This window comes from Scardinius erythrophthalmus (assembly GCF_964197995.2).
Source record: "Scardinius erythrophthalmus genome assembly, chromosome: 14".
NCBI lineage: Eukaryota > Metazoa > Chordata > Actinopteri > Cypriniformes > Leuciscidae > Scardinius > Scardinius erythrophthalmus.
Window position 1 is genome coordinate 3,120,055 of NC_138234.1, and position 70,806 is coordinate 3,190,860.

General features: G+C 37.5%; 2 protein-coding genes across 3 annotated transcripts; one reads left to right on the forward strand and one right to left on the reverse strand.

Moving 5' to 3' along the window:
- Window positions 1-436: 436 nt before the first annotated feature.
- Window positions 437-3,974, forward strand: LOC308701501 (guanylyl cyclase-activating protein 1-like). Its single transcript, XM_081383822.1, has 4 exons — window positions 437-1,269; window positions 3,147-3,296; window positions 3,384-3,474; window positions 3,549-3,974. Exons 1-4 carry the CDS (start codon window positions 1,072-1,074, stop codon window positions 3,686-3,688), a joined length of 579 nt encoding a protein of 192 aa, XP_081239948.1. The 5' UTR covers window positions 437-1,071; the 3' UTR covers window positions 3,689-3,974.
- A 2,782-nt stretch (window positions 3,975-6,756) lies between these two features.
- Window positions 6,757-32,649, reverse strand: LOC308701445 (uncharacterized protein). 2 transcript variants are annotated; one of them, XM_081383747.1, is made up of 4 exons: window positions 32,487-32,622; window positions 32,119-32,166; window positions 27,548-27,808; window positions 6,757-9,148 (listed from the first exon to the last, which is right to left on the reverse strand). In XM_081383747.1, the coding sequence occupies exons 3-4, from the start codon at window positions 27,594-27,596 to the stop codon at window positions 8,337-8,339; spliced, it is 861 nt and encodes a 286-aa protein (XP_081239873.1). In that variant the 5' UTR covers window positions 27,597-27,808; window positions 32,119-32,166; window positions 32,487-32,622; the 3' UTR covers window positions 6,757-8,336. The 2 variants fall into 2 exon arrangements, with proteins under 2 accessions (XP_081239873.1, XP_081239874.1); XM_081383748.1 differs by having other exon boundaries at window positions 6,875-9,148; window positions 27,548-27,788; window positions 32,487-32,649.
- Window positions 32,650-70,806: the final 38,157 nt, after the last annotated feature.

Below are 70,806 nucleotides of genomic sequence, written 5' to 3' on the forward strand. Positions count from 1 at the left end.
CGCGGACGCGCTTGTAAAAAACGAGCGCGTCGCACTGCGACCGCGTCACTTCCATTATGAGCGCGCATACCGCGCGCCTACATTTGAAATAACGAGCTTGTGCGCGCAAAAGACGCGATATGTGAACAGGCCCTTAAAGGGTTAAGAACAGTCTTTGGTTGCACCATTCTGTAAATGAAAAGTGTTCTGAGTTTCATTTAATGTGAAATCATTTCATTTCAGTGGTAAGGAAATTATGACTGCCAGATATTAGTTATGTTAATACACACTTCCCCTTCTTTTGTAACTACTGTTAATGCCTTCATTGGAACCATTTCGAACTATAAAAAGTGTTCTGTAAAGTAGTGTTCTTAACAGAGAGGGAAGATGTTTTGTTTATCAATCATTGTGATACTGAGTGTAATAGCTAGAGGGCAGTAACACCTAAAAAGAGGACCTACTGAGGTGAGGAAGTTGAGTTGATGATGTCCTGTTTTACTGATGCTTCCTACATTGAAGACAGACGTTTTAGTTTATGGTTACAAAAACGTTAGGAACTGGTTCACAAAAATTAACCAAACTAATGTCCTGTTTGACAGACAGGCAGACAGATAGATAGGCAGACAGACATACAGGCAGGCAGACAGACATACAGGCAGACAGACAGACAGACAGACAGACAGACAGATAGATAGGCAGACAGACAGACAGGCAGGCAGACAGACAGGCAGACAGACAGACAGACAGATAGATAGACAGACAGACAGACAGACAGACAGGCAGATAGATAGACAGACAGACAGACAGACAGACAGATAGACAGACAGACAGACAGGCAGGCAGACAGACAGGCAGAGATAGATAGCTAAGTAGAGGTCGTGATCTCAGGTCAGTGGGTCGTTCTGACACATTCAGCTCGGATTCCCTGTAAGTAGGCATTAATTCACGGTAATTTCCAGAGCGGAAAAGAACAGCCCAGCGAGTGACGTCAGTAGTAATTGGTCGGGATACACTCGCCTGTCCTGCATGCAGAGCCGGTGTCTCAGTGTGTGTCGGCGTGAGGAACCGATGAGCGACCTGTCCTGAAGCATCATGGGGAACCAGCCCGGCATGTCCTTGCAGGAGCTGACCGCCTGCCACTCGCACAAGTGGTACCGGAAGTTCATGACCGAGTGTCCGTCCGGCCAGCTCACGTTCTACGAGTTCAAGAAGTTCTTTGGGCTGAAGAATCTGTCAGAGTCCTCAAACGAGTACGTCGAGACCATGTTCAAGACCTTCGACATAAACGACGTAAGACAATCTGTTTTTATTCTATTTAATATTTACAGTTCTGCTAAATGTTTTATTGTTGTTGTTATTATTTTTTTTTTTAAAAGTGTGTTTAAGTTAATCAGTTCTCATGAAATTAAGAAATTTCATTAAGTATAAACCTGACTCGGTAACATTATACAATAAGGTTCATTATACATTAGTTAACTACCTTAGTTAACATGAACTAAGAATGAACAATACTTCTACAGCATTAATTAATCTTAGTTAATATTAATTTCAACATTTACTCATGCATTATTAAAATCAAAGGTTGTATATGTTAACATTAGTTAATGCACTGTGAACTAACATGCTGAACAGCTGGATTTTGATTAACTAACATTAACAAAGATTAATAAATACTGTAACAAATGTATTGCTCATTGTTAGTTAATGTTAGTTAATACATTAACTAATGTTAACTTAACCTTATTATAAAGTGTTACCCCTGATTCTTCAAAGTACCAAGAGCCCAATCAGATCATAACAGATATATAGAGACGCTAGTGTTGGATGAACTCATTGATCAGAGATGGCCTTTTGCTTCGTTTCTCTTAATGATGATGATGGGTAATGAGATCGGTGTCAATACAGTAAACTCAGATCAAACAGCAGCGCTGCACGAGATCAGAGGTCTAGACTAAGACCCATTAAAGCCGGTAATCTGGTTAACAGGAGTGTGTAAACTCCTCATTGACTTGTCTAATCATGGCTTTCTAAAGTCGTTTTATTGACCTCTGTGAATAAAATCTTCAAACTTAAAGCTACACTGTGTGATATTTTCCCCCATCTAGCGGTGAAATTGTATATGACTACCCAGTGAATATTAGTTTCTGTTCCTTTCAATTTCGAGGGCATTTTAACTCCTATGGTGGCCGTATTATTCCAAGATAAACATGGCTTCCAGTTCGACTTCGTCCAATTGCACCTTTAATTAAAACTATCACCGGTGATCCATCGAGGCACAGATTTATGTTACAAGGTAAACAATACTTTTTCACCATTGACGCGAGGAAAAGTAACGCAAGTTATACTAGAGGTCGTTCTGGCGTTATGCTCAACCATGCTATGGTTAGACAAGCAACTATAAAACTTCGAATTTACACAAATAGGCTGAATCACCTATCGAGAAGAAAGCAGGCAACTTCGGCGTCCGTTTTAAAATCTTTGCTCCTCATGAGCTCTTTCCATCTGGGAAAAGTTACTCCAGTATTGACTTTGGCTGATTTGCCTGTCGCGTTGACGTTTTAATTCTCTCTTTCGCTTCCTTGGCGACTCTGCTACTGTCCTCGAAAATAGGCATGATCCTCCATTCCTTTCAAATCTGCCGGCAGTCGCGAGTAATCTCCCCTCGCATTCGTCTCTGTGTCACTGAGTGTGAAGCGCTAAAGGCGAAGCTTGAATTTCCAGGTATGTCCCTCTTTGGCTAATGTAGTTTCAAGATGGAGGGGCAACATTGCGACCGGCATTCGAACCCCTCACCCATATGTACTTTCAATGGCAGATTATAAACTTACGAGAATACTTTATTACTTGAAAGAAGTAAATATACATTAATGAGCACATATATTTTGAAAGAACTAAGTGTTTTTTGCTAAGAATCAACTAAAAAAATTACACAGTGTAGCTTTAAAGCTTTTCAAAGTTATTTCAAACATTCATGCAAGGCTCTGTCAAGCCAACATCAAAGTTTGTCATCAAACTTTACTCATCTAGTCTCTTCTTCTTTATATCTGTGTCCGTGGCATAAATAATCAAACAGACAATATCATGCAAGTGTGCAACGACATATATTATATTATAATTTGATGTGTATATGGTGCTATGTTGTTCAAGTTTATTGTGTGTGTGGTCAGGACGGCTTTATAGACTTCATGGAGTACGTGGCTGCTCTGAGTCTGGTCCTGAAGGGAGGCGTTCAGCAGAAGTTGCGCTGGTACTTCAAACTCTTCGACATGGACGGCAGCGGATGCATCGACCGGGACGAGCTGCTGCTGATCTTCAAGGTGTCGTGTTTAATTCAGCGGCATCTGAGTTCCTCTTCAGCGCCTCCTGCTGGCTCACTTTAGCCTCAAACTGTTTTTCTGCTCTAGGCTGTTCATGCCATCAATGGAGAAGACCAGGAGATTACTCCTGAGGACTTGGCCGACATGGTGTTCAACAGGATTGATGTTAATGGAGACGGTAATCTATCTATCTATGCTATTTAAATATGTAAATAAATGATATGATTTACGTATGTAACTGTATGTGTTTAGGCGAGCTGTCTCTGGATGAGTTCATGGAGGGCATCGAGGCGGACGAGGCTATCACTATGATGTTAACCCAGAGTTTGGATCTGACTCATATTGCCAGTAATATCCACAGCGAGACTGACTCTGAACAGCAGGATGACTGACCCCAGACCAGCCCGAGTTGCCAAACATGATGATGAGGGGAGGGGAGTCTGGACCGTTTCGGAACTCTGAACTAAACCTGTTGATTCAGCACTGACTAAAGAGCTTTAAACCATTAACACATCAGATATGATCAGTATTAACAGAATTGTGCACTGCATTTCACAAACCTGATTATTCCCCTGTAATCTCACAGAATGACTGAGACTAGATCAAATGCTTTATTTAAGTGCACTTATGCATGTTGAATCGAAATTTAATTTCTATTAAATAAAAACTGTTAAATGCAAAATTTCTTCAGTACTGTGCCACTCTCCAGACTCCCGCTGAAACCACTCATTAAGCCTGATTTGTTACACCAGTTTTTTTTGCCCTATATTAGTGTGTTTGTATCATGCCAGTGGCTGCGTCTGGAATCGCATACTCTCTTGTGTAGGTACTTATTTTGAATAAGTCATAACTTTTCATAACTAGTCATCACTATTATCATGTGACCTACCAGCGTCAGTTCCTTCGCTTTACTGCCATTCACAGATCCTCTCCCGTGGCCTCATGGGATGGTAAAGTGTCCACCGTATGCACACTTCAGAATCTCGCCGGAAGTAGAGCACTGTCAAATAATCCTGTTAAAAAAAAACGTAAACTACGGGCAGCTGTGGTTCCCAGCATCATACCGTAATAATATATAGCTGTTAAATGACAGTTTTATATTGTAGCTGACAAAACTGTTTAGCTGTTAATTTCAAAAACAGTAACACACCGTATTTTTGCTGGCAACCACAGCTGCCAGTAGTATACTGTTTTTTTCGACAGGATTATTTTTTTACAGATCAGGTCATCCGGGTTCTTCTGGCCCACTCTTTTATGGGTGCTTCTCAAACGCAAGGCTGCATCCTAGTGAGGCTTGTAGGCTAGAGTCAGCATTGAACACTAGAATGAAACGGTCTAGTAAGAGCGCATGGCTACATCACACGTTTTCACCGCGTGAAAATACTGATTTACATTAAAAACCTTTGTATTAAAGGGATAGTTCATTTTGAAATTAATTTTTGATATGTTTTAGCTTACCTCAAGGGCATCCAAGATGTAGGTGTCTTTGTTTCCGCAGTAGTTTCAATTTTGATATTTTTAGGTCAAACCGTTCTTGTCTGTCAGTCATTTGATGCAGGTCGATGGTCACTATCTCAAAGAGCATGCACAAAGTCCAAATTAAAACAATTCCCCATCGTCCAAATGAAACAATTCCCCATCATAAGTACACATTGATGGCCTAAGACACGAAACGAGCGGTTTGTGTGAGAAAACGAACAGTATTTATATCGTTGTTATAAACGGCACACGTCCAAATGGTCTGACGGCGCGGGCGGGTATAGATGTATACATAGATGTAGCCTTGGCTACGGTTTCGTTCCAATGAACTGCAGTAGCCAAGGCGACATCTATGTATACATCTATACCCGCCCGCGCCGTCAGACCATTTGGACGTGTGCCGTTTATAACAACGATATAAATACTGTTCGTTTTCTCACATAAACCGCTCGTTTCGTGTCTTAGGCCATCAATGTGTACTTATGATGGGGAATTGTTTCATTTGGACGATGGGGAATTGTTTTAATTTGGACTTTGTGCATGCTCTTTGAGACAGTGACCATCGACCTGCATTATATGACTGACAGACAGGAACGGTTTGACCTAAAAATATCAAAATTGAAACTACTGCGGAAACAAAGACACCTACATCTTGGATGCCCTTGAGGTAAGCTAAAACATACCAAAAATTAATTTCAAAGTGAACTATCCCTTTAACTGCTTTTCTACTGCAGTACAGGTAATGACAAGCTTCTGTGGTCTCTCAGAGGTTTGCGTTACTCACAGTTTAACATTATATGTTTAATTTACAAAAAACTAAAGTAATCATAATGCCTTTATCTCCATCCTTGCATCATATAGTGAAATTAGACAAGCTCAGTACCAATTCATTTTATGCTAATTCTTTGTGAATTGGAATGTGTGCTAAGGGTTGTGGGCGTTTGGAGGACGCGAAGGATGCACTCGATGCTTCCCTCCGTAACAGACCGAGTGAAGGATGCGGAACGAAGGCTGTCTTCAAAGGGACCTATAATTTGAGATGTCCTTGATGACGTGGCTGTCGAGATATGCAGGAAGCAGCCTTCCTATTGAGAAGCACCCTATGAGTACTCTGAATTTCCACACACTTCTTTTGTCACACACTGTTTTTCGCCTACTGTATAATCCGAATTTCGAATCTGAAATTCACATCCGAAATTTTTGCACGTTAAAATATAAATACAACCTCATGTTTGGTCAATCACATTTACACAAAACTTCTCCAAAACTTTCATCCGTCATAAATTTTTTGGATTGGGTTCGATTTTCTGAGTTTTTCGCATCCACAGCAAGCATTTTGAGAGGTGTTTTGACAATTCAGAGCCACCGAATGACGAATACCAAAAAACGCATACGAAAATTTCGGACTCAGTGTGCAAGGACCTTAAATGTTCAGTCTTGAACTTACGTTTCCAGTTGCCTACTTATTACCTTGTCTCTTATTATTACTCAGTAAAATTGTTATTTTTAATATTATTATTGATATAAAGTATTCCAGTGTGTCTTTGTAATGTTACTGTAATTTTACACCTTCCCCATTTCAAAATAAAACATGAAACAACCTCCATATATACTTTGACATGGAACTATACATTGTAGTAAAATAAATTTAAATTAACAAAATGTAAATAATGACATCATCAATCCTTCTTCCAAAATGTATATTTGATTCATTATGGTAAGCCTGTTATAAGTGTTTATATTTGAGATCTGTCAGGATGTTTTTTTGGTGTACATACGTCACTCCGCCGTGCATGTCTCGTCATATCTGTAAATAGAGGAAAGTTGACGTGTGTCTGGTGTGGGAGTGTCAGAGGTTAGTACGTACCATCAGAACTGAATGCGACCAAGAAGCACAACTGAATGTACGGGAAGCCAAAAGGTTAAAAAAAGATTGTAATTTTTCCCGAAATGTAAGCGTTTATTTTATTTTATTTTTATTAGAAGTGAGTTTTTCCCCATCTGTCAATTCAATCCAGATTATTTCTTTTCAAATTTAAAAAACAAACAAAAAAAAAACAATAAACAATAATATGAAAAACTTCATATTTTTCTCATGTGTATTTTAGTGACATTTAACATATTGTTAATACATTTTGTATACTGTTTTCAAAGTTGTATATCATAAACCTGTCATCTCTGACGTTTTGCAATCTTTATAAATAATAATAAGACCATAAGAGGCATTGAGTTTGGACATAAACACGGTCAGATAAGGCAATTTGTATGGGCAAAATTCAACTGAATATATTCAGACATAATACAAAAACTATGAACAAGTGCAAGATAAATTCACTTCACAGAAATATTACTGGAGTGTGAGAACCATATATTATGCTGCAGTGTAGCAAGACAATTAAAGGTCAGACCAAACTGCGCCTCCTGTGCACGTCCCTGACGCTGCAGATTCACAAACCGTAAAACAAAGCAGTGCGCGCTTACCGTTTTGAATATCAATCCTGCTAAACACTTTCTTTATTCCACTCCTCTCGTGTTAATATTGAAATATTCGCCAAGGAACTGTTAGATTTTGGTGTATTTGGCCGAGCAGTGGTTTGGGTGGCTCGCCAATGTATTAGATTTATCCAATACATAAAATAAGTATGCTTGACCAGAGTTCTTGTGGGGAGAAGAATTTATTGAAGGTTTGTCGTGTAGCAGTCCGTCAGCAGCGATGTTAGCATGTCACCCTTCAACAATCTTAATCCAGCGTTCTGTGTCTTGAGACAGAACTTTATACATGAAGACATAAGTCTCATTTCATAGGGGTATGTTTTCAACCCTAGCGCTTACCACTCGGTTTTGAGGGACAAGGGCTAGGGGTAAGACGAAGGGGAAGGGGTAAGACAGAGAATTGGGATTCAGCCATAGCCTATGGGCTACAAACAATAGAAACCTGTTAGGACCTCCCACAGGAGATCGATCTAACTTGCTAATCCACTCTGAGCAAAGCTGATTCTTTTTATTCATTCACACCAATCAGTTTCTATGGGCCATACATCTGAATGGGGCATTCATCTGTATGGGCCATTTGGCACACACCTTTGCAGACACAGACAGAGTTGATTAAATCTAATGCACAGTAACCATGTAAATGCATCTTACTAAAGTTAACTGAAAATACACATAATCTTTCAGAACACTCAGGTAAGATGAAGTAACATTAGAATGGTCTTCTATCTGTACCGTTTTGACTTTGCTCGCTGTTTTGCTATTATTCTCGTGCACTGACTCATTCACTAAGCTGAACAGCCAATCAGAGTTCTCTTTTTCACCGACGGCCCGACGCCGATTCAATAAGTGGAATCGGCCGAAAAAAAGCAGACGAAGACCAATTTCAGCCGACGGTGCAGAACACACTGAGGAAACATAGTCGGTCGACGCACAAAAACTGCCCGACAGCCGACCGTTAGCTTGGTGTGTTCCAGGCTTTAGATATCCTTTTCTTTATTTTCTGGTTAAGACAAGCTAATAGGAAAGAGAGGTGGCATCGCACTTGAAAGTGAACTGAAGATAAGCTACTTAATGTGAGTTTTCTGTATGTCTGTGTAGAGCAGATGAATGAGTGAAGCTCTTCCCACATGCAGTGCAGTGATACGGTTTCTCTCCAGTGTGGATCCTCTCGTGTGATTTCAGGGTTCCTGACTGACTGAATCTCTTGTCGCAGTGTGAACACTTGTAAGGTTTCTCTCCAGTGTGAATTCTCTGGTGCTGTTTTAACTCTTTAGCTGTGATAAAAGTCTTCTCACACTCAAAGCACATATGATTTCTTACACCAGTGTGTATTTTCTGATGTCCTTTTAAACTCTGCAGACGTGAAAAACTCTTTCCACACAAAGAACATGAATGTGGTTTCTCCTGTGAATGAACTGTCATGTGGATCTTCAGCTCTGAAGCCCTCAAAAATGTTTTACCACACTGATCACATTCATGCAGTTTCTCTCCAGTGTGGATCCTCATGTGTTCCTGAAGGTGTCCTTGATGTCTAAAACTCTTCCCACACTGATCACATGTGAACGGTTTCTCTCCAGTGTGGATCCTCATGTGAATCTGAAGGTTTCCTTGTTGTGTAAAACTCTTCCCACACTGATCACATGAGAACGGTTTCTCTCCAGTGTGGATCCTCATGTGAATCTGAAGGTTTCCTTGTTGTGTAAAACTCTTCCCACACTGATCACATGTGAACGGTTTCTCTCCAGTGTGGATCTTCATGTGAATCTCGAGACTATGTTTGCATGTGAAACTCTTTCCACACTGAGTGCAAGTGAAAGATTTCTGAGATCTTCTTTGATGTTTCTCCACTTCATTCACTTCTTCATTCTCATCCATCGGGCCTGAAATTAAAGTTAAAAAGTGCTCAGTAAATCAATAAAATAACAATTATGTAGTGAAAAAATCGATCACAAGTGGACGTGCTAAACACAGGTGTAAACAGGGTCTAAAACAATTTGAGCTTGTCCACTTTTGACCACTTCCAGAGGTAGTGAAAACACATTCAACCGGATTGCTTTGGTAGTGTAGACGCTCATGTGGTCGAGTGTGTTCAAACAGACACAAATGCGTAAACATTATGGGAAGCGCTGTAGCCAGACGGCATTTAAACTTTGTTGGCTGAAGACCCAAGTTTGGTTTGAAGAAGGAAAACTCTGTGTTTGATGTGGACTTTAAGAGCAGAAACAAAACTCTTCGTATATTTTTCTGTCCGTCTCTGGTCATGCTCACATGCAAATTGCATGAGCTTACTTCACCCATTATATTGTAAAGCTCCTACATTTACCAGCCTCTTTCTTTTACACTATTGGAGATGCGGAGAACTTGATGGAAAGTGCTGTCTGTCGTGTCATTCGGAGTTTACCTGCCGCTTTTAGGTTTAAAAAACAGTTTTAGGTTTTTTTTTGTGGCATTTCCAAGCCACTGAAGACCCAATGTTGTAAAGCAGTTTTTAGCGCAATTTTCCACCGGACAAAATTGCGCTTGTTAACTCATGATTTCTGTTCTGTCTGTGCGCACCAATCTTGCACTTCTATCTACTCCTCAACTAGACCACCTAGAGACTTCGGGTTTTCGGCATTATGTTAAAGGGTCATTTCACCCGTGGAGACATGAATGTGTATTGAAAGTGGGTCATTTATGTAGAAGAAATGTGAAATCATTTTTGAATTTGGAGCTTTCCAAATTCAATTTGCTGGTTTCGAATGCGCATGCGTCGCGTCTGAGCGCGTGGTTGTCTTTGGAGCTCCATCGATTGATTTATAATTCTTGATTTCTCTTTAAACTCACTTACAACGAACATTTTCTACTTTTCCTCACCTCATAGTTACAACGCGGATTGTTGAGCAGACGCGTCTCAAGCCTAGTGATCCAACGCTGGATACTCTTATAGGTTACGTCCGTGGATCACGGCTGAACGCGTCTCCGCACTCATTTACAAACAAACATTTTTTTTTCGCCTATCGTGCGTCTACTCTACACCCGTACCCGTAAAAAGACGGATTATATCCAAGACTTAAGCCATAAATTAGTATTAATACTGATAGCATCACTGGTAGCGTCGTTGCTAACTTAACTTACTGTCCATCTGTTAAAATGGCGAATATATCAAATGTAAGTAGTTTACCTTTTGGTGCAGGTGAGGACACATTTGAGCTGCACGCGGTGCAGTCTGAGCTGGAAGCTGTTGAGAAACAGATCCACGACCTTTTAATAAGAAAAGCCGAGCTGATAGACCGGCGGTTAGCTCTTGAAACATCGCGCGCCGAGGCACACAAATCAGAGATTAACGTTACTAACCCGCTGACTCCGACCTCGTCTACTCCGTGCGTTCCTCAACATCGGTCCCGAACGTCGAGGTCGCGATCAGCCATGGTCTCGTTCACTCCGGCTCCAACATGCCATCACGAAGCCTGGATTTTTCCGCAGCGGAAGACGCGAGCCAGGTCTAGACCAAGAAAACTCTCTCCGACCCTCCCGGTTTTCAAGATATCCACACAAAACCGTTTCTCCCCTCTTCGCGAAACAGAACGCGATGCTGTGATCATCGGCGATTCCATCGTTCGACACGTACACGCTACGTTAAATAAAAGTAAGGTGCATAATCACTGCTTTCCTGGTGCTCGTGTTTCTGAAATCGCTGCTCACGTTCCCGAGATTCTGAACGAGCGCGTCGGAACTGTTGTCCTGCACGCGGGAGGGGCCGACATCAGACTGCGCCAGACGGAGGTTCTGAAGAAAGACTTCAGGAATCTGATCGATACGGTACGCAGCACATCGCCTGATATAACGATTATTGTGTCAGGACCGCTTCCCACGTACCGACTAGGTCATGAAAAGTTTAGTAGATTATTTGCGCTAAATGAATGGTTAATGTCATGGTGTAATGAGCAGAAACTGCTCTTTGTAAATAATTGGAATCTGTTTTGGGAGCGTCCTAGGCTTTACCGTGCTGATGGCTTACACCCAAGCAGATTCGGATCGGATCTTCTGTCAGATAACACCTCCAAAATGTTAAATACCTTTTGACTAGTAACCAAAAGTCCAAATCATAGTCTCTGCTGCACCAATTTAACTGATATAAATAGTGTAGAACACTGCATAGAAACTGTGTCTATTCCTCGTTTAGTGAGATCAAATAATAAATCTACTGCAGGATCTAGAAAAAATCTAATTGTTATTAAACCAGAAAATGTTGCTTTTGGTAATCAAAAACAATTTCTAAAGCTAGGTCTTCTAAACATTAGATCACTCACACCTAAGGCAGTTATTGTAAATGAAATAGTCACAGATAATAGCTTCGATGTACTTTGCCTTACTGAAACCTGGCTTAAACCAAATGATTATTTCGGTCTAAATGAGTCTACTCCATCAGGATACTCCTATAAGCACGAGCCCCGTCTGAATGGTCGTGGCGGCGGTGTTGCAACAATCTATAGAGATTTTCTCAATGTTACTCAGAAAACGGGTTATAAGTTTATTTCATTTGAAGTACTTGTACTAAATGTTACGCTCTTAGATGTTCGAAACACATCCCTATTATCTCTAGCCTTGGCTACCGTATATAGACCGCCTGGGCCTTGCGCTGATTTCCTAAAAGAGTTTGCAGATCTTCTCTCAGACCTATTAGTTAACTTCGATAAAGCATTAATTGTTGGAGACTTTAATATCCATGTAGATAATCAAAATGATGCGTTAGGGGCTGCGTTTACAGATTTATTAAACTCCTTTGGGGTCAAGCAAAACGTTACCGGACCAACTCATCGATTTAATCATACACTCGATTTAATTATATCACATGGAACCGATCCAACCGATATAGATATCATTCCACAAAGTGACGATGTCACTGACCATTACATGGTAACTTGCATATTACGTACTCCTGTAATATATCATGCTGCGCCGCGTTATCGATTAGGCAGAACAATCCTTCCATCCACCATAGATCATTTTTCAAATAGCTTATTGGATCTGTCTCAGCTTCTCATTGAACCCAAACAAACAGATGAACTTGAGGAATTAACTAGCACTATGAGCACCATTCTCTCTGGATCATTGGATATTGTTGCGCCCATTAGATTAAAAAAGGTCAGAGAGAAAAGTAAAGCACCATGGTACAACAATACTACGCGTGTTCTAAAGAGAGAAACCCGTAATTTAGAGCGTAAATGGAAACAAACTAACTTAGAGGTCTTTAGAATCACATGGAAAGACAGTATGTCACGTTATAAAAAGGCCCTAAAAGCGGCCAGGGCTGAGCATCTCCGCAAACTAATAGAAAACAACCATAACAATCCTAAATTCTTATTTAACACCGTGGCGAGACTAACAAATAAACAGATGTCTCCTGAACAAAATATTCCATTACAGTTTAGTAGTAATGATTTCATGAAGTTCTTCACTGAGAAAATAGAAAACATCAGAACCACAATTGTAAACGTTCAATCCTCAATCGCGCCTTATAATTCAGCCTCAATTATCACCCCGCAAGAACAATTACAGTGCTTTACAACTATAGAACAAAAAGAGTTAAATAAACTTTTTACTTCATCTAAAACAACAACATGTTTACTAGATCCTATACCAACTAAACTATTGAAAGAAGTGTTACCTGTAGTGGAAGAGCCTCTCCTCAATATTATTAACTCGTCTTTATCTTTAGGTTATGTTCCAAAAACATTTAAACTGGCAGTTATAAAACCTCTCATTAAGAAACCACAATTAGATCCGAATAATCTAGTAAATTATAGACCCATTTCAAATCTACCTTTTATGTCTAAAATACTAGAAAAAGTTGTGTCCGCTCAACTGGGCTCTTTCTTACAAGAAAATGACGTCTATGAAAAGTTTCAGTCTGGGTTCAGGCCGCATCATAGCACTGAAACTGCGCTCGTTAAAATCACAAATGATTTACTTTTAGCTTCTGACCAAGGCTGTATCTCAATACTAGTTTTACTTGATCTTAGTGCTGCGTTCGATACTATAGATCATACAATACTCTTAGATCGATTACAAAATTATACTGGTGTTCAAGGACAAGCATTAAGCTGGTTTAGATCATATTTATCTGACCGCTACCATTTTGTTTATTTAAATGGAGAAAAATCTATCATAACTCCAGTAAACTATGGAGTGCCGCAGGGATCTGTGTTAGGTCCTCTATTATTCTCAATATATATGCTGCCACTTGGAAATATTATAAGGAAACATGGAATTAGTTTCCATTGTTATGCTGATGACACTCAAATCTATATTTCATCAAGGCCGGATGAAAACGCTAAATTATCCAAATTGACAGAGTGTGTTAAAGATATAAAAGATTGGATGACGCGTAATTTTCTTTTATTAAATCCAGACAAGACAGAGGTACTACTTATCGGTTCAAAAAACCACCCACAAAACCTCTCACAATACAACTTTAACATAGTAGGATGTCCTGTTACTTCATCCTCTACAGTAAAAGACCTGGGTGTTATATTAGACCGCAACCTGTCTTTTGAAAATCATATTTCATATGTTACAAGAACAGCCTTTTTCCACCTTAGAAACATTGCTAAGCTACGTAATATGCTATCTGTTTCTGATGCAGAAAAGTTAGTTCATGCGTTCATGACCTCGAGACTAGATTACTGTAATGCGTTATTAGCCGGTTGTCCTGCATCCTCAATAAACAAGCTACAGTTAGTCCAAAATGCCGCCGCTAGAGTTCTAACTAGATCAAGAAAATATGATCATATAACACCGATTTTATCATCACTACATTGGTTACCTATAAAGTCCCGTATTAATTACAAGGTATTGCTACTGACTTATAAAGCCCTAAACGGCTTAGCTCCAGTCTATTTAACGGATCTTCTATCGCCCTATAATCCATCGCGCTCTTTAAGATCACTAAATTCGAGGCTTTTGGTCATACCTAGGATATCCAGATCCACCAAAGGAGGGAGAGCATTTTCACATTTAGCACCAAAACTCTGGAATAGTCTTCCGGATACTGTTCGTTGCTCAGACTCGCTCTCCCAGTTTAAAACTAGATTAAAGACGCATCTCTTCAGCCAGGCATTCATATAATACTTTTAATCTTACAGTTAAATCCGACCTCTAGTTCATAAACGCCAGAGGAGAACTGGCCCCCGACTGAGCCCGGGTTCTCCCAAGGTTTTTTTTTTTTCTCCATTAGGTCACCTGATGGAGTTTTTCGGTTCCTTGCCACTGTTGCCTTTGGCTTGCTCAGTTGGGGATATTTGGGGATATTTAATTTAATTAATCAATCAACGATACTATTGATCAGCATTACCAAACGTAGACGTTCCACTAGAAACAAACATTGATGTATTGTTCTAATTTATTGCTGTGAAGCTGCTTTGATACAGCCTGTGTTGTGAAAAGCGCTATATAAATAAACTTGACTTGACTTTCTAGACTGAGAAAAGCCAGAAAATTTATTTTTGGCTTATGTGGATGAAAGACAACAACTCCCAGAATGCACTTGCTTCGCTGCCCTACAAGGCCACTCCCAAGCCACGCCTACCGGTAAGACAGCGCAGTTGAAAACAAAACCATCAAGGCAAGGCTGACGTGACGAGTTTGCCCAAAATGTCCGGGATTCGGCTTTTGCGTTCTACAGTCGCCATTCATCATGTTTACTGTGGCGAGCAGGACGAGGCTGAGGGGCGCGGGAGAACGGCGCGAGGCCGGTGGCATGATTACTGACGACCGACACCTGTGAGGCACTGTTCTCGTATCTCGCACGGAGGAGCAGGTATTTTCTTAGCAATGGTAAAACACACATCAACCGATCACGCCACCGGCCTCGCGTCTTTCAACCAATCACGCCACCGGCCTCGCGTCTTTCTCCCGCGGCGCTAGCCTCGTCCTGCTCCCTGTATTACTGTGATTACTGATGAGCGCGCCTGTGAGATGCACCGGTCTCATGGGCTATCTCTCACGGAGGTGCGGGTATTTTCTTAGCAATGTTAAAACGCAAATCAACCGATCACTTGTTTAGCATTCATGTAAACATTACATTCAGATTCACCAATCAGGGTGAATTCAGTTAGATTGAAACAAAAGGTGAGCATGTAAACAATGGATGGCGACCGCAGAAAGCAAAAGCTGAATCCCGGACATTTTTGTCGATCTCAACGGCCGGACATGTCCGGGAAATAGAGTATGGTAACCCCTAGTACTCAGCTTTCTTCGTCCCTGTTTTCTGCAGGTTTCTGCCGTTGAAATCAAACGCACTCGCACTGATCTGTGATAGGTCTGTTAGCGCATTAGGTCCAACCCCCTATGGGCGGGATCTAGTGCTTGTAGTCTTAACAGAAATCCCCCCCTCTTACACTTCCTCCTACAATGACGCAAAATGACGATTTTTGCGTCATTGTAGGAGGAAGTGTAAAGAGGTAAATACAGATTTATTTCGTCTCGGGGGAAAATGAAAAAATGTTGCATGACCATTCAATAGTATGACTGGATTTCTAACAATGCAAAGCTTAATGCAAATGGGTGAAGTGTCCCTTTAAGGAAGGTCTAATCTCAGGAACGCACAAAAAAAATCCAGGAACAGATTTACTATCTCTTAGTGTTGTGATCCCATGAGGTGAGAAAATTGCGCTAAAACACTCACCGAGTTTTTATTACTTGTTTTTTCTAGGCTATCATAATTTTTTATGAAGGTCATGCAATCATGACCATGCCGATTATAGTGAAGGGAGTGGATTGGAATCCACTGCTGCTTCAATGTATATGTAATGAGTGATTATAATCAAGGTATTAATCGATACTTTTCCTTCTAAATATCACATGAGTTGAATAACTTCTCTGGAGATTTTACTTTGTTATAGAAGTTACCAGTGTGATTACTGAAATGTTCTTTTCATGTATTCTTTAATGTCTGTATTTGATATCTGAATGCAGTAACATTGCTTGCCTATTTATCCCAGCTTCCAAAAATGAAATAGGGCCATGTTTTGTGTTTTTAGAAAGGTCTTCAACGTGTTAAAACATATAGGGGTCATTGAAGTCTATAGTTTAAGGGACCATTTGTCAGTTAAAGCCTATATTTTCCATTTAGACTAAAGTGTCCTATCCTGAGAGAAAGAACTTGTTATCTTAATGTTTTGAGACGAGACTCCTGTTTATAGTTAGAGCCTGGCCAAATCCAGCCTTGGAAAAGATGTGTGTCGGTGTGTGTGTGTTAGTCTTCTTGCTTACAGGTTAAGGAACCACTGGCATTGTTGGAAATGGACTGAGTTGTTGTTCGAGACATGCTGGCACCCAGCAACCCAAATCTGCGACCTGGAAGGTCACGACGTGCCTGACTTCAGGGTCTGAGTGTCAGCGGCATAATCTATGGAGATATGCTTCTGTCTATCTGTATATGTGTGGGAAATTACTATGTTTATCAATTTCTTAGCCAATCAGAATCATTCAATGACGTAGCTTAGACCTTGGAAATGGTATAACTGCTGTGATCTTTGTAACTGTAAGGGGGGCGGCCTACGAACTCCGGTGTGAGTCTTGAAGCTGAACTTCTGCTGATGAAACTGCAAACTATCTTCAGTAAAACTTTTCTTCTATTTTTTATAATTCTGACTCCGGGTCTTCTTTCAAACATCTGGTCCTAAACTGTTAACCCCTAACAGTTTGGTGGAGGATGCGGCGGGCAATTATCCTTGGTGACACCCCTGGCAAATCAGCAAACAAGGTAGAAATAGTTTATTATGTCTGAATGGAAGAGATTGTGAAGGGGAACAGAAGAGCTTCACTCCGATGAGGAGAGTGAAGATTAATTATACTAAGTGTTAAAAGTATAAGAAGTCGCTGATAGCATTGTTTAAAGTTAACAAGAGCAGACAGCGCAAGCGAAGCGTGCTCTGTGGGGGCCCCGCTGGGCATCGTTGGTGTAGCAACACCCCAGTAGAGTACGTCCCTGGATTGAAGGTCCAGGGCGCCGCGAATCTACTCTGTCTCTTCCATCTCAGATAGGGGTACCCCGAACTTAGTCTAAATTCCCTGATGTGGGCAAAAGACAAATATAAAAATTATGTTTATTTGAAAACGCATGTCATTTCTGGCAAAGATGCTTTAAGCTGGGCTCGAGTTAAAAGATGGTAGATAAAGTTTGATTTTAGAAGTTTATGAGAGTACAGTGTACCAGTCCTGAATGCCTCAGAGTCTCTCTCTAATTCAATATCAGCTAAAAGCTGTTATCTGAGCCTGTGTCATAATATAGTAAGGCACAGTGTTTTAGTTGAAAACCATAGACATGGAGGCAGTTCAGACTTCATACATTTAAAGGGAAATTTGTAATGTTTTACAAGTAAAATTGAATGACTTTTTAGAAGTCTTAAACAATAGAAGTGACGTTTTTGACTAGTTTAATTCAGGGCCAGTAACTTTTTTGTCTCATTTTAGTCTCCACCATGCGATGGCTCCGGCTACAGATGTAACAGTACACTGAATGGACGTGGATGACTAAATTCACTGAGTATAATCTCAGTATTGTGATTTTGCTGATTTGAAGATGTTTAATGGATTTTAGTGATTAAATAATGTTGTTATTAACCTGTCTCCCTGTTTTAACATTAGTAGGCAGTCCAGAGTGCTCTGGTGACTCTTGAATGTGCCTTCCCTAAGCTCCAGAAAACAACTTAGTCTGTTGAAGAAAACTGATTTCGTGATGGGAAAGAGCGGTTACCAGTGTGCATGAGGTGTTGACCCAAAGACGGGTAAGATTCTCCGATGGCCAGAGGGGGACAACCTAAGACAGGGCTTCGCCGCCACTGGGCACCTGCCCAATAGAGAAGGGAGGTGTTTTATGTGAGAAAGGTATGAGAGTGGAACGGATGACTGTGTATGGCCAACAGCATCCTTAAATCATTAAGGGGAGATGGAGCTGTGAGGAGTTACGGCAGTCTGACCCAGAAAATGTGAGTTCCTCCATACCACTCAAAAGAAACCGCATTCCTTGTATGGCTTGTTTTTCATTATGACAAGTGTTTGAAACTATGCCAGGGGACAAGACCCTGATGGAGATTATAGCTAAAGAGCTGATGGGAATGGGCTTTCAAGAGCCAGCTGAGACCATGAGGTGATTGTCATTATTTGTTGTGGAGACAGTAACAAAACTTAATTTATATCAGGAACATGACGCTGGTTGCCTTATGGGCAAGGGAAAATTATAGAAGTGTTGATTTGGAACTAATATGTCTATAAGATAGTTTTAACTCCTGAAGGTCATTAGACATGTTGGTGGCTAAAGATGAAGACAGCTTTTGTAGATTCAAGAAAAAGTCTGGATAACAAAGGTGAATGGTCAAAGGTTATTAAAATTAATTTATTATTACATTTTGTCTAAGTTACAGTCTAAGGAGGCTGTTGAAAAGATTATTTGTGTATAGTGAGAGAGACTCTGAATGGAGGCAGGGATGGTACTCTGTCTGTCTTTCTGTTATCTGCCTGCTAAAGCAAGCTGAGGCAAAATAATGATAATGAACCAAAACAACCCAGCTGACTTTTCTAAAATCAAGTGAATAATGAACAGATGCTTTGAAACTGGTAAAGAGACTATGTAAAATTAGGTAAAATCGAAAGAAAAATGTGAAGTAAATATTTTTTAGAGTTAATATAAAAAGTGAACATTGAAAATGAGCATTTAACATATGTGTGTGTCTAGAATGAGTGCGTGTGATGGTGACTGCACTTCATGTCTTGTATGTGTTAGTTTGTGGTACTATTATTTCCTGATTTTGTGAATATTTTGTCATTAACCCCCTGAGGTCGACGGTATCGCCGGCGATACCAGCTCGCTTTTTTTTTATCAGTGTAAAAGAAACTCATGAATACTCTGTTGACTTTGATTTTCCATAGGAGTTCTATACATCAATCGATTCTGTTAAATGTGTATTATTTTTGTGTATACTCACAATAAAAACATAGTGTTGTGCTTTTCGACAAATAAAGAAAAATAAACACGAAGCGAGTTCTGCCTTCTCTCTGTCCGTGTAGTCCATTCTGAAACGCGTCCGAAAATGAACCATAACTCAGTGAATACTTCTCACACATACACGTGATATATGTCTTTATGCAGCTTGAAATCTCTTCTTTTAAATGACGTAATTTATATAAAAAACAAACATTCTCATCTTGTGAAATCTGTATTAAAAGAGAGCGATTCCAGTCGACCTAATTAGAGCTAATTCAAATGTAATGTGACTCCGCCCACGGAGAGCGCGCGCTATTCAAACGCAAATGGCTGAGGTAATCCGCGCAATCCTGTGAACGCCCCCATCAGCTCGAGAAAACCAAAACACAAGTTTATTCAGAACATTACTTGCTTACACCGTCTTGCAGCGCTGTGAGGAATAATGAGGAATACGAGGAATACGAGCTGAGGAATACTAGTAAGTTTTTCCTTCTCGGGTTTCTGTTTATTGACGAATGAACGGCATGCGCTCTGTTTTTTCTCCATTATGGACGCGAGCTCTAAAAAAAAACACTAAAAGACTTTCAAACTTTCACAGAGACCTCAAAACAAAAAGTACAAATCCTTTCTTTAAAACGAATTTCGTTTTGTATCAATTGTATCTTAATTTTAATAATTTTTTCATTAACAACTTTCCTGGATTTAAAGTAAATAAGCCTATCATCAACGAATAATGATGTTTTAGCAAACTGTATTGCTATACTGAGATGAGTAAAAATCGACTGAAATATGTTGAAATAAAATGTTGGCTATTTGTATAAGCAACGTAAACTGCAAATTAACATTTATATGCCCTAATATTTCATGAAAACAACTTTACAGTCAGGCGAAATATGAAAGACAACATTTTGTTTAGTAGATTTGGGTACAGTTTTTACTGTAGAATATACTGGCTCGTCAAATAAGCTTTTGTTTAGCAATTTCTATATATAAAATAGCCTAATATTTTTGTCAAAAATAAAGTCATCAACTAAGATGTTTGTTGGCTATATTCAAAGTAATGAATACATAGATAAAATGTAGGCCTATAATCTTTCTCTTTTTTTACAAAGAAAGAGTACACTTGAAATATTGTTGAAATTGTAATTATTGTTTTTTATTACCTTTTTAATAAAATAGCTCAACATATGTACAAGATAGATGTAAGCAAAATCTTAAATGGTCAATATAAGTCTTCTTCTAAATATCTTTTGTCCAAGCATTGTGGCTCAGCCAGTTTCACACCTGTGTGAATGGCTCATCATTATACAGAGTCATTATGCAGAGTGGGTGGTAATTCAGGTGAAAACCACTCCTCGTTCACGCCTCCTCGCATATTGGCTTTCCAAGCAAAACCTGTTTTACATCAATTTAAATCAATGTATGGTTTTATTTGAACGATAAAGCAAGACTATTTTCACATAATTTTGAAGAAAAAACTATAGGCGACGACATCCATTGGTCAAAAGTCTTATTGACACATATTTACTATGTGTTTTGTGGCCTTATTTCAGAAATTTTAGTTTTTAGTTTTTTCAATATCCACGCATAAACATTATTCTCTCAAAAATTAAAACATGTACATACACGTGGCTCACATATTATGGTAGCCCTGTTTGTGCTTTATAGAGTGAATTTACACCTTTGCCATTAATATGTTTATAAGCAACTGAAAAAAGCACAAATGTCAGGGCATGTCAGAACATCTCAAGGGCCCAGAAAACCGCTCAGACTCCAGAGGGTTAACCTCTGGAATGAGTGTTTTACCATTACAGATGGGTTAAGTGAAACGACAAACTTTAAAGAAGCTGATAATTCTGAGTCAATCTGATGAAAAGACGATACAGAACATTGGACGAGCTTTAATTGGATTGGTTTTCCAGCTCTGTCTGTTACTGGTAATTATGATTTTGTCATTTATGATGTTCTGAATCTTCTGAATGTTCTGATCTGAATTACTCTCTGGATTAGTATTTATGTAAATTGGAATTGTGAAGTTGTCATCCATTATTGGGTAAAAACTCTAAATTAAACTGAGGGTCTAAATTTTAATAGACAACTAGGATCATAATGGTAAACATAAAAATAATAGACTGATGGCAAAGAGACAAAGTGACACATTGGCTAAGTCACTATCCAAATTATCCAGAGAGAGCGCCCTCATTTTTATGAAAGGCCGGTGGGCGAACAAAGGAGGAGTGGATATAACTTCTAATAAAGTTTCATTTCTAAATCCATTAAATGGATGTATGACATTAGATGTCTAAGTGAACTACAATGTATGTAATAAAAGGTTGAAGGAGAAAGCAGCTATATGGCTGTCTTAAGGGTTGAGATTCAAGTAACATAATATTTTAGTTTGTGAAAAACAGTAAAGATAAGTGAGACTTAGACAATAATGATAATATTTTTGGGGATTTTCAGACTAACCATTTAATAGAGGAATACTGTGAGAAGTAGTTGTAATGAAAAAATAAGTTAAAATTAATGTTATGAAAACAAGGGTATTGAAGAATTAATAAAATACCATTATTTCCCTAAAGAGGGAATTTAAAGTGTCACTAGGCTGACATCGGTGAAAGACTCGGTGGAAGAGGGAAGTGAAGAACAAAAAGGTTGTTATGTACTGGTTAGAAGAGGCATGTAGGGAAATAGGAAAGTAGTAGAAAAATGCATGTTATGAAAATACAATTTCTGATAAAATGTATGGAACTATTTATGAACGACTGTTAAGTCAAATTAAGTTGAAATGATGTGAGAAGAAAGTGAGTTTCAGATAAAAAGTAGGCATTGAGTATGATTAACAGGAATCAACATGATAGAAAGATAAAGGATAAACAAAAATTTTATTAAGTAACATGGAAACAATTCTATATTTCAGTGGTAAAATAATGATTGAAATGATGACCTGAATTTGTTTTATTTTATTTCTAATTTCGAAAGGTACAAGATGTTATACAATTAAAATGATACATGCTATGGGACTGTAAACTGAAGGATTACTTCAGTAGAGACTTAACCCTCTGGGGTCTGAGGGGTTTTTGGGGTCCTTGAGATGTTCTGACATGCCCTGACATTTGTGCTTTTTTCAGTTGCTTATAAACATATTAATGGCAAAGGTGTAAATTCACTCTATTTAGCACAAACAGGGCTACCATAATATATGAACAACTTGCATGTACATGTTTGTATTTTTGAGAGAATTATGTTTATGCATGGTTTTTTAAAAAACAAAAAACTAAAGTTTCTGAAATAAGGCCATAAAACACATTCTAAATATATGTAAATAAGACTTTTGACGAATGGATTTCGTTGCCTAGAATTTTTTCTTCAAAATTATGTGAAAATCATCCTGCCTAATCATTTACATAACACAATACATTGATTTAAATCTTGTAAAACACTTTTTGTTTGGAAAGGCAATATGCGGATGGGCGTGATTCACACCTGCAGAGTGTGGGGCCCGCATAATGAGGCTGCATACGTAATGAGCCTTTCATTCAGGTGTGTGACTGAGCCACAAGAATGCAAGGACAATATATAACTGGTTTGTTGTTTTTTCCACAAATTTTGCTTGCAAATTGTACAATATCCAAGGTAAACATTTCTAGTAATTGTGCAGTTAATTGTTCTCATACTGTATTTTCAGATTTGGAATATATTCTCTTCCCAAATGTGTCACTAATAAAGCTTAATAAAATTATTTAAAGAGAAGGCTTATAATGACCTTTTAAGATTTTGTTTTTAAAAAAAAAAAAATTATATAATTTTTATATACTGTATATATATATATATATATACAATTTTTATATTGTATAAGGTTATACAATTACAACAACATTTAAAATTGTAACAATGTTTCCAGTGTAATCTTTCTTTGTATTCGCGATTCATATTAAAACAGTATTTTTGCCAGCTGTAGTAGCTCCACAACAGCACGCATCTGTGCGTTCATTCATTCCGATTAGAACAAAGCAAACAGACCTGACCTAATTCCTCAGCGGGATCCGTTTGCTCCTCGAAATGATACTTCCAGAACTTCTGAGGTAATTTTTTGCAGGATTATTATCAAGATAGTATTATTCCTCACAGCATCGTAATGTACATAAGTCTGAAAGTGAACTCGCGGTGTGTGTTATCCAGCTGATGTGGGCGTTTCACAGGTTTGTTTGGATCGGCTCACATTTGTTAATGAAAAAAATATTAAAAGTAAGATACAATTGATACAAAACGAAATTCGTTTTAAAGAAAGGATTTGTACTTTCTGTTTTGAGGTCTCTGTGAAAGTTTGAAAGTCTTTTAGTGCTTTTTTTAGAGCGCTCGCGTCCATAATGGAGAACTGTCTCGTATTGTTTTTTCCTCATACATGCGAACACGAAAAAAATAAAAGACAAAAGACTAAGGTAAACTTACTCCGAAATTGTGTTCTCGGCGGAATTCGCTCTTCAAAATGCTGCCGTTCGTCGTCTGAGCTACAATCTTCCTCTGAGGAAAAGGTGCATTCTTCCTCGCTGTCCAGAATCATCTGAAGGGCGTCTTTATTACCGGAGAAGCGTGTCATATTTAAAACGCGATGAACTCTGTCTAATGAAGAAACTGTGTTTTTATGGCATTGATCGAGGGGCGTATGCGATGCATACTAGATCACCTAACTATTTACATGTGAATCGCGCCGGGGGCGGGGCGGCCGCAGCACATTATAGAGTTAATGAGGCAGAAGGAAAAACGGTACCTCTCCTTGCTTTCAAACGGATTACATGAGTTGAAAACATTTGTTTTTTATATAAATTACTTCATTTAAAAGAGGAGATTTCAAGCTTCATAAGGACATATCTCACGTGCCTGTGTGAGAAGTATTCGCTGAGTTATGATTCATTTTCGGACGCGTTTCAGAATGGACTACACGGAAAGAGAGAAGGCAGAACTCGCTTTGTGTTTATTTTTCTTTATTTGGCGAAAAGCACAACACTTTGTTTTTATTGTGAGTGTACACAAAAATAGTACACACTTAACAGGATAGATTGATGTATAACACAAGCATATAAGATAAAAATTAATATTTTTATTTTATTATTTTTTTGCACTCATACGGAAAAAAACGAGCCTATCGCGCCGGCGCGATAGCCGACCTCAGGGGGTTAAGGTACTTTGATTATGGGTTATGGATTTATATTATGGATATTATTTTGGGTCTTAATTATTATTATTATTATTATTATAATTTTAGATTTTTTGTTGTTTATTTATTTTGGTTTGACAATCATTGTGTTTTGAACCTAAAGGGTCTATAATGGGGGTAGTGAAAATAATGGATTAACTATCTTTCTTAGTTTAAGGTAAAATGAATTGGAAATCACAGTTTTATAAAAACTAGTGCATTTGTCCAGGTATTTATGATTATAGACCATGTCTGTATTTAGGATCTGAGTAGTGACTGCAGGTCTAGCCCATGCCAGGAATACAGCAACAGTGCTTGCTTATTTAGCCCGGCTTCCAGAGAATAAATATGTACTTGTTTTGTATGAGTTAAGTTGATGATAATACCAAATTCGCCAAGATGAATAACAGCTGTGTAAGACATGTAAAGACAGCTATGTCCTAAAGGTTCTGGAGATCAATAATACTATGTGCTATGTGGGATATTATGTTCATGTTAAAGGAAAAAGATATTGTCTGTTTTATAAAAATTTCACCTGATAGAGGAGCATGGGTCAGAAACCAAACATTTTGAAGCAGCCTTTTGGAAAGACCAGATGTGGTGTTTAGGACCCCACATTGGTCTAAAACGGGGGACTGAAGGGAGTGGATTGGAATCCACTGCTGCTTCAATGTATATGTAATGAGTGATTATAATCAAGGTATTAATCGATACTTTTCCTTCTAAATATCACATGAGTTGAATAACTTCTCTGGAGATTTTACTTTGTTATAGAAGTTACCAGTGTGATTACTGAAATGTTCTTTTCATGTATTCTTTAATGTCTGTATTTGATATCTGAATGCAGTAACATTGCTTGCCTATTTATCCCAGCTTCCAAAAATGAAATAGGGCCATGTTTTGTGTTTTTAGAAAGGTCTTCAACGTGTTAAAACATATAGGGGTCATTGAAGTCTATAGTTTAAGGGACCATTTGTCAGTTAAAGCCTATATTTTCCATTTAGACTAAAGTGTCCTATCCTGAGAGAAAGAACTTGTTATCTTAATGTTTTGAGACGAGACTCCTGTTTATAGTTAGAGCCTGGCCAAATCCAGCCTTGGAAAAGATGTGTGTCGGTGTGTGTGTGTTAGTCTTCTTGCTTACAGGTTAAGGAACCACTGGCATTGTTGGAAATGGACTGAGTTGTTGTTCGAGACATGCTGGCACCCAGCAACCCAAATCTGCGACCTGGAAGGTCACGACGTGCCTGACTTCAGGGTCTGAGTGTCAGCGGCATAATCTATGGAGATATGCTTCTGTCTATCTGTATATGTGTGGAAAATTACTATGTTTATCAATTTCTTAGCCAATCAGAATCATTCAATGACGTAGCTTAGACCTTGGAAATGGTATAACTGCTGTGATCTTTGTAACTGTAAGGGGGGCGGCCTACGAACTCCGGTGTGAGTCTTGAAGCTGAACTTCTGCTGATGAAACTGCAAACTATCTTCAGTAAAACTTTTCTTCTATTTTTTATAATTCTGACTCCGGGTCTTCTTTCAAACATCTGGTCCTTGGGTCCTAAACTGTTAACCCCTAACAATAGATATGTCACTCAGGCTTCACTAACGTGATTGGTACCATAGACCATAGACTGCCATCAAGGCCTCAATGAAGGGGATTATGTGAACAGAAAGGGGGTTCACAATGTAAATGTGCAGCCCAGTTACTATTGTGATTCTTAATATTCCAGATTAATAATATTATATCAAACAAAAAAAAAGGCAGTTGACTAAAATCTTCCATATCACAAAAGTGAAAGCAAAATGGCCAGGATCTGTGCATGACTTAAGAATTTTCAGAGATTCACATTTATGCATATTATTTGAAAGTGGTAAGGAAAGTTCCACAATTAAATATCAAGCTCACTGTATTACACACACTTATGCTGATCCTAACAGAACTGCATTTCTTCATAGGTGATTATGACATGTGACCCCATTCCCTGACCCAAACCAGTTACAATGCAGCTAGCCAGGACAAGGGCACACAATGAAATGAGCTTTGGCTAACTAAAGGGAAGATTTCAGTGTCTAAAAAGTGTGAAAAGTCTCAAGATTTAACCATTGAAATGACTATACGGCCTTAATTTAATGCAGCAAAAATCCAGCGATACTAATCATATCCGACAAGTGTGTTCGAAGAACCTAATTAGCCAGATCATGATTAGCACGATGATATCATCTTGGATGTCTCATTTGATCTCGGATGTTTTAAACAACGTACGAAGAACAGGCCCCAGCTGTAGACAAAGCCTCACAATCTTCTTTAATCCTTTTGAACATGTGATTGAAACCAAATGTGAGACATTTAAACTGACCAATCAGCAGATTACAGCTTTCCCACATCGTACTGAAGGTGTGACATTTAGCAAACCTCAGATGTACACACACATCTTGGCCGACAGACCTTTATCACTATCAGCACTTCTTTACGGGTCACTAATGGCCCTTGTGGTAAGAAAGAGGGGGTTGGAGCAGGAAAGCAAACGTCTTTGTTCATTTGCAACCCTAAAGAACGCAAAAACAATGAAATATAGTTTTTCCATCACCATGTCCCTTTAGGGGCTCTGAGTAAATCACATTTTTGTAGTGAGAACTATTAAATATTTGATAAATTATGCAACTACCTAAAATATTAACATTTTAAAAACATGCAATAATGCTATAATTTTAACACTCCCTGTTTTTACACAAACTAAACCACGTGTAGCAAAGTCTATTTATTTGATCATTCTTTTTAAATGTTGGTGTTTTAGCAAGATGATAATAATATTTTGGAATGTGCAAAAACTGTATTAAGACATATCCATAATTTTGGTAACATGGTTGCAGTAATTGTGAACCAGATGTAAAATAAACAGAAAGAAATACTCAGATAATACTAATATTGACTTACAGATAACAAACATTCTTGTTAAAAAATAATAATAATTGCACCCGGTTCATATTATTTGCTGCTTTAATTATATTTCAACTATTTGTCCTACTATAACAGATCTAAATCTGATGAACTGCTTCATAACCTTAATGTTCTTCAGCCTCACTAATGAAGAATCAGGAATAAACACCAACCTCTTTGTTCTTCAGTGTGTTTCATTCTGCAGTGTTCTGGATCTCTCATGTTCTCACTGTCCTTCAATAAACTCTGTCTTCGCAGATTTCAGCTCTTCCTGATGGTTTGATGCTCGTCTTCACTTGTAGCTGATGGGAATATTCCAGCATTTATTGGTGAATTGCAGTGGGAGGAGCTTCACTGAAGGAGGAGGGGCTTCACTGAAGGAGGAGGAGCTTCACTGAATGAGGAGGAGCTTCACTTAAGGAGGAGGAGCAGATCTGACAAAATCAAGATATCGACCAATTGCTCTGACTTCAAATTTATGTAAATTAATGGAAAAGATTATAGTTCAGAGGTTAACACTAGAGAAAAAGGGTAAATTTAGTAAGTATCAATGTGGATTTAGAGGTAAAAGATCAACTATGGATGCGTTAATCAAGGTTAGTAATGAAGTAGAGAAGACAATAGCTATGAAAGAAATCATGGCAGTAGTGTATTTTGATATAGAAAAAGCGTATGACACGGTATGGAGAGAAGGGCTATTAATCAAAGCATCAAGGATAGGAATAGATGGAAATATGTATAATTGGTTATCTCAATTTTTGTTTGAAAGAACATTTGTAGTTCAAGTGGGAATGTGTCAGTCATTAATTTATAAGGCAGAAAATGGTATTCCTCAAGGGAGTGTTATAAGTCCAATTCTTTTTAATATTATGATAAATGATATCTTTGACAATGTAGGATTTGGTGTGGGATGTGCATTATATGCTGATGACGGGGCTATTTGGAAGAGAGGGCGAAATAAAAAGCAAGTGATTTCAGGTATGCAAACAGCTATTAAAAAGGTGGAAGAATGGAGTATAGAATGGAGTTTTAAAATGTCAACTAGTAAATCAAGTTATATGATATTCAGTAGGAAAAAGGAAGATTTTAAGGATATTAAATTATTATTATATGGAAAGCCTTTAGAACAAGTTAAAAGTTTTAAATATTTAGGAATTTGGTTAGATGGGAGATATACCTGGAATAAACATATTGAGGAATTAGATAAAAAATGCAGGAGGGTTTTAAATGTGATGAGGGCAATAGCTGGGAAAGAATGGGGAGCAGAAAGAGACTCAATGATAACAATTTATCAAGCCTTGATAAGATCGACACTTGATTATGGATGCATGATTTATGGGTCAGCATCAGAATCATTGTTAAAAAAGCTAGATAGAATTCAATATAGAGCTATCAGAATATGCTTAGGAGCAGTTAAAACAACACCAGTCAATGCATTATTAGTAGAAGCGAATGAGATGCCAATGAAATTACGGAGAGTTCAATTGTCTTTGGTATTTTGGACATCCTTAAAGAGTTACACCGGAGAAAGTATAGCTAAAGATGTTTTAAATAATTGTTGGGAATATTTAAGTAACGAGAGAGGATATGGATGGAAGATAAATCAGTTAGCAGAGAAATATCAGATTGCTAATTTGGAATGTAGTGTGTCACCTGTATGGGGAGAGGTTCCAAAATGGATTATTTCTGAGGTTAAAATTGATTTAGGAATATTAGATAAGAAACGGGAATGGGAGGAAATGGGTATGATTAAGTACCAAGTTAATAAATACATACAGGAAAGATTCTATGCAAGTATGCACATCTATACTGATGGATCTAAAGAACCAAGATCAGGGATTACAGGAATAGGAGTGTATATTCCAGAGTTTAAAATATCAATAATTAAACGATTAACATCTAAATTGTCAATTTATACTGTTGAAATGGTTGCTATTATAATAGGATTAACATGGGTAGAGGAGGTAAAACCGGACAGAGTAGTCATATGCTCTGACTCTGCTTCTGTCTTAACATCACTGTTTACTTATTGTACTGCTAGAGAAGATTTGATGTGTGAAATATTTTCATTATTATGGAGAATACAAAGGATAGGAATAGAAGTTGGATTCTGCTGGGTGCCAGCACATGCAGGAATAGCTGGTAATGAATCTGCTGATGAATTAGCAAAAAATGCTTTAAAAAGGGAAGAAATAGATTTTAATGTTCCATTAAGTAAAGGCGAAATCAAATATATTATTAAGGAAAATATTATTAAAGAGTGGCAGGAAAACTGGAATACAGATAATAAGGGGCGGCATTTATATAATATTAAAAAAATGGTAGGTAAGAAATGTATAAATGGTAGAAATAGGAAAGAAGAGGTTATAATGACTAGGATGAGACTTGGACACTCAAGACTGAACGCATCGCTCTTTATAATTGGAGTTCATGAGACTGGTTTATGTGAGAATTGTGGGGAGAAAGAAACAGTAGAGCATGTGATATACGATTGTAAAAGGTTTGATGAGGAAAGGAAGGAGTTGATATCATATTTAAACGAAAGAGGGAAGGTTAATAAGGATTTGACATATTTATTAGGTTATGATTTTAATAGAGATAGAGTAGGATACAGAATGTTAATAGAATACATATATACTACAGGTTTAAGTGAAAGGATTTAATATAAGGATGCTTTGGTCTATTCCAGATTTCATAGGCCGGTCTGGAGGAGCTGAACACGCAGCGCCAGATCGGATATGGGAATTGGAATGAGATGGAGCATCAAATAATTATATATAAGGATTGATTTGTGAGGAAGAGGCAAGTGAGAATGAAAAAAGAAAAAAGGAAAAACTGATTATAAGAAATCATGACTGCATAACCAGAGCCGGATTAACGCAAAGGCAAACTAGGCACGTGCCTAGGGCCCGATTGGCGGGATGGGGCCCAGACAGAGGGACAAAAAAATAAAAAATAAAAAATAAATAAATAAATGTACAAATGTCCTATCTACAATTTATTTCAAAATTTATTAATTAACTAAAAATAGTGACGATGTTTATCTTAACCATAGACTGTTACATTACGTCACATTAACGCCAGCCCATGACTGTACAAAAGTCTACATAGGCACGCAAAGAAGCACAGCTCGTAATGCAGGTCATCGATTTTGGAGTGATTGCAATGTATTTTAAATATAAACGTGTGGGCTACTGTAGATCAGCGTCATTTCTGGAAAAATCATTCACCGCTTTGTTAGTCTACGAGTTTAAAAGAGTGCGAGCGTCATTAACGTGCCCAGACGCGACGCTTTGAATTTGCGCGTACAATGAATAACATCGCGTTGGGAGCTGACTAGTAAAAAAGCTACAAAAGTAAAAGATAAGACGTTTGTATTCAAAGTTAAAAAACCAACACACTGCAACATTTTTAAATGTTTCAAATAAAGGATCTCATATCTATGGGTCTATCTTCTATATTCTGCTGATGATTAGATAATACCCTGACATCATAGCCTATACGAATATTAGTTTAGATTTTTTTCCCTGCTCAGTAGCGATCGTATCTTTCTCTTCCACTTGATTTGTGTATAGCATATTTAAGGTAGCAATGCAATATCTGCCCATAACGCAGCTATGAAAACAATTATAAAAGCACGTTTATGTTCATCTACTGAAGTGGTATTCTGGAACTGTGAATAAACTGAATACACCAGCAAAATAACAACAAGAACAATAACATCTTCATTAAACAAAAAAGAGATTACTTTAGATAAAGTTTGATGTAGTAGGCTACCAGTAAAAAGTCTGGACCCATTACTATTTTTATTGTTTTTGAAAGAAGTTTCTTATTATGCTCTACAAGCCTGCATTTATTTGATCAAAAATACAGAAAAAAAAAAAACAGGAATATTCAGCGAGGATGTGTTAAATATATAAAAGTGATAGTGAAGACTTTTTTAAAACAACTTTTTAATAATCAAAAAATCCTGAAAAAAAGTATCACATGTTATAAAATAAATATTAAGCACCATTTCTAACATTTGATAATAAATCAGAATATTATAAAGTTTTCTGAAGGATCACGTGACACTAAATTCAGCTTTGCATCACAGAAATATATTTTAAAGTATAGTAAAATAGAAAACCATTATTTTAAATTGTAATAATATTTCACTATATTATTTTTCTGTATTTTTGATCAAATAAAATCCAGGCTTGATGAGCATAAGAGACTTCTTTCAAAAACATTAAAAATAGTAATTTGTCCAAACTTATGTACTGTGTAAGTAAAAATATACTAAATTTAAAATGAAATGTTGTATAAATAAAAAAGTTAGGAATCATATTTGTTTCAAGTGTTTTTTATTGGGGGTGGGGGGCCTCCAACATGAATTTTGCCTAGGGCCTCCAAATGTCTAGAACCGGCCCTGTGCATAACAGCAAAGGTAGGTGGCGGTATGCACTGAGAATGCAATGCGCCAAAAAACGAAAGAAGAAGAAGAAGAAGAAGACAAAATCAAGAAGAAATCACTTACTGAGTAAAAAAAAAAAATAGTCCACCCACCCACAAGTATTTATGGTCACATTATAAAAAATTAAGAATAAAAAAAAAAAGATTAAAAAATAAAAATATATTTACAGATTTGCAGGAAACAAATGGCGCACCAAAAAAGTTAACTCAACTTTTTTTTGTTTATTGAGTTGCATATGAAACATGGTTCAACACAGATTAGTGAAATAAAAGCCATTATAATACTTACCTATATCTTGCAGATGTCACAATAGCTGATCGTGTCGTTTGCTCAAATCTGTTGACAATAAAATTAGCTTAATGTGTCAATTTACAGATCTGAAGACATCAGCATAATGAATGAGGAGAAAACAGGATCTATTGACATGAAATAAAGAGGCTTTTCAGCTGCTCTGATAATAGTGATGAGCCATAGACTATCAATACTCATTCAACAAGAATATAGAGAATACAAGAATGATACAGTAAAATATTACAACAGTAATATAAATGTAAATATAAAGACAGCCGCTGATGACATTATCAACCCTTGTAATTTGTCCACATGAATCCGATTCCCTAATAACTTCACAACAAAGTAGTTCGCTAACATCTTACCGTTTTGTATGGGAAAAGAAAGACCCACGATGAAAACCATTCTGAAAAGACCCCGTAATATGTTGAGTAAACTTTATAGTGCAGTTACGAGATTTAACGTGTGAACTGTTTACCTCAAAAGACTCAGGAGACGCGCGACCGCGAAAGTGGTGACGTCATCACCGCGAGACGAAATAAATGATAGATTATCAAAAACTCATTTTTAAGCATAACTTTTCTCCACTCAACTCTGTAATTTGGAACCAAACAATATATTACGTTTAAAAATAAATCTTTATTTTACAGAAACTGGTACAATAACGGTATAATTTTGGTCAGTTATTTAAGAACAATGAACATCTCTTTACTGTGATTTCCTCAATCATTATAAGATCCCTGCAACTACTAAAGAGTTTGCTGTAGTATTTGATGCCATTCCCAGTGGCCTTATTCAACTTTTCAGGCATGTTTTTAAAAGTCTCTTCTGCTCGCCAAGGCTAAATTTAAAAAAAAAAAAAGTAATGTTGTGAAATGTTACAATTTAAAAAAAATAAAAGAATTATATGTGAATATATATGAAGGTAAAATAGTAGCAAAACTCGAGAGCTTGCTAATTTGAATGTGAGAACTTGTAAAATTAATATTTGTATTTGTAAGTTGAAATTTATACTTGCAGCTCTGATGTGAAAAGCTGCATCTATCGATTTGCACACACAGACAATACTCAGAACACCTGTGTTTTGAATTCGAAGTTGCAGATTAATAGTTACAAATGTGTAAAGTGTCATTTACATAAACAAAATGACAGGCACAATTGTGTACTACACATTTATCTTTGTGCTTTAGTTCAGTTTCGTTGTACAACCACAAGTCGGCACTCACAACCTCTCATATCTGGCAGTACAGCTTCAAATCCTAGCGCTTTGACTTTTGCTACTCTTTTTGCGATATGCCTGTAGCAAAACTCACTCGTGCACTTGTAAATGCAGACTTGAGAGAGCAGAGTCGGGGGCGGGGCTGGGGTCGGAATGAAGTCATTTTATTGGTCGATGCCTCACCAATTAACAACGCCAGCCACAATGCAAACATTTGTATGCATATGTATCAGCTATTTTTTAAAACGCTTGGAAAATATTTTTATGAAATATCATTAGTTTTACTGGAATAGTTTTACAGAATATGAACGCAACGCGTTTAATTGAGACAGTGGTATTAAAAGACCAAACTCAGGAAACACCATAAAGCCTATACAGAAAAAAATTGAGCACAGAATATGAACGCAACGCGTTTAATTGTACGTTTTCCTGGAACCCAAGAAAACACTTAATGAGGCTTAATGGACCAACAGTTATAAAATAAAAATTAAAAACAATAAAAAAACACATAATTTGTTACTTTATTAATAAAACACTAGGCAGCAAGTTTATTTGCACTGAACACACATTTGCTTATATATATATATATATATATATATATATATATATATATATATATATATATGAAGAGTTCAGATGCTCGTATATTTAAATTCAATAATTTCACTGAAGTGAAGCAGTGAAGACTAAATGGCAGTGAAGATTACCTATTAATTATCATTTAAGTGAAATTACTGAACTTAAATATACGAGCTTGATAAAAATGATCATTCTATAAGAAAATTTCAAATGGCATTTAGAGGCTTTTGCATCTGAACTCTTCATATTTATATATATATATATATATATATATTCCATTCCAATTCCATTGCAATATGAAAATGCACCTAAATTATCTGATAAGAATGTAAAATGTATACCTTAATATGCTATGTAAGTCGCTTTGGAAAAATGTAAATGTTTTAAATATTCACCCTAGCCTAACTGTTAGACACACAAAAACAAACAAAACATAAATAAATTATATATATATATATATATATATATACGTACGTGTGTGTGTGTGTGTGTGTGTGTGTGTGTGTGTGTGTGTGTGTGTGTGTGTCTTTTACAGTCTATGGTATATATACCATATATATATAGGGCATATATATATATATGGCATACGTCATATGTTTTACGTCATATTCTGTGCTCATCTGCTTTTCTGTAGTATGCATTAGCATTGTGTCTACTGAGTTTGATAATTTCGTTTATTTATTTTAATATCAGTCTAATGCATTAAGCCATGTTAGTGTTTCAGTGCACGCGGGTTTCGTGACATCATCGAACTCCCATTTCATTGGCTAGGTGCCAACCAATAAAACGGCTCCTTTGACCCCCCTCCTCCCGCACCCCCTTCCCTCTCACCGCCTCTCAGTTTCAAGTGCACAAGTTAGTTTTGCACCTGATATATCGCGAAAATAGTAGCAAAAGTCAAGGCGCGAAATTTGAAATTGCAGTGACAGATTTGAGAAGCTGCAAGTGCTTAATTGAGGAAGTACCGCGAATGTGAACGTAAGATTAAATGCAAAATATATATTACAAGTTTGTGTCTGTCGTTGTATTTCTGTGAATGGCATTTTACACATTTGTGTCTACTTGTCTGCAGCTTCAGATTCAGAATACAGGTTTGTGACTATTGTTTGCGAGTGCAAATTTCAACATTCAACTTCAGATTTTTATTTTACAGGTTTTCACATTGGAGCTGTGAGTGTAAATGTTCATGTACAAGTACGAATATTTATTGTAGAAGTTCTCAAATTCACATTTACATGCTCTCGAGTTTTGCTACTGTTTTACCTTCATAAATATATAGTAAAGTATAATTTGTTCCTGAGACCAAAGCTGAATTTTAGCATCATTACTCCAGTCTTCAGTGTCACACGATCCTTCAGAAATCACTCTAATATGATGATTTGATGCTCAATTTTTTTTTCAGGATTCTTTGATTAATAGAAAGTTACAAAGAACAGAAATATAAATCATTAATCACTACCGTTCAAAAGTTTGGCATCAGTAAGAAATTGTATTAATGTTTTGGCTGGGGAAAGAAATAAAATAAATCAATGGGAAATCAATGAACCCCTAAAATGGGATCATCAACATGTGAAAAACTACTCAAACCCAAAATCGTATCAATTTATTCAGATTTCTGTAACTTATCCAACCATACACAAAACAGATCAGACATCCAATAAATGCATGCTTACTCAAAATGACATTGCACTAAACATGATGCAAGTAGTTTTACATTTTGTTTACCCAGAAAACTAACATATCTAGCATGAAGTTTTGTTCTAGCATTAGCCTTACCTAAAGTTTTCATAGCCATACTTGCACCACTTAAATCACTGTCAAGGACACAGCCAAGATAATTAACACTATTTCTGTTTGATATTACACAATCCCCTACCTTGACACACAGGTTAGGAACCTTGTTCAGTTTACTTTTAGACTCACATAACATGATCCCGTTTCTTACCTAAATGCAATAAGAGTTTATTTTCAGAGCGAGTCTTTTACTTTATATAACTCCTCATATCACTTGTATTTTACTGACATCAATCTGCTTCCTTATAAAATCTGTTAAATACAATACATTTACATCTGATCATATAGCAGACACTTTTATCTAAAGCGACATACAAATGAGGAGAGCAATAGAAGCAATCAAACTAACAACAGGAAAACATTAGAATCAGCTATTTTTTTTCTTGATGCAAGGAGCAGACAATAAAAATGGACAATAAAAGTTTAATACTTGGTGCAGCAAATACAAAAATAAAGAAAGTAAAACTGGAAACAAATAAGACAGATCTCTCTCTTTATTGACTAACAAGATAATAAAGCATCTCAATCAGCCTCTTCTTCAGCTTCCTGAGCAAGAACAGTTAGTAAAAAAAGTTTTAAAAAACACTTGTACTTTTAAAGGTGCTGTATGTAACTTTTTTTATAAAATGAATCCTTTTTTTATTGCCTGTCTGTGAAGGGGTTGTAATCACACATTACAATGATCCACTTTTCGTGTTTTGCTATTACCTCTGAAGGCCAGTATTCCTATTTTTATGTGAAGTCTCCGGGTCGGATTTTCTGCGAAATCGACCGGATGTGAGGTGCATGCGCGCTCCCGAGCCTCTCTCCTTTTTATATACAGTCTATGCGACGGCACTGCTGCTAACGACATGGAGTCTGATAACACCAAAAAGCGACCTGCATCCAGCACAACACAGACTCCAACACAAACTCCAAAAAAAAAATTGGAGTTAGACAACACCTGTCAGGACCTACTCATCGTCGTAATCATACTCTAGATCTAATATTATCACATGGAATAGATGTTGATGCTGTTGAAATTCTGCAGCAGAGCGATGACATCTCAGATCATTATCTAGTCTCGTGTAAACTTCATTTAGGCAAGGCTGCAAAGCCGACTCCGTGTTTCAAATATGTTAGACCTATCACTTCTGCCACTAAAGATTGCTTTATTAATAATCTTCCTAATCAGTTTCATCATCTCAGCATCCCAGATAGCTTAGAAGAACTAGATATTACAACAGAAACTATTAACTCGATCTTTTCCAGCACTTTAGACACTGATGACACTCAAATCTATATTTCATCACGGCCGGATGAAAACGCTAAATTATCCAAATTGACAGAGTGTGTTAAAGATATAAAAGATTGGATGACGCGCAATTTTCTTTTATTAAATCCAGACATGACAGAGGTAATACTTATCGGTTCAAAAAACCGCCCACAAAACCTCTTACAATACAACTTTAACATAGTAGGGTGTCCTGTTACTTTATCCTCTACAGTAAAAGACCTGGGTGTTATATTAGATTGTAACCTGTCTTTTGAAAATCATATTTCATATGTTACAAAAACAGCCTTTTTCCACCTTAGAAACATTGCTAAGCTACGTAATATGCTATTAGTTTCTGATGCAGAAAAGTTAGTTCATGCGTTCATGACCTCGAGACTAGATTACTGTAATGCTTTATTAGCTGGTTGTCCTGCATCCTCAATAAACAAGCTACAGTTAGTCCAAAATGCCGCCGCTAGAGTTCTTACTAGATCAAGAAAATTTGACCATATAACACCAATTTTATCATCACTACATTGGTTACCTATAAAGTTCCGTATTAATTACAAGGTATTGCTACTGACTTATAAAGCCCTAAACGGCTTAGCTCCAGTCTATTTAACGGATCTTCTATCGCCCTATAATCCATCGCGCTCTTTAAGATCACTAAATTCGAGGCTTTTGGTCATACCTAGGATATCCAGATCCACCAAAGGAGGGAGAGCATTTTCACATTTAGCTCCAAAACTCTGGAATAGCCTTCCTGATACTGTTCGTTGCTCAGACTCGCTCTCCCAGTTTAAAACTAGATTAAAGACACATCTCTTCAGCCAGGCATTTATATAATATTTTTAATCTTGCAGTTAAATCCGGTCTCTAGTTCATAAACGCCAGAGGAGAACTGGCCCCCGACTGAGCCCGGGTTCTCCCAAGGTTTTTTTTCTCCATTAGGTCACCTGATGGAGTTTTTCAGTTCCTTGCAACTGTTGCCTTTGGCTTGCTCAGTTGGGGATACTTAATTTAATTAATCAATCAACAATACTATTGATCAGCATTACCAAACGTGGACGTTTTACACTAGAAACAAACACTGATGTGTACTATGTACTATTTTATTTAATACTGTGAAGCTGCTTTGATACAATCTGTATTGTGAAAAGCGCTATATAAATAAAGTTGACTTGACTTGACTTGATGGTAGGCTATAAAAATCAGCGTTTCTGTATAGGTGATGACAACCATCTTGACAGCAGCAATCAAAACATCGCTAATTACGGTAGACCTTAATTTGAGATAGTAAATTTGTTCCTATTCAAAGGGAACACTCAACCACAGAACAGCTGGGTGAGTTTTGTATTGGCTTATTGGATACAGTAAATGAAGACTGTCAACTTCTTTTCAATAGGCTACTATTTCATCACCCAAAACACTCCCACTCTCTGCTGTATATTCATAACCAATTATTTCAAAACCAACAACCAAGCCACATAAACAATGCCATTGGCACTAGTCTACATTGCAGACATGTCTCTTAATGCACATAACTTTTCACCTTTTTGCACAATCTTGAAAAAAGTACTATTGTTGAAATTCTCAGATCAAGCAAACTTCAACGCACCCTTATCCACTACCTGCTAACATTAGTGAAGCGCACCCGAGCAAGCACACTTCGCAGTTCCCCCGGAAATGCATTCTAGTTTATATTTATGCTTTACCTTTGCAGTTTAAATAAACCATATATCACACATATTTCAACAGGGCATCTTGCTTTATTACTATTACTTATACATTTATTAAATAACCAAGCTTTAACAATACAAGAGCAGATCCTTTGAGTGCCGCTGATGAAGCGTTGAAGTGACGCTCGAGTGATCAAGAATATTCCAGTATACAAAAAGATGTTCTTTGATTTCTCCGTCCTCAGTTTATATCCTTGTATCCTCCCCTCGCGTCCTACAGGGGTGGAGCTGAGACACGAGGGAAGGAAACGAGGATTCACAAATAAGAAATGAGAAGCGTGTCTTCTCAGTGTCTAGTCTTCTGAGGTGAGCCGTTCTCTTTACACAGTTTAAATCAAATAATAAGATAAAAATCTGAATGGTTTTCTTCGGATTTGCCGCTATTTGTGTTTTTGCTATCTAAAACATTTAAAGAAGTTTTTAAGTTTTGTCTGTTTCTCTTTACAAACTAAATAGTAAGATGCTAGCAAACTAATAGGGGTTATGCGCAACATACTTCCGGGTTCTACAAAACGGGTATAACTACTTCCGGTTGTCAGCTACTGAGGTAAACACAGCGTAGGAATGGCGAACTTTTATAGCCGGTGTTTACAGGAGCTGCCCATTCTATCCATTTCAGATGTACATCGTATTGCCAAACGGACTTCCAGAGCCCCGATTACTCCGTTAGATAAAGGATTTAAGTTTTTACGCCTCCTCATTTATTCATGATTATGAAGGTATGTAAGTTAGTATATGTAGCTTTTGCTAATGGCACCCGATGTAGAGTTAGCTAACTATCAGTAAGTTAGTTTAGACTTGTATGCTATCATAGTAGTTTAACCTTTATATTTGCTTGCAGACGATTAAAACAATCAAATGAAGACTGCATTTTATTTTTTTTATAAAAATTTTTTTTCTGATACTTAAGCTTTCGTGACATTTTAATTAAAACAGAAATAAGAATTGTATTCTAAAAAAAGCGCAAAATAAGTTACCTCAGAGATCATCTACCGCTGCAGATGCGTACGGTAATGCAAACCGGAAATGTTTATACCTGTTTTCCGGTTCGAACGTTGGGCGTTCCGCATAACCCCTATTACTTTATTGTTATGAATGTAGTTATTAGGACATTTAGATTCATATGAACAAATAACAGTGATTGATAAAGATGGGTGACATTAGTGTCTGTCTTTATATTACTGCTATTTTCCAATTTCTGTGTCATTTGAGAAATAACAGTAATACTAGAGCACTTTTATAGGCTTTCAGCATTTATTCTACAAGCAAATACTTCTAATAAAGTGAGATGATCTGCTGCTGATCCTGAATTGCTTGTTTCATGAGTATTGATAGTCTATGGCAGTGGTTCCCAAACTTTTTCTGCCAGACCCCGTTTTGTAGAAAAAAATATATTTGGGCGGCAGTGGCTCAGTGGTTCATGTAGATTGTCTACAAACCGAAAGGTTGGTGGTTCAATCCCCGGTTCCACCTGACCAAGTGTCGAGGTGTCCTTGAGCAAGACACCTAACCCCAGCTGCTCCCGACGAGCTGGATCGCCTTGCATGGCTGACACCGCCGTCGGTGTATGAATGAGTGAGTGAAGGGGTGAATGTGAGGCAATATTGTAAAGCACTTTGGTGGCCATTGGGTCTGTGAAAGCGCTATATAAATGCAGTCCATTTACCAAAAGTATTTTTAGGACCTCTTCCGCCCTTGTGTTTGTGATGTAAGATTTTTGGTTTTTGAACATCTCTTATGCTTAACAAGGGTGCATTTATATATTTAATATTATAGGGGTAATTATTATTAGGGTAATATTATGAAATATTCCAACTTCAAATATTTGTTTTTATCTGAATATGTTACATTTAATTTATTCCTGTGATCAAAGCTGAATTTTCAGCATCATTACTCATTCTTCAATGTCACATGATCCTCCAGAAATCCCTCTAATATGATGATTTGATGATCAAGAAACATTTAGGATTATTATCAATGTTGCAAACAGTTGTGCTGCTTCATGTTTTTTCAGTATTCTTTGATGAATAAAGATACACCCACAAAAAGACACTTCCAGACAGGAACTTGATTGCAAATTTCTAAAGGATTTATAAAAAATATTGTAATTAATAAAGTACTACAACTTCTCAACATCAACAAGTTTCTCCTTCTGTATGTGATAAGAGTCTCTAAGTGGCGTCTTCACTTGTTCGACTTCATAATGGTTAGAAGTTCATATTTTGAGGCACACAACACACGGTGGTCTCTCTTCATTACCCATCATTGTACTGGTGAATCTGAGGGCGAGAAATGCCTTGTTGTATTTTCTAACACACTGGCGCTGATTCTTCAATCGTGCCATCTAGTGCTCTGTTATTGCAGGACAACAACCGATAACAGCGGCTACTGCGAGTCATCTTGAGGTAAAAACATCATGTTCAAATAATATTCTGGATTATTTACTTATGTGGCAAGTTTCGCAGTGGGGTCTTGTATCACCCTTTCGGTAATACTTTATAATAATTGTCCGTCATTAATAAGTAATTATGCAGGAAGTAATGTAGGACTAATGAGTAGCGCTACATTAACACTTCAGCTACTAATAAATAATATGGAAACAAGCTTAACTAATCAGTCAGTAATATCGAATTTAGGACTAAGATAATTCCTTATTAGGTAGGTAATTACTGAATGAGATTGGTATCATTATGAACTAATAGGTAATTATGACAAATTATAAAGAATTACTAATTAATTACTAATCACAGCTTTAAAGTGTCTGAGACGTTAGCAATTGTCTTTTTTTACTCTCAACTTGGTCATAAAATGCATCACTAATTACTGAAGTGTTGCCTATAGTCACTATGCAGGAACTACTAGTGATCTGGACCATTATTTTAAAGTTTCTAAATGAAAATTGACCAACATAATAAAAAGTTAATAAAAGTAAAATTATTGATATTATTATTACTTTCATTGGAATAATACATACATATATCCAAATTATTTAATTTAATTATAACATTTGTTTTCCTTCTAATGAAATTTTCCACATCCACCCAAACAATCTTTGTACAAAACAGATGGATAATAGATAATTTGATAACAATAGATAACAAATAAATAATTTGTTCAATTTTCTAATGAACAAAAAATACATAAATAATCAATTTCTAAATTAAACCTCTCTAACACAATTTTAGCTGGATATATACTTTGTACAATTTGTATGTAATGTAACCACTTTTATTTTATTACAGTATGCTTCACAAATACACCAAGCTTTATTCCAGTTTATATTTCTAAATACTCTGGGCCACAATTTAGCTTCCAGCTTATATTCTTAAAATTGTAAGTTTATTAGTACAACTGTGTTTCAGAATATCAATGTCTCCTAGAAACATGCTGTCTTTAACATATATTGCTCAGCATACTCTTTCAGTGTGACTGGGAACCCACATTTATCCAAGAATTCACTATTTAGATAATCTAATACATTTTAGTTTAAACGTAACTAATATGAAGAGAAATATTAAAATCTTCTATAATATAGAAAAGAGATCTATTTTTATTTTTATATCGAATTATTATACATAATATGCTGTTGATTTCTCCTTGCGGCGATGACGTCATCACGCGCGCGCTCCGTCAGTGTCGAGACTTCTGAGGTAAACTGTTAACGCTATTTCACGTAATTCTAAAATACTCTTTATACAGTTTAAATATCATTTTACGGAGACATTTCCTGATGGTTTTCATCGGGTTCGTCGCTATTTGTGTCTGCTGACTAAAACACTCAAAGAAGAAGTTTTTATTATGTATGTATTTATATGTATGTTTATATTTAAATGTATTTCTCTTCACATACAAAACGGTAGGCTGCTAGCGAAGTAAGTGTTATGAACGAAGTTATTAGGATATAACTTTTACATTTTTATTGACAAATTACAATGGTTGATAAAGGTGGGTGTCATTATAGTGTCTGTCTTTTGTATTGCTGCTTTTTTCTCTATCATTTGAGAAATAATCTAATATTAGAGCACTTATATAGGCTTTTTTTGCAGATATTCTGACACAAACAATCTGTTTCTAGCAGCAAATAATTATAATAAAGTGAGATGATGTGCTGATCCTGAATGGCTTGTGGAATGAGTATTGATAGTCTGTGGCTCATCACTATTATCAGAGCAGCTGAAAAGCCTCTTTATTTCACATCAATAGATCCTGTTTTCACCTCATTCATTATGCTGATGTCTTCAGATCTGTAAATTGACACATTAAGCTCATTTTATTGTCAACAGATTTGAGCAAACGACACGATCAGCTATTGTGACATCTACAAGATATAGGTAAGTTTCATAAGAGCATTTATTTTACATTAATCTGTGAAAACCGTTTTTCATGTAAAAGTTAAACACAAAACTAAAGTAAAAAACAATAAACAATATGTTTTTATGTATTTCTTTGGCTACATATTAATTAGAGGTAAAATAAAAGTTTAAAGTTCCATTAATAGATGAATAGGGGAATTGTATTAGTATATAAAAACAAACCCACTTTCTGATTTAATCTTGATTTTGACAGATTTCTTTAATGCGGTTGTCATTCTTACTAATGCTCACTGCACTTCTCCAATAAATGCTGGAATATTCCCATCAGCTACAAGTGAAGACGAGCATCAAACCATCAGGAAGAGCTGAAATCTGCAAAGACAGAGTTTATTGAAGGACGGTGAGAACATGGGAGATCCAGAACACTGCAGAATGAAACACACTGAAGAACAAAGAGGTTGTTTATTCCTGATTCTTCATTAGTGAGGCTGAAGAACATTAAGGTTATGAAGCTTTAAGTAGTTCAGATAGAAGCTCAAACATGCTGCGTAACACGAGAATTAACCTCATTGGTTCTTGCAGAAGCTCAAACGTGATGCGAAACACAGGAATAGGATTTCAAACCACATATGGATGTAGCTTGAAACGGATTTCATGTGCTTTTTTGGACTGACAATCTGAACGTAGCCAATGTCGGGATAAGAAATAGAAGGAAGAATTGCAGTAAGGGCTAGAAAAGCTAGCTCGTTCGGATCTTTACCACATATTAACTTTAGTTTGTCAAAATTTTGCGCTCTCTCCTACTTACTAAGTCCTTCTCTATATGATTTCGCACCTACCCAGGGGTGCAAACAGCGCGCTTTTCGGCACCTCCCGCTTTTTTCACGTAAGTTTGGGTGACTTGTGTGAATCGTGCAGATCCGAAGAGGTTTCTTTTAAGGAGGGGGGGGGGGGGGGTTAGAGAGGGTCTGATTATAATTTAACCAACAGTAATTCTGGATTGCGTCCACCAACAAGTAAATAGGAAATAAGCGAATCAGAACACTGCGCGCCAAACCAGCAGTATGTGCGCAAGCGTGAACCACTAGTTTTTCTGTCTCACTCTGGATCTGCCACTGCATCACATTTCTCTCTGCGTGGCGTGGAGTGTCCGTTTTTATGTCGGCTCTCATGTTAACTGGTTAGAGCTTGTGTTAGAGCACAATGCCTGCGTGACACACACACTTCTCGAGCCGCGCCGAAACCGCGTGCTAGAAATAGAACCGCAACTGACGCCCATTTTTCACGCGACACGCAAGAGTGTTGGAAGTTTTCAGACAAAATAGAAGGCGCAAATACATATGAATAAATTACAAAATAATAAATTAAATTACATTTTGATGCTTGAAAGTCTCTCGGTTTTGACAAATGCATATATAATTGTAATTTAAAAAATAGGCCTAATTATCGATTTTCAAATATTGCCCCTGTCAATAGGCCTACAGAACGAAATATTCTGTAGCCTATTTTGCCGTCAATACTGCCAGCGTTGTCTTTGCTGTATCAGGCTATTTATATTATGTCATCTTCCCAGAGGTGAAGTACCCCTATTAATACTTAATACAGTTAATTTACCTGAAAACATAAAGCACTGCTTTATTTCTTGTGTATTTGTGTTTTGTTGTATTTATATATGTATTTTGTTTATTAGTTTCTATGCAGATGCAATAGGCATTATTCTATGCAGACGCAATAGACCATTTCAAGGATGTAAACAATAACATTCCGTTGGAATGCTACTGCGCATCTCTGGCCCTGAAGCATTTCCGGTGGCTGCGTTTTTAAATCTCAGGTCTGTGAAAACAAGCGCGTAACTTTTACGTCTAGCGAAAAGGCAACAGTTAAAGTATTTCCAAAAACTGAAAATAAACGATGATTGGAATTACCGGACCCTTTAAATAGGACTTTGATAAGTATACTTTTTCTACACAGAACAACGTTTGCCTGAGTAACGTTAGTCCGATTGGGTGTTGCGGCTGCTTGCGTGTACACGAGAGATGCGATTAAAGTCTATCGCAGTCTGGAATCTGGACTTACAGAAAGGTTGGGAACATTCGTTCGTAAAATGTTGATGACATCTGTCTTGTGTTTGGTGAAGATGAAGCAAGTCAAACAGCGTCGAAAACGTACTTATCATGGTTTGTATGAGGAGGTTACGAGTGGGCATTTCACTTGCATTTGCTGACATATCTATGCAAATATTCATATTAATTTGTACAGTGCTATTCAAAATACATATCGTTTCAGAGCAGCTTTAGAGAACATGCATGTATATTACAACGCTAAATGTACGCTAGTAAACGGACTTAAGTAAAAATTGCTTTAAGTTACGGCAGTACTCATTTCATTCGTTTCCAAATGCGTGCAAGAGGATTTAAATGTCCTATCTGAGCCCCTCATGTGGTCACAAATAAACAGACGGTGAAAGCAATGTAATGCTGGCTGTCTTTTTTTTTTCTAATGCATAAACCTGTATTAGTCATTTAAGAGAAATGTATACATGAAGATTAATAATTGTAAAATTAAGAATAAAAAATACAGAATATTACACTTTTTAGGTCCTCCTTGAAGGGAAAATGTTATTTTATGGTATATGGTATACTATTTAGTATAGTCACATACAGATTTGCTAGCTGTGTGTGTATTTATGTAGTCAACATTTAAAGTGGATCAAAAAAGTTAATCAAAAGTTGTCCTAAGACAAAAATGGGTATTGTTTAAAATGAATGTTAACTTTGATGAAAGGTTTTTATCCACTTCAAATGTTGACTACTGTATATATTTAAAAATACATAAACAAAAGAAACATCCTCTCACTTTTAACAGCTTTTATTTCCAGCAAATTTCTTAATGTGTAAATAAATACTTGTATGAACAATCTGCTTCAACAACTGAGACAACATAAAACACATTTCACAGACTTTTTTTGACAACAGAAATGGAGTTATGAGTCCCTGAAAAAAGCAGGTCAATATCAATCCTCAAGGTCTCGAACACATCTGGGGGTTCATATGTGTGCAGAATTATTGATTTTGCACGTTGATTTTCTGATTTTTCCAGACACATTTTTACCAATTCCAAACCACATTAATCTTAACTACAATTTATTTTGTATTTAATAATTTATAAGTGATATAGAATTGTTCATCAAGGCTGGAAATGAAGAAAAAAAACCTTATATTCAGTTGTGCATAATTATTAGGCACGTTTTCTTTTGCAGTTAAAATAAGCCAAAAAAAAAAAAGAGAGGTAAAGAATACTAAAAAATGCCCCACACTTAAGAATCACAAGCTGAAGTGTAGTAAAATACATTAATTAATCTTCCAGAATCTGGCATTAAGTTTTAGGAGTTCATTTTTAAAAAATAACTCCCAAAACTTACTGATGAAGATGAATTCTTCAAACAGTGGAACAAGAGGATGTGATGCTGGTCCTTCAAGAGTCAGTCCCAATCTGTCTGTCCATAAAGCCTATAAAAACATCATCTTCATGTATTTGTGAGCTTCATGTAGCTTGTGAACCCAAGTCTCTGAGATCCTGATATCTTGTTCTTCTGGAGACTCCAGGTAAGTTGCAGTTCTGAAAAAAATGGTGGCGCTGGAGACTAAAGGGTTCCTGATGGTTTCCCACTTAATTATTTTGCAGTTAACATGTGTCTTTTCTTCTCCACCTGATTTTGTCTGACCCTACTGACCCAATGAGGATTTCATTATATATCCCTTAAATATATTAAATACAAAATGAATAGTAGTTATTAAGCTTAATGTGGTTTTGAATTGGTAAAAATGTGACTGAAAAACAAAATATGATCAGAAAATCAAGGTGCCTAATAATTTTGCACACACTGTATGGTCACATGTGGTTTGGCTGTCGTTCCTGTCTCCCTGTAGTAGTCTTGGACGTCTTGAATTACAAATGATGGCTTTCCTATTGAAGACAAAAGCAGAAAAACAATTATTAGCTTAATCTGGTTAATGCACAATATTTAAGAACTAATGCTACTATTGTGTACTATAGTAAATGTTGGAATTAACATTAGCCAAGCTTAAGTGATGAAAAATGTTTACCGTTACCTTTTGTAAACTACTGCAGCACACCATTCAGGTAACTGTTTGTATACATTCTGTAATGTGTTACTTACTGCAGTTGTAAACTAACTAGACAGCTAGCCAACAAATGTTAACTCCTACTTAATTACAGCCCACAAAACATTTAGGGGAAAAGACGGAAATAAAAGCTTAACGTTAGCCTATTTTCACTAAATTACACGCGTCAAAATGCTAGGTTTATATGTAAGTTAGGCTAAACAATAACGAACAGAGCTATCTTAAATTATGCTGCAGCATACATAAACAGTTAACGTAAAGAGTAGAGAGAGAATAAAGGTAAAGAGAACAGTTTTACTTACCAAAATCGAAATGTGTGCTGTAACGTTATATTGCTAGTTGCGTATTCAGCCTTCTCGCTTCACTGATGCAATCCAGGCGCATTTTTCAGGAATTTAAACATTTTAATTTCCAAAAAAAAGTTCGTTTCGGGCCACAAGGAGTACCCAACTAACGAGCAACAAGGACCTAATTTTAATTTAGATATTCTAAATAGCAGGATTATATAAATTATCGTAATCCCACTGTACATCAAGCGCATCCCGCCATTGTTTTGAATGCGCTCGACAACTAACCGGAACCGTCCTAGGGCCAAATACGTCACTTCCTTAAACAGACGAAAGGCCGTTGAAATGGTCTATAGGCAATATTGAATAATCAAATGTAAAATAACACTGCATAGACTTCACTGTATAAATGTAATATAATTAATTCAATGTGTCTTGGTTAAAGCTAAGAAATTGATTTTCTCTTTAGTTGTTTGATATTAGGCTGCTGTTACTTTAAGAAGAGTTAGCTTATCCAGTATAATGATACACATTCGTTTTCTTTCACAATTGTTTACAACACATAACCGGTTGTGTTTACAAGGAGACTCGCCGCAACAGGCGTTTTGACATAATTTTGTGTGCACATTCAATCTGAAAATGAAGAGAAAGAACTGAATTTGGTGTTCGCGTGTTGTCTCGCGCGCACAGAAAACACTGCTTGAGTTCCAGTCTTCTTGTGCTTGAAATGAGAAACTTTCACTCTATGATGGTTGAACTTCATAGAGTGTCAATTCATCACTCTAGATTAATTGAAATGATGAAGGCAGAGTGTCTTCCCTTTCATCATTCCCTTTAGGAAAAGTGTATTTGGCATAGACTGTAAAAAAATATGGACATAGTGTCCGTGACGTCACCCGTAGGTTTCTGAAGAGCATTTTTGAAGCCTAAAGTGGGCGGAGCCGGCCGTCGCCATCTTGGCATTGCGTCACTCCCGGATAACAGAAAATGGGCAAACAGGCGGGGCGTGAGTGGAGCTGAGGAGCCTGGCCCGGCTATCTGAAATCGACGTGATCGAGTTAGCTGATGATGTAAAGCCAATTAAACGTTCCTATTTTTGCCCTCCGAAATATTATAATAGTTAAAAGACATGGCTACAAGTGAGACTGTGTATTACTTAGTGTTTGTGTGTGACAGTGATTTATGTGCATACATGTCCGTCACTCTTTCATGGTCCGTCAGCGCGGCATCGCTCAAGTTCGTAGAGAGTTTATAGCTGCTATTCAGTCCATTTTAAATTCTGATTTTGGCCGCCTCTCAAATGGGTTAAACCATAGATATATTACCTTTGAAGTGCAAGTAAATGCGCTAGAAAATCCGCGCTCATTCATGTGCATTTATTGCATGGACGGAGAAAGCGCCGACGCCTGCATGATTTCATCTGACGGTACATAAGCATATTATAAATCCATCTGTTCCGGGAGAGCAGAACGAACGAGCATTTATTGACGTTTTAAATTTGAAAACCCCAAAAAAGCAACGAAATTGTCAGACATCCATTAGTGCAGATTCACTGTGGAAAACAACTGAAATACAGCGCTGGTTGTTCTCTCGAACGATAACGACGGAATCCAAAGACGTGGGCTTTGTACCCAAGTATTAAATTGTATGAAAAAATCCCGAAAAAAATCACAAACACTGCAGAGATGGCAAGTTCAGCAGCTAACATTTGCTGAGGTGAAGTGACGGCTAGTAACAGCAGACAAACGGCTAGCACTGACAGCAGCAATCCATCTGTCACTCAAGTGGCCACTGGCCACACCCTTAAATTTAAATATTAATCAACTAAACGGACGAGTTATAAAATAATTCACCCCCCTCACAGTTGTTATGAAGGGCAAAATTAGCTGTATAGACCAAAGCCACATAGAGATCCAGGCTGTAAACATGTTTTTTTCTGCTGTAAAGTTGGTAATTTTAACATGGGGGAGATACAGATTTGACTCACTTCTGCAGCCAGGCCAAGCGGTCAGTCAATGAATTGCAGTTTAACTCACTTCCGTGTTGGTTTCAAGAGAGAGACGGGGAGGTTGCCGCTTGGTATTTGGTCAAACTGCTTTTTCTGCGCGAGCTGCTGCTGAGTGGAACCTCTCCCCCATAACCATCAGAAATTAAACACATATAGTACATTTAAGATCCAGTTAAAGAAATGGCTCATTGATTGTCAACATGAACTTACTTCTAGACCTGCTCTCGCTGCCCACTGCTGGCTTCTTGCCTTGTGTGTGTGTGTGTGTGTCATGTTTCTGTCTGATGTTTGTTTGATTGTTGGTTTGCTGTGTTTCGATTGTACATTTTAACATAATAGTATTTTTTACCAACTGTACTGTAATCTTTCTATTGTTATGTGTATATGTCATTTTATTCTCTTTTTAGCAGAGGTGGGAGTAAGTCACACATGTGCAAGTCACAAGCAAGTCTCAATTCTTTAACCTTCAAGTCTCAAGCAAGTCCAAGTCAATTTCGCGAAAAGCAAGTCAAGTCAAGTCAAGTCACTGCTTTATGTCAAGCAAGTCAAGTCGTAGCTTGGGTCACAAGTCACTGGCAAGTCATACACACGTTTGATGATTTCACTGAATTTATAATTTAAATAAGTTAAAACTACAGAAGTTCTGGACTATGGTTTTATTTGCAACATTTTTTTTTAAATATGCATTTCCACATACAGCTGAGTGATTACTACAATAAAAATCGAAAAAATAAAAAAAAAAATAACATTTTAAACTACATAGCCTAAAATGTAAATGTAACTGAAATTAGGCCAACATTAAATCATGAAAAAAATAAATATGCCTCAAACATTGCAGAAGACCATTAAAAGGTATTAAAACAATTCACAAAAAGTAATGGTTCCTATGCCACCAAATGGCATTCTTCAAACTGGCATCCCCTTTATATAAGTTATATATTTTTAAATATGAGGTTAAATCCGCCTAGGCTAATTATAAAAATAACTCATACTAGGGCAATTTTTCCACCACATTTTGAATTTTGGGTGCATATTAATTCTGCTGACATTTTGCCCCCAACCCCCTGATAACATCTAACCCTGCTTTAAGAGAAACATAAAACACGACTATGTTTTCTATGTTGTTTTTTGTCATTGGAAAGAACAATATATTTGGCTTTAAAGCATGATTGGAAAGAAATGTGGCAAATGTTATACAAAACATATGCCATCATTAATTATCATTTGAATATTGAAAACATTAAGCTACATTTGAAAACATAATTGTGTATAAAGAGGCGTGCTGTTTTGACCAATATTCTCTCTAGATTTAAAGATTTAGTTTTAAAGAAAGTCAAATTAACAAACAGGTTAAACAAGCCATAGCTTACTTTTAGACGTGGTGAATGAAGTTCGACTGTTCGAGCTTGTGATGGTCGTCCGATATCCCTTGCCAGTTATTATGCATACAGCAAATCTTCTTGTATGAATATGGTCAATTTTAGTCTTTATATCCAAAAAGAAACGATGCTGGGAGATGTTTTTGTATTAAGCGCGCTGCCGCGCTCACCGCGATGTTTGTTTTTTCAGGGCTTGTGCAGCGTCACGCAATCGCGCAGAATCTGATGAATGACGTCAATGGTTCCGTTGCTTTCATTTTGTTCATCAATTGATATTTCGATGATTTATATAAAAATGGATATCAAGTCATTCTCGAGTCATACAGTTCAAGTCAAGTCAAGTCTCGAGTCATTGGATCTCAAGTCAAAGTCAAGTCGAGTCATTTTCTTAATTTAGTCAAGCAAGTCTCAAGTCCTTAATTTTGCGACTCGAGTCTGACTCGAGTCAAGTCATTTGACTCGAGTCCCCCATCTCTGCTTTTTAGGGTGACTTTTACCATCTGTCGAGGGGCTGCAGATGAAAATAGCCTTCTGGCTAACTCTGGCATATTGACACAAATGTTTATTAATATTTTATTTTTTATTTTTATTTTATTTCGGTTTGGTCATTTACAAATCATTCAAACAGATCATTCAAAACAAAAAAACACAAATAGATGACCAGGTGCAGGCAGAAGCTAAAGCTTATTGTGCCTGCCCTTATAACTTCAAAATCATAGATGCAGCACATTAATAACAACATCTGTTCATAAAATTAACACATTAGTGGACCATTGTCCACACCAGAGACAAGCCTATTTAATTAATTTTCATTCAGTTAAATATTTTTCCATTGTTATTCTCTTGTAAATATTTTTAAACTGAAAAAGAGACGTGGCTTGTTTTAACTCATTACAGCAACTATTCCATAATTTAACTCCTTTATTTGATAAACAGTGTTCTCTTAATGTAGAATGTACTTGTGGTTGATTAAATATACATAGTCCTCTGAGATTATAATTACTTTCTCGCTGGGTAAACAATATTTGCAAGCATTTAGGAATTTTATTATGTTTAACTTGGTAAATAAACTTTGCCGTGTACAAATCGACTAAGTCATAAAACTTCAAAATTTTTGATTGAAGAAACAGTAAATTACTTGGTGAATTATAAGGTGCATAATTAATTAATCTGATAACCTTCTTTTGTAATAGGAAAATTTGATTGGTTCTAGTTTTATATGTATTTCCCCATATTTCGATACCATAAGTTAGGTATGGTGTGACAAGTGAACTATAAAGTAGAGATAATGCATTTTTGTTCAAAATATATTGCAACTTATACAAAATTGCAATCGTTTTTGATACTTTCTTTTGAACGTTTAAAATATGCGGTTTCCATGTCATTTTACAATCAATAATTACTCCAAGAAATTTTATATGATTTACTCTTTCTATTTCATTTTCGTTAATAGTGATCCTGATCTCATTATTTATCTCTTTATTACTGAATACCATAAATTTCGTTTTATTTAAGTTTAGTGACAATTTATTCAAATCAAACCAATTCTTTAGTTTATATAATTCTCTCTCTACCACCGACACAAGCTCTATAAGATTTGGGCCAGAACAATAAATTGTTGTATCATCCGTGAAAAGGATGAAATTAAAAACATCCGATACTTTACAAATATCGTTTATATATAACAAAAATAACTTGGGGCCCAAAACGGAGCCTTGCGGAACCCCACAATTAATTCTCTGTAAGCAGGACACAACTCCATTTAAATTAACATATTGAAAACGATCTGTTAAATAATTTTCTAACCAAGAATATACCTTTCCCCTAAATCCATATTTTTCCAGTTTATGTAATAATATTCTGTGATCGATGGTATCAAAAGCTTTCTGTAAATCTAAAAAAACTCCAATTGTATGTAATTTTTTATCTACTGATTGTGATATATTTTCTACCATTTTAACAACTGCCATTGTTGTTGACCTATGAGCTCTGAAACCAAACTGATATTCATTAATTATATTGTTCACTTCAACATAACTATCTAATCTTTTAACAAATAATTTCTCTAATATTTTTGAAAATTGTGACAACAGAGAAATAGGTCGATAGTTACAAAACAAATGTTTGTCGCCACCTTTGTACAATGGGAGAACTTTTGATACTTTCATTTGATTTGGGAATATACCAGTTTTAAAGGATTGATTACAAATATATGTAAATGGATAAATAACATTTTCAATAATATTTTTAACCATAAACATATCAAACCCATCATTATCAGTTGACTTTTTATTCTTGCAGTCTTTCACTATTTTCAATATTTCATCTTTATTGGTTGGGTTTAAAAAGAATGAATTTGGACTTTCATATGTAACCCCAATTTCCATTCCATTGTTTGGAATGGGTACAATATCCTTTGCTAAATTATAGCCTATATTTATGAAATAATCATTAAACTCTTTAACTATTTCCTCCGTACGACGTATTGTGTAGTTGTCTTTATTAAAGTAATTAACACTATCCATATTGCTGTGTTTTTTATGTATTAAATCATTAAGTACCTTCCATGTACCCTGAATGTTTTGTCTATGTTGTGTCAACAATTCTGTGTAGTAATCTTTCTTACTCTTTCTAATTATATTAACTAGTTTATTCTTATATGTTTTATATTTGCTTTCAGCATCGTGTGTTCTGGAATGTATAAATTTCCTGTATAGTAAATTTTTCTTCTTGCAGGACTTTATAATTCCTTTAGTAAACCACGGTTTCTGCATATTACATTTATATGTTATCGTTTTAAATGGGCAACATTTGTTATAGATTTCTAATAATCTCTCTAAAAAAATACCATAAGCTTCATTTGGATTTTCATAACTATAAATATCATCCCAGTTACACTTATTTAATTCCATTTGCAGTGTTTCAATTGCTTCAGGTGTTCTATGTCTCACTGTTCTTGAATATATAGTTGGACCTGATGGTGGTTTAAACACATTTTGAAAACATGCAAAAACAGGCAGGTGGTCACTAATATCAGTCATTAAAATACCTCCATCAATTTGACCAATGTCATTTGTAAATATATTATCAATTAATGTTGCTGATACTGTTGTTATTCTTGTTGGCTTTGCTATTACTGGGAATAATGTACTATTATAAAAGGCATTAATAAATTCTGTGGTCTTCTTATGTCCACCTGGATTAAGCAGGTCAACATTAAAGTCACCACAGACAATATTTGTCTTATTTCCATTTGAATTGAACATGTCTCCTACAAACTCATTAAAAATATCCAATGATGAACCAGGTGTTCTATATATACAACAAACAATTATATTCTTTTGTTTTCCCACATGAATCTCAACAGTAACACATTCCAATATATTTTCAATAGTGGTTGACATACTAGCCATTATATTGCATTGCAGACTTGAATCCACATAAAGAGCGACTCCACCTCCTCTCCTATCTTTTCTATTCATTACAAACATTTGATATCCCTCTAATTCTACATCTGCTAATTTGTCTTCGTCCAACCATGTTTCAGAAACAGCTACAACACTAAATTTTGGAAGCAGGTTCAAAAGGTCTTTGATTTTTGAAAAGTTACTCCACAAACTTCTACTATTTAAATGTATTACAGAAAAGGCATGTTTCATATTCACTCCTCTCTTAAACTGTTCATCCGTATAATAGTGACAATTTGGCTGACTACACAAATATTTGTCCGGATCAATATCTCTTTCAATGTCATACTTGCTATAATTTGTATCATCTATCTCGAAACCTAGATGTAATATATTGTCATCATCAATATTACATACTGCCATTTTTTTTTTTAAAATAGACTAATGAAACAAAAGCAAACGTAAACTAAATACTCTACAAGTCCGTACGATAGTCCTCATGTCCATTAACAACAAAGGAAGTAAATCTTCATAAAGTTCATCACCCGTTTTTACAAGGAAAATTATAATCTTCTTATCCTGAAAAGTGGTCTGATCGACGGTACTGAATAGGTATCTCATACAGTTTGCAATTAGAGTTACTTGAACTGTTCCAAATCTTTTGTTTCCCTTACCATGATCACCTTTGATTCTTCTGGCATCCCATTTGTACGGACAAGAACACGACCATTTCTGGTCCATGTCGCCTGTATCTTCTTTTGTTTCCACATACTCCTCGCTTGCCTCGCAATATCTGCGTTCTTTCTGGTAAGGTGTTCGTTAATATACACGCCGCTTCCCCTTAGCTTGCGTGCTTGTCGCAGAAGATCATCCTTGCGCTTTCTGTTCGCAAAGCGAACTACTATCGCCGGGTTGGCAGGCTTTTGCTTACTGGGAAGCAGGTGACAAGCCGATATATCCTTAGTGTCAATGGTGATGTCCTTTGTTGCAAGGAAAGTTTCCACTTGTTGCTCCAGTGTTTGTAGCTCCTCTGCCGGTGCGTTTTCCCCCTCCATAGCGCGCCCGGTACCAGCTGCAGCTACTCGGGCGTAACTTCGGTGCTTCGTTTCCAAGCCATTAATAATTACTTCGTCCACTCGCGTATACTGTTCTAGGTCATCAATTCTTCTCTCTAGCCCATTTATGACCTCGTCCTTCTCCGAAAGAAGTACTTTTAGATTCTTCACTTCATCCAACAGCGTCACTATCTTAGCTTGCTGCTGCGTCAGGGTGAAGATGTCTTTAGACATAAAGTTTAGCGATCGCTTGATTTCTTCCAACTCATGATTTACTTCCACTTGTGGATCTATTCTCTTGGGCGGCATATTTGATCCAGTTAAACATCAATAATGATTTTAGATCAGTTTGCTTCTCCAGTTTCACCAGCGTGCATCGTGCATCAGCGTCCATTAATCAGCGTCTCCGTCCATTAATGTAGCTGTTGTATTTCTCAAATGGAAGGTTGCATAGTGAGGCTGAGTCCTTCCTAGTCCAGTTCTTCGGAGGTTTGACAGAATATGCACTGTCCCTGTAATAAAAATAAAATATATAATTGCAGTCAATCCGCGAATCACATGTGTTCTGAACCGGCTGTGGATCACTAACAAACTACAATCCCTATACTTGACATTGCACATCTCGCGATGTGACTATTGCGATATCGATGCTAAAACGATATATCGTGCAGCCCTTCCAGCAGGAACACTTATGACGTCTCCTGACTGCAGATGCCACAATTCTCTCTGAATTTTGATGATTATTTAAAACATAACTTTGTTTTACTGTCATTTCAGACCTGGTGGAGGAGAATGAGGAGAGAGAAGAGGAGGAGAAACATCATCATGTCAAAACTGGAGCTAAAACTCACTCACAGACTGAAAGAATTTCTTTACTGAACAGAAGAGACAAGAAATGTTTCACATGTGATCAGTGTGGAAACAGTTTCACACACAAAGGTAATCTCAATGTTCACATGAGGATCCACACTGGAGAGAAACCATTCACATGTGATCAGTGCGGGAAGAGTTTTAGACAAAAAGGAACCCTTCAGAATCACATGATCATCCACACTGGAGAGAAACTGCATGAATGTGATCAATGTGGTAAAACATTTTTGAGGGCTTCACATCTGAAGATCCACATGACAGTTCATTCACAGGAGAAACCACATTCATGTTCTTTGTGTGGAAAGAGTTTTTCACGTCTGCAGAGTTTACAAGCTCATCAGAAAATACACACTGGTGTAAGAAATCACATGTGCTTTGAGTGTGAGAAGACTTTTATTAGCGCAGGAGATTTGAAACAGCACCAGAGGATCCACACTGGAGAGAAACCTTACAAGTGTTCACACTGCAACAAGAGATTCAATCATTCAGGAACCCTGAAAAGACACGAGAGGATCCACACTGGAGAGAAACCTTACAAGTGTTCACACTGCGACAAGAGATTCAATCATTCAGGAACCCTGAACACACACGAGAGGATCCACACTGGAGAGAAACCGTATCACTGCACTGCATGTGGGAAGAGCTTCACTCGTTCATCTCATCTACACAGTCACACAAAAACCAATCACAGCAAGTAGATCATCTTCAGATCCAGCACTTTGAAGTCTGATGCCGCATCCTCACCAAACGTGACACAATAATACTGTTAAGTAATAAATATCTTCAATATAAATACGTCCTAACCAGCAACAGCGGCAGAACAAAAGAAACATCATCTAAATGTGTCACACTCAATAAAGTTCATCTTAAAGACCAGCAGTTTCTACTGAGATTCAGATCAACTCAAAGATGGACAATATCTATTAGTTTTATTCTTGCATATCATTTTCCTTCATGACATAAATTATACTATTATACTATTCAATACTATTATACTATATAAATAACAGGTTCAAACTGTTCTTGTTCAAAAAGCTGAAGAAGAGGCTGATTTATTTTTAACTTGTTCTTCATTGTTGTTTTTAAATTAACTAGTTCTTCCACTTGTCGTGTATTTAGAAAACAGATGTAAAGATATTATTTAGAAAACAGATGTAAAGATATTATTTAGAAAACAGATGTAAAGATATTATTTAGAAAACAGATGTAAAGATATTATTTAGAAAACAGATGTAAAGATATTATTTAGAAAACAGATGTAAGATATTATTTAGAAAACAGATGTAAAGATATTATTTAGAAAACAGATGTAAGATATTATTTAGAAAACAGATGTAAATATATTATTTAGAAAACAGATGTAAAGATATTATTTAGAAAACAGATGTAAGATATTATTTAGAAAACAGATGTAAAGATATACTGTAATTCAGGTTTGCAACTGACGTTCACTTTTATTCTCTGGATATGCTTTGATATCTTGTAAATTTGTTTTTACTTTTACTTTTTTGTTTATAGTAATTTATAAATATATATATAGATGTATAAATGCATTTATTTTTATTTTATTTGTTAAATATAAAATCCATGAAATACCCATATTTTTGGTTTTAATGATGTTTTGCACGTTTTTGATAATCTGCCTTTGATTTCGTCTCACGGCGATGACGTCATCACTAGCGCACTCTTCCTTCAGTCAGGGTGCGTCTCAATACTCAAACTGATGCTTCCTCGGTTCCTCGCTCCTCCATCCTCCAGCATGTGACCCGGAAACCGATCGAATTCAGCCATCTTGAAGGACATCTCAATCCTGTAATTGCACCGCGAGGAATGAGGAGTTATGAGCGAGGATGCACAGGTGTCTCCTATGTGGAAGTCTTTCTTGGCCAGAAACCTGACGCACGTATAAATTCTCCTCCCCCTTCACATCTGTCACAATCATTAAGTGTGCTTGCTGAAAGCAGCACACTTATTGTTCTTCTTAGGTTTTCTTATTCTTATTCTTATTATTATTCCCGGGAGATAAAGTTTGGCCAGCTCCTGCGCCTAGGCCCTTTGAGACAGAGACACAGTTCCAACTTTAAAACGTCCGTCAGTACCGGTGTAAGTTGCTCACGAAGATGACATCACGAGTCCATGTCGTTCGTCCGCCATATTGGATTGAACAGAAAGCGAAACTAAATTTTCACAGGTCACAAATTTGGTCCGAACTTCACGAAACTGGATGTACATGATCCTTGGACCAAGCTTCACAAAAGTTACTAGAAGGATTTTTGATTTTCGAAAGCGTTTGCCCGTCACAACCAAACGAAATTGGCAGCGTAGTCGCCAAACAGGAAGTCGTCCATATCTCAGGAACTCTGTCACGTATCGAAACCAAACTTTGTACATGAACTCGCACAAGATCTGAATTTTTTTTTCTTTTTTAAATTTCAGGATGGGGGGGGGGGGGGGGAGAATAACTTTTGATGCATCGGTCTAATTTAATCATCTTCATTTATTAATATATACAGATTTGTATGCATGAATTGTGCATTTCCAGTTCTCAAAACAGTAACAAAACAAAAAAAAACTTTATACAAATTACATCATGCTCTTCTTCGCCAACCGAACAATTCATTGTCTGTGGCTGTGTTTGTGCGCGCGGGAAATGCTGCGCATAACAATAGAAAACAAGGAGAAACGCGCAGTCACATGCTCAAACAATCAACAATGTCGCTCTAGATGTGTAAAAACATTTTTTACAGTCTATGTGTAAAGCGCGGGCGCGCCGCTGTCTCCTTTGCACAAGCGCTTGCTCTCCCGTGCGTCTGTCGTTGCTATGCAACCATGAACTGCGCTCTCCATGATGACAAGGAAATATCAGCAAAAGATTAATTGATTTCTACAACTGAAGGCACACAACTGAAGATGTGTCACACTGGCTGCACCTTGAGATCTGTGCCAAATTTCACCCCACCCAAGATGACATCCACATTCAATTTTTGTGCTGAAAGTTAGGGATCTTTAACAACCAGTCCTAGTAAGAATCCTGATATCTGGTGTCAAAACCAGTGACTGCTGCGAAAGGGGAGCTGACAACCCGGGAAAGACCTGGTGACGGCCTGAAGAGACTGCTGGCAGGAGGGAACAGACCCCAACGGGGCTGGCATGGGTTAGCTACCCGTGTTAGCAAGAGCCTTGCACTACATAGTGACTTGGATCCACCCAACTATGGCTACGAAAAGTTCAAAAGGAAATATACCCCTTGAGTCTGCGAGAGCGGGGGCGGAAGATGACTCGTCGGTGGATCACACGGTAACAGACCCTGGAACGGAAACGACAATGAATCAAATGTTCAGCACGGGAGTTGATGGAGTAACAGCACTGGCAGGACACAAGCTTCAAAGCTGCATCTGTGGCTGGAAAAAGATAACATCAGAGAAGGATCTCAAGATCCACCAGGGCAGGAAAAAGTGCCGGAGAGAGCCTAGCGAGGGGCTTCGCATTGACCACTACTTCCTCAGAGGTAGGGCAAATCAGTCGAGTGAAGCCCAGTGGCAGGATACTCACCACAGTCCACAGGGTATCAGAACCCCAGACGAAGCTCAACCAAGCACAGAGCCACCAACGGACATGAGTCCAGAGCCCATCCAGCCACAGACAGCAGTAGAGAGGAAGATGAATGGACGGAAGCCTAAAATTTTGTGGCCTAAATCCTGCCAGAAAAAGGAGTGGGAAACCACAGACACAGACCTCGTCCATCTTCTAGAAGGTCTGAAAGGGTGCGTGGAAAGAAAGCTGGACAAGATCGGATAGATCATTTACAGCTATGGAGCAGTGAACAGTGATTTGGGGTGAAAAGTACAACTCCAAACCTTGGGACGCAGAAGAACCCATCAGTCAATCTCAAGTCCAGGAGACAACAAGAGATTGAGCGACTGGTGAAAGAAAGAAGGAATCTGAGAAAAAAATGGAGGAAGGCCACAGAAGTGGAAAGGAAAGGACTTGAGGCACTACAGGGTGACATCAAGCAGCGTATTGCAACACTGCGAAGAGCAGAATGCCTTAGAAAGCAACATAAGAAGAAGGGACGAACGAGGAGTGCCTTCTACAGAGATCCCTACAAGTTCGTCAAAGACCTCTTTGTCAAGGAGAAAACTGGGACCCTCAAAGTACCCTTAAGGGAACTAAAGAAGCACCTGAGGAAGACCTACTCTGACAATCAGAGGTATGTGCCAGCCAGCATCCCAGATAATATGCCGCCAATTCAACCACCCGAGCACTAGCTGGAAGCAAGACCTCCTACTTTGAGAGAAGTGGAGAGCACAGTAAAGCAGGCAAGAACAGCCTCAGCCCCTGGGCCCAATGGCGTTCCATATAGGCTCTATAAGAATGCGCCAGGCGTCTTGAAGTACCTCTGGAAGCTCATGAAAGTGGCATGGGAAAAAGGAATTATACCAAAGGCATGGCGACGGGCAGGAGGAATCCTGATTCCCAAAGAAAAGAATTCCTCAACCATCGATCAGTTCCGCCAGATCAGCCTCCTGAATGTGGAAGGAAAGATATTTTTCAGTGTTGTGGCCCAGAGGGTCTCTGTGTTCTTGCAGAAGAACAACTTTGTCGACACCTCAGTGCAGAAGGCAGGAATAAGTGGATTCTCAGGATGCCTGGAACACACAAATGTCATCTGGCACCAGATACAGACAGCCAAGAAGGAGAAGAAAGACCTGCATGTGGTTTTCTTGGATCTCGCCAATGCCTTTGGGTCAGTGGCGCATGAAATTCTGTGGACTACGTTCAAGTTCTTCCAAGTCCCAGAGGGTATCACAAGGCTGGTCAAAGCCTATTTCTAGGATCTTCAATTCTGTGTGACAGCACAGGCCAGTACAACTGCCTGGCAGCACCGCGAGATAGGCATAATGGCAGGCTGCACTATCTCTCCACTGGCGTTTACCATGGCGATGGAGCTCATTATTCGAGCATCCCGATGGGTGGTAGGAGGGGAGCGGTTGAAGAGCGGGCTGCGTCTTCCTCCAATCAGGGCGTACATGGACGACATGACGACAATAACAACAACAAATGCATGCACCAAACGCCTATTGGATAAACTCCAAGGAAACATCAAATGTGCAAGAATGGAGATTAAACCCAGCAAATCCCGCAGTATCTCCATTTTCAAGGGCCAACTTACCAATGAGAGGTTCCAGGTCAACAACGAGCCAATACCAACAATTCTGGAGAAGCCCATCAAAAGCCTCGGCCGCTGGTATAGCGCAGAACTCAAAGACTCGAAGCAGGTGGAGCAACTCAGGCAGGACATAATCAGCGGCCTCAAGAAGATCAACAACACTGCTCTCCCAGGGAAGCTGAAGCTGTGGTGCTTTCAGTTTGGGCTGCTGCCCCGTCTCATGTGGCCAATTTCTATCTATGAGGTCCCGCTATTCCATGCCATTCGACTGGAGAGATTAGTGAATGCACAAGTGAGGAAGTGGCTTGGACTGCCGAGATGCCTTACCAGCATTGGCCTGTATGGCAACGGAGCCCTCTCCCTGCCAATTTCAAGCCTGGTGGAGGAGTACAAATGTGCCAAATCAAGGCTGGAAATGACTCTCACAGAATCCCGGGATCCAGTCGTCAGAGGTGCCGCTCCTACCCTAGCAATGGGGAGGAAATGGAAGCCGTCGGCAGCGGTTGCGGCGGTAAAGGCTGCCCCCAGACACCGGGATATAGTGGGGCATGTCCAACATGGCAGAGGGGGACTTGGATTGGAAGCAGCAACACCCACAGGGCAAAAGGCTACTCCAACCGAACGGCGGCACATGATGGTGGAGGAGGTGCGCCACCAGGAGGAAGCAGCCAGGTTTGCCAAGGCTGTTTCCCAAGCCCAGCAAGGCCGCTGGATGAAGTGGGATGGCGTGGAGAGGAGAAAAATCACATGGAGTGAGATGTGGGGCATGGAGGCTAATAGGCTAAGGTTCATCATCAGAGCCACATACGACGTCCTGCCCTCCCCAACCAACCTACATCTCTGGTATGGAGAGGACCCAGCCTGTCCCCTGTGTGCAGCCCCAGCAACCCTCAAACACATCCTGGTGGGTTGCAAGACCAGCCTAACTCAAGGAAGGTACACCTGGCGCCACAACCAAGTGCTTAGGTGTTTGGCTGCTGAAATTGAGAACAAGAGGGTAACCACCAACACCACGCCTCTAAATGCCCAGACTACCATCCCACGGAGAACACCGAAACCCAAGCCCTGAAATGGCAGCGGGATGTGTAACTCTAGCATATGGCGCATATGTCATATGAAGTTAGGCAAGGCCAAACAGCGTTATCCATGTTGTTGCGATTGCATCGCTAGAGTAAGCTAATAGTGAAACTGATAGCGTTTTTCATTTAATTACAATATGAGGACTGACGGCTCAATCGCGCCTTATAATTCAGCCTCAATTATCACCCCGCAAGAACAATTACAGTGCTTTACAACTATAGAACAAATAGAGTTAAATAAACTTATCACTTCCTCTAAAACAACAACATGTTTATTAGATCCCATACCAACTAAACTACTGAAAGAAGTGTTACCTATAGTGGAAGAGCCTCTCCTCAATATTATTAACTCATCTTTATCTTTAGGTCATGTTCCAAGAACATTTAAACTGGCAGTTATAAAACCTCTCATTAAGAAACCACAATTAGACCCATATAATCTAGCAAATTATAGACCCATTTCAAATCTTCCTTTTATGTCCAAAATACTTGAAAAAGTTGTATCTGCCCAACTAGGCTCTTTCTTACAAGAAAATGACATCTATGAAAAGTTTCAGTCTGGATTCAGGCCTCACCATAGCACTGAAACTGCGCTCGTTAAAATCACAAATGATTTATTCTTAGCTTTACTCTAGCTTTTTTATTCTTAGATTTACTCTAGCTAGTTTCCATTGTTATGCTGATGACACTCAAATATATATGTCATCACGGCCGGATGAAAACGCTAAATTATCCAAATTGACAGAGTGTGTTAAAGATATAAAAGATTGGATGACGCGCAATTTTCTTTTATTAAATCCAGACATGACAGAGGTAATACTTATCGGTTCAAAAATCCGCCCACAAAATCTCTCACAATACAACTTTAACATAGTAGGATGTCCTGTTACTTCATCCTCTACAGTAAAAGACCTGGGTGTTATATTAGACTGCAACCTGTCTTTTGAAAATCATATTTCATATGTTACAAAAACAGCCTTTTTCCACCTTAGAAACATTGCTAAGCTACGTAATATGCTATCTGTTTCTGATGCAGAAAAGTTAGTTCATGCGTTCATGACCTCAAAATTGGATTACTGTAATGCTTTATTAGCCGGTTTTCCTGCATCCTCAATAAACAAGCTACAGTTAGTCCAAAATGCCGCCGCTAGAGTTCTTACTAGATCAAGAAAATATGATCATATAGCACCAATTTTATCATCACTGCATTGGTTACCTATAAAGTTCCGTATTAATTACAAGGTATTGCTAATGACTTATAAAGCCCTAAACGGCTTAGCTCCGGTCTATTTAACGGATCTTCTATCGCCCTATAATCCATCACGCTCTTTAAGATCACTAAATTCGAGGCTTTTGGTCATACCTAGGATATCCAGATCCACCAAAGGAGGGAGATCATTTTCACATTTAGCTCCAAAACTCTGGAATAGCCTTCCTGATACTGTTCGTTGCTCAGACTCGCTCTCCCAGTTTAATCCGACCTCTAGGTCATAAACGCCAGAGGAGAACTGGCCCCCGACTGAGCCTGGGTTCTCCCAAGGTTTTTTTTTCTCCATTAGGTCACCTGATGGAGTTTTTCGGTTCCTTGCCACTGTTGCCTTTGGCTTGCTCAGTTGGGGATACTTAATTTAATTAATCAATCAACAATACTATTGATCAGCATTACCAAACGTGGACGTTTTACACTAGAAACAAACACTGATGTACTATTTTATTTAATACTGTGAAGCTGCTTTGATACAATCTGTATTGTGAAAAGCGCTATATAAATAAAGTTGACTTGACTTGACTTGATGGTAGGCTATAAAATCAGCGTTTCTGTGTAGGCGATGACAACCATCTTGACAGCAGCAATCAAAACATCGCTAATTACGGTAGACCTTAATTTGAGATAGTAAATTTGTTCCTATTCAAAGGGAACACTCAACCACAGAACAGCTGGGTGAGTTTTGTATTGGCTTATTGGATACAGTAAATGAAGACTGTCAACTTCTTTTCAATAGGCTACTATTTCATCACCCAAAACACTCCCACTCTCTGCTGTATATTCATAACCAATTATTTCAAAACCAACAACCAAGCCACATAAACAATGCCATTAGCACTAGTCTACATTGCAGACATGTCTCTTAATGCACATAACTTTTCACCTTTTTGCACAATCTTGAAAAAAGTACTATTGTTGAAATTCTCAGATCAAGCAAACTTCAACACACCCTTATCCACTACCTGCTAACGTTAGTGAACCGCACCCGAGCAAGCACACTTCGAAGTTCCCCCGGAAATGCATTCTAGTTTATATTTATGCTTTACCTTTGCAGTTTAAATAAACCATATCACACATATTTCAACAGGGCATCTTGCTTTATTACTATTACTTATACATTTCTTAAATAATCAAACTTTAACAATACAAGAGCAGATCCTTTGAGTGCCGCTGATGAAGCGTTGAAGTGACGCTCGAGTGATCAAGAATATTCCAATATACAAAAAGATTTTCTTTGAAATCTCTATCCTCAGTTTATATCCTTGTATCCTCCCCTCGCGTCCTACAGGGGTGGAGCCGAGACACGAGGGAAGGAAACGAGGATTCACAAATAAGAAATGAGAAGCGTCCTCAGTGTCTAGTCTTCTGAGGTGAGCCGTTCTCTTTACACAGTTTAAATCAAATAATAAAATAAAAATCTGAATGGTTTTCTTCGGATTTGCCGCTATTTGTGTTTTTGCTATCTAAAACATTTAAAGAAGTTTTTAAGTTTTGTCTGTTTCTCTTTACAAACTAAACAGTAAGATGCTAGCAAACTAATTACTTTATTGTTATGAATGTAGTTATTAGGACATTTAGATTCATATGAACAAATAACACTGATTGATAAAGATGGGTGACATTAGTGTCTGTCTTTATATTACTGCTATTTTCTATTTTCTGTGTCATTTGAGAAATAATAGTAATACTAGAGCACTTTTATAGGCTTTCAGCATTTATTCTACAAGCAAATACTTCTAATAAAGTGAGATGATCTGCTGCTGATCCTGAATTGCTTGTTTCATGAGTATTGATAGTCTATGGCAGTGGTTCCCAAACTTTTTCTGCCAGACCCCGTTTTGTAGAGAAAAATATTTTTAAGACCTCTTCCCCCCTTGTGTTTGTGATGTAAGATTTTTGGTTTTTGAACGTCTCTTATGCTTATCAAGGGTGCATTTATATATTCAATATACAGATCGGGTAATATTATGAAATATTCCAACTTCAAATATTTGTTTTTATCTGAATATGTTACATTTAATTTATTCCTGTGATCAAAGCTGAATTTTCAGCATCATTACTCATTCTTCAATGTCACATGATCCTCCAGAAATCACTTTAATATGATGATTTGATGATCAAGAAACATTTAGGATTATTATCAATGTTGCAAACAGTTGTGCTGCTTCATGTTTTTCCAGTATTCTTTGATGAATAAAGATACACCCACAAAAAGACACTTCCAGACAGGAACTTGATTGCAAATTTCTAAAGGATTTATAAAAAATATTGTAATTAATAAAGTACTACAACTTCTCAACATCAACAAGTTTCTCCTTCTGTATGTGATATGAGTCTCTAAGTGGCGTCTTCACTTGTTCGACTTCATAGTGGTTAGAAGTTAATATTTTGAGGCACGCAACACACTGTGGTCTCTCTTCATTACCCATCATTGTACTGGTGAATCTGAGGGCGAGAAATGCCTTGTTGTATTTTCTAACACACTGGCGCTGATTCTTCAATCGTGCCATCTAGTGCTCTGTTATTGAGGACAACAACCGATAACAGCGGCTACTGCGAGTCATCTTGAGGTAAAAACATCATGTTCAAATAATATTCTGGATTATTTAGAACATTCTGAGACTTCTGAGGTAAACTGTTCCCGCTATTTCACGTAATTCTAAAATACTCTTTATACAGTTTAAATATCATTTTACGGAGACATTTCCTGATGGTTTTCATCGGGTTCGTCGCTATTTGTGTCTGCTGACTAAAACACTCAAAGAAGAAGTTTTTGTTATGTATGTATAATATGTATGTTTATGTTTAAATGTATTTCTCTTCACATACAAAACGGTAGGCTGCTAGCGAAGTAAGTGTTATGAACGAAGTTATTAGGATATAACTTTTACATTTTTATAGACAAATTACAATGGTTGATAAAGGTGGGTGTCATTATAGTGTCTGTCTTTTGTATTGCTGCTTTTTTCTCTATCATTTGAGAAATAATCTAATATTAGAGCACTTATATAGGCTTTTTTTGCAGATATTCTGACACAAACAATCTGTTTCTAGCAGCAAATAATTATAATAAAGTGAGATGATGTGCTGATCCTGAATGGCTTGTGGAATGAGTATTGATAGTCTATGGCTCATCACTATTATCAGAGCAGCTGAAAAGCCTCTTTATTTCACATCAATAGATCCTGTTTTCTCCTCATTCATTATGCTGATGTCTTCAGATCTGTAAATTGACACATTAAGCTCATTTTATTGTCAACAGATTTGAGCAAACGACACGATCAGCTATTGTGACATCTACAAGATATAGGTAAGTTTCATAAGAGCATTTATTTTACATTAATGTGTGAAAACCGTTTTTCATATTAAAGTTACACAAAACTAAAGTAAAAACAATAAACAATATATTTTATGTATGTCTTTGGCTACATATTAATTAGAGGTAAAATAAAAGTTTAAAGTTCCATTAAAGGTGCTGTATGTAACTTTTTTTATAAAATGAATCCTTTTTTTATTGCCTGTCTGTGAAGGGGTTGTAATCACACATTACAATGATCCACTTTTCGTGTTTTGCTATTACCTCTGAAGGCCAGAATTCCTATTTTTATGTGAAGTCTTCGGGTCGGATTTTCTGCGAAATCCACCGGATGTGACGTGCATGCGCGCTCCCGAGCCTCTCTCCTTTTTATATAGTCTATGCGACGGCACTGCAGCTAACGACATGGAGTCTGGTAACACCAAAAAGCGACCTGCATCCAGCACAACACAGACTCCAACACAAACTCCAAAAAAAAAAAAAAAAAAAAATTATCTGCTGAAGCTCGTCAGGCCAAACGTCAATCGGATCGACTCCGGACGAAAACACGGATCAACATTGGCAGAGCGTTTGAATTATGGAGAGTCCTCCGCTTTGTTTTAGGTAGCCTATAAAAACAGACCCTGAGTTGGCTTTTTTTCTGATAAATTACAAGTTTTCAGATATGCTGAAATAAATAATAGTAAACTGTAATGAAATAGCAAGGTAAAATACAACATACATGAGACATGAAATGAATACAAAAGACTGTTCCATGATAACAAAAAGTAGGTGCTTTAGGATGTAACTTTTATTTTATGTACTAGATCTACTGTCTAACGTCACTCATCCCACTACGATCATATTGTTTATAATACACATTTCCAGACACGTTCAGTAGGCCTACAGTAATATTACTTCCTACTGTCTTATTGTTACACTGAAATTGTTCAGTCTAGTTGACTAACCGTTTTCGTTATCATTCATTGACCTATGTTGCCATTGCTAATTGTGAAAGATACACGAATAGTTAGTGAAATGCCTAATGCTAGATAACACCACATGTCGGCAAAATACAGTCAATGTAACGTTATCATGGTACGAGCATGGAGCATTAGTTATACGTCAAGCTGATAAAAGTAGCCTATTATGGTAATGTTGCAGTGGGAGTTTACATGAGTTTCCAGCATGTTGTGTGATGCTTTCTCCGTTGTGTTGAAAGTCTCAGTGTGGCCGGTAGTGAGTGCGCGCTCTTGAGTTTGAGCACCCGCACGAGCACGAGCGCTGTTGTTGCAATCTGAAACATCACCGCTAGAGGCCGCTGGATCCTACATACAGCACCTTTAAGCAAAATGATATATGCGATATTGCTCTTTGGGAAGAAACTTTATCTTTGAGTTGATGTGAATCTCACAGTTAAATATAAACTATTTAATGTGACAAATGTTGACAATGTTTCTTTTATACTGTCGATGGTTGTGGCCAGGGCTGTAGAGTTCTAGAATCGCCGGTGTCCCAGATATGAGGTAGTTCAGGGGGTTCGGGGTCATAAACATAGGCTGAACTGATATTTATATACATCAGTTTTCCTGATTATTTTTGTCGGTTGTTTAACATTTCTATCCTAAAATAGCTGTCAAATATGAAATGTTTAGTTTAGCTATATTTGATCTCACACTTCATGACCGTTAACTGAAGGCTAGATCATGCGCTCAGCAGCTTCTGTTAACATAAAGCCTGTCTACTTTAATTTGATTGGTCATCTCAATATTCTGATGTTGATGAGCGGCGACAGACCGCAGAGCTCAGACGAGAAGATCTTGGAGCTGTGCAATATCCTTGCAGCACTAAAGTAGAGTTAATACTATATTAGAGAATTATTTCACAACCTTTGTTATATACACCTCAGAAATATACTGAAGTCTGGAGCTCGGTGACTTCATAACTGGCTACAGCCGTGGTTGAGGCTGGTTAAGACAAACTAATAGGAAAGAGAGGTGGCATCACACTTGAAAGTGCTGGAACTGAAGATAAGCTACTCAATGTGAGTTTTTGTATGAGTGTGTAGATTAGATGAATGAGTGAAGCTCTTCCCACATGCAGTGCAGTGATACGGTTTCTCTCCAGTGTGGATCCTCTCGTGTGTTTTCAGGGTTCCTGATTGATTGAATCTCTTGTCGCAGTGTGAACACTTGTAAGGTTTCTCTCCAGTGTGGATCCTCTGGTGCTGTTTCAAATCTTCAACTCTAATAAAAGTCTTCTCACACTCAAAGCACACATGATTTTTTACACCAGTGTGTATTTTCTGATGAACTTGTAAATCCTGCAGATGTGAAAAACTCTTTCCACACAAAGAACATGAATGTGGTTTCTCCTGTGAATGAACTGTCATGTGTCTCTTCAGGGCTGAAGCCCACAAAAATGTTTTCCCACATTGATCACATTCATGCAGTTTCTCTCCAGTGTGGATGACCATGTGTTCCTTAAGGTGTCCTTGTCGTGTAAAACTCTTCCCACACTGATCACATGAGAACGGTTTCTCTCCAGTGTGGATCCTCATGTGAACCTTCAGACTCTGTTTGCGTGTGAAACTCTTTCCACACTGAGTGCAAGTGAAAGATTTCTTGTCTTTTCTTTTCAGTAAAGAAATACTTTCAGTCTGTGAGCGAGTTTTAGCTCCCGTTTTGACATGATGATGCTTCTCCTCCTCTTCACTCTCCTCATTCTCCAGCATCACGTCTGAAATGATAGTTAAAAGCATCATGTTTCTGTAGCAAGGACTATTACATATATTAGATCAACTGCACAAGAGAGAGATTTCTGAGATCTTCTGTGATGTTTCTCCACTTCATTCACTTCTTCATTCTCATCCATCGGGCCTGAAATTAAAGTTAAAAATTGCTCAGTCAATCAATAAAATAACAATTATGTAGTGAAAAAAACTAGATCACTAACAAAAAAAAACACATTCAACCGGATTGCTTTGGTAGTGTAGACGCTCATGTGGTCGAGTGTGTTCAAACAGACACAAATGCGTAAACATTATGGGAAGCGCTGTAGCCAGACGGCATTTAATCTTTGTTGGCTGAAGACCCAAGTTTGGTTTGAAGAAGGAAAACTCTGTGTTTGACGTGGACTTGCAGCTTTAAGAGCAGAAACAAAACTCTTCATATATATTTCTGTCCGTCTCTGGTCATGCTCACATGCAAATTGCATGAGCTTATTTCCCCCATTATATTGAAAGCCTGTACATTTACCAGCTCAAAGACCGTCCCCTCAAAGAAACAGAACAAAAGTGGATAAAAGAGAAGGATTTGAAACACCAGGTGTAAACGGGAATGGGCCCTTGTATACTTGTGATCAACTGACCAAAACGCATCTTAACACCAGCTGTAGACAAAGCCTCACAATCTTCTTTAATCCTTTTGAACATGTGATTGAAACCAAATGTGAGACATTTAAACTGACCAATCAGCAGATTACAGCTTTCCCACATCGTACTGAAGGTGTGACATTTAGCAAACCTCAGATGTACACACACATCTTGGCCGACAGACCTTTATCACTATCAGCACTTCTTTACGGGTCACTAATGGCCCTTGTGGTAAGAAAGAGGGGGTTGGAGCAGGAAAGCAAACGTCTTTGTTCATTTGCAACCCTAAAGAACGCAAAAACAATGAAATATAGTTTTTCCATCACCATGTCCCTTTAGGGGCTCTGAGTAAATCACATTGTTGTAGTGAGAACTATTAAATATTTGCTAAACTATGCAAATACCTAAAATATTAACATTTTAAAAATACGCAATAATGCTATAATTTTAA

Excerpts from the sequence above, each read along its gene's own strand:
- LOC308701501 (XM_081383822.1), top strand. The coding sequence starts at position 1,072 with ATGGGGAACCAGCCCGGCATGTCCTTGCAGGAGCTGACCGCCTGCCAC. Across the intron at positions 1,270-3,146 it reads AGACCTTCGACATAAACGAC|GACGGCTTTATAGACTTCAT; the intron begins GTAAGACAATCT and ends GTGTGTGGTCAG. Across the intron at positions 3,297-3,383 it reads AGCTGCTGCTGATCTTCAAG|GCTGTTCATGCCATCAATGG; the intron begins GTGTCGTGTTTA and ends TTTCTGCTCTAG.
- LOC308701445 (XM_081383747.1), bottom strand. The coding sequence starts at position 27,596 with ATGAGAGATCCAGAACACTGCAGAATGAAACACACTGAAGAACAAAGA. Across the intron at positions 9,149-27,547 it reads ACACACTGAAGAACAAAGAG|GCCCGATGGATGAGAATGAA; the intron begins GTTGGTGTTTAT and ends CTTTAATTTCAG.